Raw genomic sequence first — 72,089 nt, 5'->3', positions numbered from 1 at the left:
CCACAAAAAACCTTTTAAACAATGCAAGTGTAAATCAAACCCACAATACTCATTTAGAAGAAAGGTATTTCTTGAAAATCATTTCAAATTTCAAGCTGAAATGACAAAAGTTTGTATCTTGAAATATGTCCAAGAATCCTTTCAGCAAGTGGCAGTTAAAGACTGTGACAAGCTTGACATCATGCACATTAACAGATGATTACCTATATGTGAGTCAATTGCACAATGCTGAGCTCCAAAGTCTTATCCTACAATTGCAGTTTTACTAGAGTAGTACTGCTATATTTGAGTAGTACTGTCATTCTAACAAACTGTACATTGTAGGCACCCTCCACCACGAAAAAGCTTTTAAACAATGCAAGTGTGAACAGTAGCGCGGGAAGGGGGGTGCTGCGGGGGCTGCAGCTCCCTTGTCATAGTTTTACTGGAAAAAAGTTTTACTGGAGTAGTACTGTTGTATTTGACAAATGTTTGTATCTTGAACTATGTCCAAGAATGCTTTCAGCAAGTGGCAATTAAAGTCTGTGACATGCTTGGCCACATGAAATGACTATGAATTTCCTTCATAGTCTCAAACCCACAATCCATTAGTCCACTGGGCCACAGGGCCACAATTCCAAGATAGCTAAATGGGTACTTCTGCACAACAAGTTTTACTAGAGTAGTACTGGTTTTTGATTACCTACATGTGAGTCAAATGCACAATGCTGCGCTCCAAAGTATTATCCTTTCAGCAAGTAGCAGTTAAAGACTGTGACATGCTTGACCTCATGCACATTATCATATGACCCAGATGGGACTCGAACCCACAATCCTCAGCTCCGAAGGCTGATTCCTTATCCATTAGGCCACTGGGCCACATCCATCATTACACTGGGCCACAGGGCCACAATTCCAAGATAGCTAAATGGGTACTTCTGCACAACAAGTTTTACTAGAGTAGTACTGTTGTATTTGAGTACTACTGTCATTCTAATAAACTGTATGTACATTGTAGGCACCCTCCACCATGAAAAAACTTTTAAACAATGCAAGTGTAAATCAAACCCACAATACTCATTTAGAAGAAAGGTATTTCTTGGAAATCATTTCAAATTTCAAGCTGAAATGACAAATGTCTGTATCTTGAAATCATTTCAAATTTCAAGCTGAAATGACAAATGTCTGTATCTTGAAATCATTTCAAATTTCAAGCTGAAATGACAAATGTCTGTATCTTGAAATATGTCCAAGAATCCTTTCAGCAAGTGGCAGTTAAAGACTGTGACATGCTTGACATCATGCACATTAACAGATGACCCAGATGGGACTCGAACCCACAATCCTCAGCTCCGAAGGCTGATGCCTTATCCATTAGGCCACTGGGCCACATCCATTAGGACACAGGGACACAGGGACACAGGGACACAGGGACACAGGGACACAGGGACACAGGGACACAATTCCAAGATAGCTAAATGGGTACTTCTGCACAAAAAGGTTTTACTAGATTAGTACTGTTGTATTTGAGTACTACTGTCATTCTAATAAACTGCATGTACATTGTAGGCACCCTCCACCACGAAAAACCTTTTAAACAATGCAAGTGTAAATCAAACCCACAATACTCATTTAGAAGAAAGGTATTTCTTGGAAATCATTTCAAATTTCAAGCTGAAATGACAAATGTCTGTATCTTGAAATCATTTCAAATTTCAAGCTGAAATGACAAATGTCTGTATCTTGAAATCATTTCAAATTTCAAGCTGAAATGACAAATGTCTGTATCTTGAAATATGTCCAAAAATCCTTTCAGCAAGTGGCAGTTAAAGACTGTGACATGCTTGACATCATGCACATTAACAGATGACCCAGATGGGACTCGAACCCACAATCCTCAGCTCCGAAGGCTGATGCCTTATCCATTAGGCCACTGGGCCACATCCATTAGGCCACAGGGACACAGGGACACAGGGACACAGGGACACAATTCCAAGATAGCTAAATGGGTACTTCTGCACAAAAAGGTTTTACTAGATTAGTACTGTTGTATTTGAGTACTACTGTCATTCTAATAAACTGCATGTACATTGTAGGCACCCTCCACCACGAAAAACCTTTTAAACAATGCAAGTGTAAATCAAACCCACAATACTCATTTAGAAGAAAGGTATTTCTTGGAAATCATTTCAAATTTCAAGCTGAAATGACAAATGTCTGTATCTTGAAATCGTTTCAAATTTCAAGCTGAAATGACAAATGTCTGTATCTTGAAATCATTTCAAATTTCAAGCTGAAATGACAAATGTCTGTATCTTGAAATATGTCCAAGAATCCTTTCAGCAAGTGGCAGTTAAAGACTGTGACATGCTTGACATCATGCACATTAACAGATGATTACCTATATGTGAGTCAATTGCACAATGCTGAGCTCCAAAGTCTTATCCTACAATTGCAGTTTTACTAGAGTAGTACTGCTATATTTGAGTACTACTGTCATTCTAATAAACTGAATGTACATTGTAGGCACCCTCCACCACGAAAAAGCTTTTAAACAATGCAAGTGTGAATCAAACCCAAAATACTCTTTTAGCAGAGAGATATTTTATGGAAATAATTTCAAAGTTCAAGCTGAAATGACAAATGTTTGTATCTTGAACTATGTCCAAGAATGCTTTCAGCAAGTGGCAATTAAAGTCTGTGACATGCTTGGAAACATGAAATGACTATGAATTTCCTTCATAGTCTCAAACCCACAATCCATTAGTCCACTGGGCCACAGGGCCACAATTCCAAGATAGCTAAATGGGTACTTCTGCACAACAAGTTTTACTAGAGTAGTACTGGTTTTTGATTACCTACATGTGAGTCAATTGCACAATGCTGCGCTCCAAAGTCTTATCCTTTCAGCAAGTAGCAGTTAAAGACTGTGACACATTATCATATGATAATGTGCAGATCTGGGGCACATTATCATATGACCCAGATGGGACTCGAACCCACAATCCTCATCTCCAAAGGCTGATGCCTTATCCATTAGGCCACTGGATGACATCCGTCAGGCCACAGGGCCACAGGGCCACAGGGCCACAGGGCCACAGGGCCACAGGGCCACAGGGCCACAGGGCCACAGGGCCACAGGGCCACAGGGCCACAGGGCCACAGGGCCACAGGGCCACAGGGCCACAGGGCCACAGGGCCACAGGGCCACAATTCCATGATAGCTAAATAGGTACTTCTGCACAACAAGTTGTTGTATTTGAGTACTACTGTCATTCTAATAAACTGCATGTACATTGTAGGCACCCTCCACCACGAAAAACCTTTTAAACAATGCAAGTGTAAATCAAACCCACAATACTCATTTAGAAGAAAGGTATTTCTTGAAAATCATTTCAAATTTCAAGCTGAAATGACAAATGTTTGTATCTTGAAATATGTCCAAGAATCCTTTCAGCAAGTGGCAGTTAAAGACTGTGACAAGCTTGACATCATGCACATTAACAGATGATTACCTATATGTGAGTCAATTGCACAATGCTGAGCTCCAAAGTCTTATCCTACAATTGCAGTTTTACTAGAGTAGTACTGCTATATTTGAGTAGTACTGTCATTCTAACAAACTGTACATTGTAGGCACCCTCCACCACGAAAAAGCTTTTAAACAATGCAAGTGTGAACAGTAGCGCGGGAAGGGGGGTGCTGCGGGGGCTGCAGCTCCCTTGTCATAGTTTTACTGGAAAAAAGTTTTACTGGAGTAGTACTGTTGTATTTGACAAATGTTTGTATCTTGAACTATGTCCAAGAATGCTTTCAGCAAGTGGCAATTAAAGTCTGTGACATGCTTGGCCACATGAAATGACTATGAATTTCCTTCATAGTCTCAAACCCACAATCCATTAGTCCACTGGGCCACAGGGCCACAATTCCAAGATAGCTAAATGGGTACTTCTGCACAACAAGTTTTACTAGAGTAGTACTGTTGTATTTGAGTACTACTGTCATTCTAATAAACTGTATGTACATTGTAGGCACCCTCCACCATGAAAAAACTTTTAAACAATGCAAGTGTAAATCAAACCCACAATACTCATTTAGAAGAAAGGTATTTCTTGGAAATCATTTCAAATTTCAAGCTGAAATGACAAATGTCTGTATCTTGAAATCATTTCAAATTTCAAGCTGAAATGACAAATGTCTGTATCTTGAAATCATTTCAAATTTCAAGCTGAAATGACAAATGTCTGTATCTTGAAATATGTCCAAGAATCCTTTCAGCAAGTGGCAGTTAAAGACTGTGACATGCTTGACATCATGCACATTAACAGATGACCCAGATGGGACTCGAACCCACAATCCTCAGCTCCGAAGGCTGATGCCTTATCCATTAGGCCACTGGGCCACATCCATTAGGCCACAGGGACACAGGGACACAGGGACACAGGGACACAATTCCAAGATAGCTAAATGGGTACTTCTGCACAAAAAGGTTTTACTAGATTAGTACTGTTGTATTTGAGTACTACTGTCATTCTAATAAACTGCATGTACATTGTAGGCACCCTCCACCACGAAAAACCTTTTAAACAATGCAAGTGTAAATCAAACCCACAATACTCATTTAGAAGAAAGGTATTTCTTGGAAATCATTTCAAATTTCAAGCTGAAATGACAAATGTCTGTATCTTGAAATCATTTCAAATTTCAAGCTGAAATGACAAATGTCTGTATCTTGAAATATGTCCAAGAATCCTTTCAGCAAGTGGCAGTTAAAGACTGTGACATGCTTGACATCATGCACATTAACAGATGACCCAGATGGGACTCGAACCCACAATCCTCAGCTCCGAAGGCTGATGCCTTATCCATTAGGCCACTGGGCCACATCCATTAGGCCACAGGGACACAGGGACACAGGGACACAGGGACACAATTCCAAGATAGCTAAATGGGTACTTCTGCACAAAAAGGTTTTACTAGATTAGTACTGTTGTATTTGAGTACTACTGTCATTCTAATAAACTGCATGTACATTGTAGGCACCCTCCACCACGAAAAACCTTTTAAACAATGCAAGTGTAAATCAAACCCACAATACTCATTTAGAAGAAAGGTATTTCTTGGAAATCATTTCAAATTTCAAGCTGAAATGACAAATGTCTGTATCTTGAAATCGTTTCAAATTTCAAGCTGAAATGACAAATGTCTGTATCTTGAAATCATTTCAAATTTCAAGCTGAAATGACAAATGTCTGTATCTTGAAATATGTCCAAGAATCCTTTCAGCAAGTGGCAGTTAAAGACTGTGACATGCTTGACATCATGCACATTAACAGATGACCCAGATGGGATTCGAATCCACAATCCTCAGCTCCGAAGGCTGATGCCTTATCCATTAGGCCACTGGGCCACATCCATTAGGACACAGGGACACAGGGACACAATTCCAAGATAGCTAAATGGGTACTTCTGCACAACAGGTTTTACTAAAGTAGTACTGTTGTATTTGAGTACTACTGTCATTTTAATAAACTGCATGTACATTGTAGGCACCCTCCACCACGAAAAACCTTTTAAACAATGCAAGTGTAAATCAAACCCACAATACTCATTTAGAAGAAAGGTATTTCTTGGAAATCATTTCAAATTTCAAGCTGAAATCACAAATGTTTGTATCTTGAAATATGTCTAAGAATCCTTTCAGCAAGTGGCAGTTAAAGACTGTGACAAGCTTGACATCATGCACATTAACAGATGATTACCTATATGTGAGTTAATTGCACAATGCTGAGCTCCAAAGTCTTATCCTACAATTGCAGTTTTACTAGAGTAGTACTGCTATATTTGAGTACTACTGTCATTCTAATAAACTGAATGTACATTGTAGGCACCCTCCACCACGAAAAAGCTTTTAAACAATGCAAGTGTGAATCAAACCCAAAATACTCTTTTAGCAGAGAGATATTTTATGGAAATAATTTCAAAGTTCAAGCTGAAATGACAAATGTTTGTATCTTGAACTATGTCCAAGAATGCTTTCAGCAAGTGGCAATTAAAGTCTGTGACATGCTTGGAAACATGAAATGACTATGAATTTCCTTCATAGTCTCAAACCCACAATCCATTAGTCCACTGGGCCACAGGGCCACAATTCCAAGATAGCTAAATGGGTACTTCTGCACAACAAGTTTTACTAGAGTAGTACTGGTTTTTGATTACCTACATGTGAGTCAATTGCACAATGCTGCGCTCCAAAGTCTTATCCTTTCAGCAAGTAGCAGTTAAAGACTGTGACACATTATCATATGATAATGTGCAGATCTGGGGCACATTATCATATGACCCAGATGGGACTTGAACCCACAATCCTCATCTCCAAAGGCTGATGCCTTATCCATTAGGCCACTGGATGACATCCGTCAGTCCACTGGGCCACAGGGCCACAGGGCCACAATTCCATGATAGCTAAATAGGTACTTCTGCACAACAAGTTGTTGTATTTGAGTACTACTGTCATTCTAATAAACTGCATGTACATTGTAGGCACCCTCCACCACGAAAAACCTTTTAAACAATGCAAGTGTAAATCAAACCCACAATACTCATTTAGAAGAAAGGTATTTCTTGAAAATCACTTCAAATTTCAAGCTGAAATGACAAATGTTTGTATCTTGAAATATGTCCAAGAATCCTTTCAGCAAGTGGCAGTTAAAGACTGTGACAAGCTTGACATCATGCACATTAACAGATGATTACCTATATGTGAGTCAATTGCACAATGCTGAGCTCCAAAGTCTTATCCTACAATTGCAGTTTTACTAGAGTAGTACTGCTATATTTGAGTAGTACTGTCATTCTAACAAACTGTACATTGTAGGCACCCTCCACCACGAAAAAGCTTTTAAACAATGCAAGTGTGAACAGTAGCGCGGGAAGGGGGGTGCTGCGGGGGCTGCAGCTCCCTCGTCATAGCATCAGCACCCCCAAGTGGGGGGCTGTGAACTAAAATAATATTGTACTTTAAAAAAGTGAAATAAAAATAAATAAATGGACAGCGTTAACTAACTCTCTTATGCCTAATGAAGTGAGTGTTCAAGCTATGGAGAAAATGAAATAAAGTTTGAATTTGTCATGCTTTGTTACGTTCAGAGCACGTGAGCGGAAAGCGCATTTCTGAATATTCCGCTCCCTCGCTCATTCCGCTCAGGGTCGCTCACTCAACCCAGAATGGCCTGCTGGTTCAAAAATATGTGGAATAAGGGCTGCCTCCGACTAAAGTTTTTTTCTTGTCGACTAGTAGTTGTTCATTTAAGCCATTAGTGTACAAATCGCCCCTTTATATTAATTGTATACTTAAATAGTCTATATACAGGATAATGAGCGTGTAGCCTGTAGCCGCCTACATAATATAGCCGCACTCAAGCGCACGGCCACCCGCATAAAGATTGCCACAAAGAACCGGCAAAAGTATGAATGTGTCAAAAATAGCAAGGAGACATTTAATTGTTTATTAATAAACTGGTGTTTTCTGTGACGCTGCAAAGATGGAGTTGGCGATGCAGACTCGCCATGAACGCCAGAGAGAAATGCATGTGAAATACACATTCCATATGGATTACATAATCAGGGAATAGCCTATTTCTTTTCGTTTTGAATATTTTCGTTTAAAAGTAGACTTTTCAAGCTTTCTATAATAGATAGCCTATATTTCTAAAATCTGTGATGCTGAGTTTCGGTGCCCTCCAGTTCACGTGCAATGCAAGTGATCGCGACGGCGCCTTATTATTGTCTGCTATATATTTGCGTCTTATTTATTAAATATAGGCAATTGGTTGATAAAACATTGATCAAAATTAAGATACAATTTATACAAAACGAAAATCTTTTAAAAATAGTCTTTCTACAAAACTCAATGAAGTGGTAAAAATCATGTCTTACAGATATATTGCACATCTCATGATGTATCTTTATCTTTCTCATGCTGCATATGCTCGCTTTCATAATCAACATTGATTAAATTAAAAGATAACATTAGCCTTTAATATTTAAACATAAATATGAAACTAAATGTTTTCTTTAATGGCTACAACACATATACAGTACAGAGAAATTTCATGTCTTGTCGTTGGCCACAACATAATGATGTCACATATTTTCCAACCCAGCCCCCAGCCCCCAGCCCCCAGCCCCCAGCCCCCAGCCCCCAGCCCCCCGCCCCCAGCCCCCAGCCCCCCGCCCCCAGCCCCCAGCCCCCCCTCCATGAAACAGCTTCCAGCGTGCCTGAGTGTGAATCAAACCCAAAATACTCTTTTAGCAGAGAGATATTTCATGGAAATAATTTCAAAGTTCAAGCTGAAATGACAAATGTTTGTATCTTGAACTATGTCCAAGAATGCTTTCAGCAAGTGGCAATTAAAGTCTGTGACATGCTTGGAAACATGAAATGACTATGAATTTCCTTCATAGTCTCAAACCCACAATCCATTAGTCCACTGGGCCACAGGGCCACAATTCCAAGATAGCTAAATGGGTACTTCGTTTTACTAGAGTAGTACTGGTTTTTGATTACCTACATGTGAGTCAATTGCACAATGCTGAGCTCCAAAGTCTTATCCTTTCAGCAAGTAGCAGTTAAAGACTGTGACATGCTTGACCTCATGCACATTATCAAATGACCCAGATGGGACTCGAACCCACAATCCTCAGCTCCGAAGGCTGATGCCTTATCCATTAGGCCACTGGGCCACATCCATCATTACACTGGGCCACAGGGCCACAATTACAATATAGCTAAATGGGTGCTTCTGCACAAGAAGTTTTACTAGAGTAGTACTGTTGTATTTGAGTACTACTGTCATTCTAATAAACTGTACATTGTAGGCACCTTCCACAACGAAAAAGCTTTTAAACAATGTAAGTGTGAATCAAACCCAAAATACTCTTTTAGCAGAGAGATATTTCTTGGAAACAATTTCAAAATTCAAGCTGAAATGACAAATGTCTGTATCTTGAAATATGTCCAAGAATGCTTTCAGCAAGTGGCAATTAAAGACTGCGACATGTTTGGACACAAACCCACAATCCTCAGCTCCAAAGGCTGATGCCTTATCCATCATGCCACTGGGCCACTGGGCCACAGGGCCAAAATTCCAAGATGGATAAATAGGTACAAGTATGAATCAATCCCACAATACTCTTTTAGAAGAAAGATATTTCAAAGTTCAAGCTGAAATGACAAATGTATCTTGAGATACAGAAGGTTTTTCTTTTCAGAGATATTTAGAGTGATCACACAGGTTATTTTATTTTGTGTCTCTCGAATAATTTTGGTAACTCCTTTTAAAGCTCAACTCACAATATTCAAACCTCTTATTGATAGGGAGCACAGAGAATAGAACCCTCATAATGACTATTTAACAACACCACTACAACTATTTAAAATACCAAAATAAGGAAATTAATCTGTGCTTTCACAATAAACAATTACAAGTTTTATTGAAACCAAAGTTATTTGAATATAGAATGAAAATAAAAATATGCAAATAAGAAGAATTACAATTTACCTAGGGTCTCAAGAAAACTCCCCACATGTAACTGAGGAAATATCACTCAATACAACACTAATAAATCACTTGAATATTTCAAATGACAAATTGCATATGTAGCTTGGTGTTTAACTACATAAATTAACCCTTCAAATCAACAAATGACAAAAGGCATTTTCCCCCGCATTGCAGGCCTGTAGCATTGCTTGTGTGTTGTGGCCTCAGAATTGGCCCCAATAAAATAAAATGTATATATAAAATAAAATTTACTAATACCTGTGTAACAGTGGTGGTGACTGCCCTTAACTTAAATTATTATTTTTTAACGAAAAATTCGGGCGCCAGACAGTTTTCTAAAACTGACAAAAATCAAACAACCCAGGATAGCAAAGATAACCACTGATTACACACAAAAAAACAAATATTTCAAAACAAGTTTCAATTTAACTGGAATTTATTACATAATGTCCATAAACATTATAAAAAAAATACTTATTTCGAAAAAACAAAAAAACAACCAAACAAACAGTAAATAAAGAAATAGATCGATATAGTTCTTAACGTAACAGTTAAATTTCACAGTTCAAAATCAGTGTTCACACAATCACATAAACGCTGTAAACGAAATCCCAGGTCATACTGGTCACACTCTAGCTGGGCGTCAACACTGGCAGATTCGTGTGTCCATATTCACGCCAAACTTTCCATAACAAAAGAGAAAGAGGAAAAAACATATTGAATTCACATATCGCGGGTGAAAACTCAAACCAAAATGTAAAACTTCAAAGATCAACGATAATGCATTCAACTTAATCAAAAAGCACATATAAGCAATAAAGAAATGTGCGGATGTGTATGCGTGTGTGTCTGATAGCGTGTGAATGAGTGTAGGGTGAGATTGCGCGTCGGGCACACTGACCAATTTTGGCGGACGGAATCACAAACTGGAGAGTGTAGTTGGACCTCGCCTGGCTCCAGGAAGGAAGTTTAACGGCCTTGGACTCGTGTGAGAACCGCTCACCAACAACAGCCGGTCTTTAAAGGTGCGTCGCTATGGAATCGCCAGACTCCACGTCGCATCAGACAGCGTGCGCGGGAAGCCTCAGTTCACACAAACGCCGTCTTCCACTCCACATGGTAACCATTTACTTCACTCTCCTTCTCACGAATCGAAACATAACGTTACCCCGGTGACGTGTCCTCCTTCCACCTTATTAAATAGGCCTAACCTCCATTTCCCTTTCCGCCATTAATTAATTACTCCACCCTTTCAGTGAAAGTAAACATAAACATGGCCGTATAGTTTACTGCACTGTCACACCTGCAAGTCCCGAAGCTGTCCGTTGGGCTTGGCAAACGAGTGTTTCAATCTCTGCTCTCGTGAAGTAGCCAGAGGAACTCTGAACCTCACGGTGATTCAGAGCGCAATCTGGTTAGTCACCATTCTTTAGGATGACTATGCCTTCATAACGATTTTCCTCAGAAACGCAGTGCTAAAATGCTGTCTAGTTCCCGGAGATCGCATCTTGCTCTCTCTCACGTCGCGACCATCGCGCAAAACAGAAGGATGCTGTCTTCGTTTTGAAGTCACGTTGTATCAAACTCAACAAAACATTTGTCTTTCACACCCTAATCCTAAAGAGTAGGCCCTAGTCACAAATCACTTACTAACAGTTAGCTAGTAAAACAAAACGCAACTCAGATAGCACATGTACATCACGGAGACGTCTATTTGATGTGCGTGTTTACATCTGGAAGACGTATTTTTTAGAGTGTTTGCTCATCCTGTCAGATGTCAAATAGACATTTAGAAGATGTCTTTAAGATGTAATGATTTAGAATGTATGTTAAACTGACATCTTAAAGATGTCTATCAGATGTTAGTAAACAGCAGATGCTTTCCAGATGAAGTGATCTTTAACAGACATCTTGCAGACGTACGTGTGCTATTTGGTAACGATATAGGAAATCAATCCGATCTGGATTTCTCCTTTTCACCTCTTGAATCAGCCTCTCATTTTTTTCCCTCTCCTCTCTCACAACAGCCAATCACCATCACGAATAGGCTACCTCTCTAGGAGGTGGGCTTTGCGATCCCTTATCCAAAAACAAAATAATTGATCAAACTTGCTTGTAAAAAGACTAATTTTCCAGCAAGTAACCTACATTTCAACCAAAAAAAAAGTTTTTTAAAGTCTTAAGATTTGTGAATTACATTAAACATAACATACATAGTAAGTACTCTACTTACACTACATTCAATTGTTCAAATTCACCCAGGTTACACCCTTCCCCTTCTAAAAATTAACTGCTGACTTAACTATGTCTGGTAGTTCCTGTAGGTGATATGTTGTTGTTTTCACAACAGACACATCATGCTACTGGATGACACCAAACGGTGCTACAAGAATATCTCTTTTGAGACAGCCCCTCAACTCATATGAGCATCCCTCCATAAGCAATGGATAAAGGCTGATCTGAAGGCTCTCCCAACTCATCCTAGCTCAACTTTACAACTGGTTTCACCTTTCGCTTTGGACAGCTTTCCATAGTGTTTATCTCCCTTCTAGGAGAATGTCTACACTGACTCTCTCCACCATCTGTTAACAGGTTCTCTTTTGAGCCAGGAAATAAATGGGAGTAATTATCCTCCTCAATCTCTGTTGGATTTTCCTTCATCAGTTCTTCAGGAAGATCATTATTTTCAGGACCACAGGCTACAGCTTCTACCTCTACTACTACAGGCTCAGGGAAATCTGAAGACAATGGCTTAGTTAATGTACTAATCAAGTCAGGATTTTCATGATAGTACCCATTCTCATCATTATCTTCAGAGGACACCTCCAAACTTGGAATCTCTTTGCCTGTTTCTTTCTCTCTTCTTAACTGCTCTTTCTTTGCAGGTTTTGCTTGGGTTACTGGAGATTTTACCACCTTTCTTTCTGTATCTGGTTTCTGAAATCTCACATTATCTCCAATGGACAGTGAAAGATCCCTATGAAGTGTTTTCACCCCTCCCATTCCTGTCTCTGGTTTTAGTTTGTACACTGGTAAGTTCTCTAGTTGCTCTATCACAATATATGGTAAATATTTCCATATATATGTAACTTGTGCTTTCCTGTCAGAGCAAGATTCCTAATGAGAACTCGATTACCTTTTTCCAAGTGCTGATGTTTCACTTTTTTGTCATAGTACAGTTTATTTCTCTGATGGCTTTTCAGAGATCTTTCTGCAGCCAACTTGTATGCTTTTTGCAGTTCACCTTTCATTCTTCGGACATAATGCAAGTAGGTATTTCCTTTCCTGCTTCCTCATCCAATGACAGGCCAAAACACAGATCTACTGGCAGTCTTGCCTCTCGTCCAAACAAGAGTTAATATGGGGAGTATCCAGTTGACAAATTTTTGGTGTAGTTGTATACGTGCATTGTAGGAAATGCCTGGGCATATCTGGTAAAATGATCAGTTAAATGATCAGAACATTTACGATTCCCCTTGAGTCAGGCTCAATTGAAAGAAAGTCAATGCACACCAAATCTAAGGGCCCGTTGCTAGATATTTGATTTAATGGGGAACATCTCTGAGGCAAGGTCTTTATGGCAATACACCTGCCACAATTTTTCACATACAACTCAATGTCATCGTCATTTTAGGCCAGTAGAACCTATCTTTTAGTTCAGTTGCTTTTTCCACTCCGAGGTGTCCACTGTCATCGTGCAGAGACTTGCATCGTGCAGCAACTGTGATTTTTCCTTTCCATCGTCATTTTTAGTTGTATTTTAGGCTACAGGTCTAAGTCCTTCAGGGTATTCTTGATTTAGAACATCCCCTAATCCCTTTAAACTGGCATCCACATGGAGGACATAGGGTTTTTCAGGATCAGCAAAGGCCAAGACTGGAGCATGGTTGAGACAGTAGATAATGTTGTCAAATGCATTTGTACACTCTTGGTCCCAACGCTCTCAAAACGGGTCAGTTTCCCTGAAATACATCTCCTCTTCAGAAGTGACCTTCCTTTTCCCATTCGCAGTTGAGTAACCTTTTGTCAGCTCTGTCAGAGGTCTCACAATGGCCCACAAAACCCCAGAAATGATTGTAAGGTTTTCAGGTCTGTCGGCATCTTCCAGCTGGTAATGGCTTTCACTTTTTCAGGATCAGGGGATATTCCTTCTGCAGAACTCTACTTGACTTATTGCTTGGAGTTCCCTTTTTGAAGGTACTGTCAGTGAACCGGGTCCCACCCACTTGACTCTTCCCTGTGAACAGTCAGCACTCTCAGTTGGTTTAGGTTTTTGCGGACAACACAGCTCCTGGTAAGGTGAACTGATCCTAAAGCTGTGAGCAACGTTGGAAGAACCAGTCTCTTCTGTTAGCACAGCCAACCTTGTGAAAAAACTGCCATTTGTCCCAAATATCAGTGGGACTGACTGGGGTCCTTGGGGCTATGGACAGACCAATGCTATGGAAATGGTTTCCTCCACTTTGGTACCGGAGGTGGGGAAAGAGGCATCAACCCCTGCATATTTTATTTGTGCGTGACATGATTTACACACAGCGTGGGTATTCTCCAGGTCGTGGTTACCAGGTTGTTCATAAAAGTTGAAATGTGCCAGTTGTCGGCTTTTAAAGTAGTTGGAGCATTTTTAAGTACTCGCACTCGCGTCTCACCTTCCTCGGCCATTGTATGCTACCACGACAAATGACGTCAGAAAAGCGTCAGTACATTGTAATCAGTTATGGTAGATTACTGAACTGATACCGAATCGTCCTCGTCTGCATCGCAATGCATCATAGAAACGATTAATTTTGACACCCCTAGGATACACAGGCGTATCCTTCCCTTGCATCCTAAGGGGGTGGAGCTGAGACACAAGGAAAGGAAGCGAATAAAGGAAAACAAGGGTGCACAAATAAGGAGTGAGGAGCCCACTGAAGCTAAGCTGGGCTGAGCCAGGTCAGTACCTGGATGGGAGACCTCCTAGGAAAACCAGGTTGCTGCTGGAAGAGGTGCTAGTGAGGCCGGTAGGGGTAAATAATGCATTGCAATATACAATATACAGTACAGAATGTGCATTTTATTCATTCCTTCTTTTTATTGCTTTAAACATAAATAGCATTGTTCACAAGTTTACACTTACAAATAATCAGATAGAGTAAAAGAGAATGCGTATTTGGCGTGCTGTCCGGGGGAGGGCTCCGAGCTTGGAATGTGGTCTGAACCCAGAGTTCTCCCCCGTATCCCTGGCTGGGATAGGAACTAGCCGTAAGTGAGGAGTCGGGGTGGAGGAGGAATGCAGAAAAGACTGTCGAGGAACGGAGGTGAGTCGGCTTTATATACAGTATACTGTATATATAGGCCTCCAATCGTACTGATTGGCTAGATAATTTGAACGTGCTCCTCCCGACCTTTGTTAAAACATCATGTTTTGCAAAACCATTCCTGCACATCTAACAAACAGCACTGATCGCCCTTTGTTACGAGATACATAATTCAAATGAAACTACACATGCAATTCAAATCAATTTTCAAGACAATGCATTTTAAAATAAATGGATTCAAAACTATGTGTCATTAAACACAAAAACTTCTAGAATCTAGATTCATCATCTAGATATTGATCATCTTAGCACAGGTAAATCAGAATGTTTATTGTGTTTCTGTGACAGTTCAGGTTCAGGCTGAAGCTCTTCTCAACACTTGACCAGTTTCTGTTAGCACTTTGTCAGATCTGGGATTAATTCTTTCAAACACAGTTGCTTTTTGCTCCATGCGTTTGCATTAATTCTCACTACGGGCTCCGTAGAGGTGGGAGTATCATAATAATAGCTCTTTTGTTTACATTTTCAGCTTTTTTCTCTGCTTCAGTCAGACCCTTGTTTAGGTCAGTCTCAGAAAAATCTGGAAGGGTGGTACATCTTACGATCCATTAACAGTTCAGCTGGCGATACACAACAGTCCAATGGGGAAGTGAGGTATGGATCTGACCCATCATCCACAGCTTTTCAGTGAAGTCATTAGAGGGTGTGCCTTCCCTTTTCTGCCTTTTCACGTGTGCATGCAATAGACTGGAAATTACATGTTGGAATTTGTACTGCTTTGCAAATTGCTGGAACTCCTATTGTAACATGGCCTATTGTCACGATTCCTGATTTAGGAATTCTGTCTCTCTAGCTTGTGGTTTTATCACATTACTGGCTGTTGTTCCTGCCAGTAAAGCCTTCTCATTGATAATCTATCACCAACTGATGAATTTCCCATTCAAATGAAAGGGATCGGTGCCAAACTTCTCCCATGCTTCAGAAGTTTAAGATAGCTTGTATTTTAGTTTTCTCAAGCCTTGACACCTTATCGTCACTCATGAGTTATAGTCAATTATTTTGAATTCTGGGCAGAACATTTCTCAATCTGGCATTGTGTTGCTCTAAAGTGGAATCCCTGACTGTGACATTCACTGGGACCACAAGTGCAACCCTTCAAGGGGAACCAAAAAGTCTTAAAATTATTTAAATGACTCCAAGTTGATATTTCAAGGCCCTTTTATCTTGGATGTACCTCTGGTACTTCTGTTATAACATTAATTAAAACAAATATTTTAATAAATAATTTAATTAATGTTGCACAACTTTGTTTTTAGTGTTTCTTTTTTTAAATTTTAAACCAAGTATAAGAAAAAAAATGTGGTTTTGCAATACCAATACATTAAGGTAATCACTCAAAACAAAACAACCTCCATTGTAACACTTGAGATGGATTGACCCAATAATGTATATTATGACAAAAAGTGGAAATCCATGGACACAGAGAAGTATATTTCTAAAAAAAAAAAAAAAAAACATGTTATAAAGTTGAACCACAACCAGAGATGATGTAAATATTATGGTAGGCACTCCAGTAAGCAATCACTGTAGGGAAAACCCAGATGATCGCTTTCTTGAGATACAGTTGGAGCTGAAGGACAAAGTCAACCACTAAATGCTGTTAATTTCTGCTACAGTCAAGAAATGCAACAAGGATATTTGAGAATGGCAAATAATATCAATGTTTATCTCCAGATACATATGAGCTTTGGGTTGCTGGGGTGAGTTTTGCAAACATATACAGTAGTACACATTAAATTCTTCTGTACAAAGGCTGTTTGTATGAATCTGTCAAGAACATGTTCGGGTCATATTTCGTATCAAAAGAAAATGATAAATATCTTTCTCTAAAGAATATAAATATAATAATTAAGTATAATTTGCATAAGAACAAAAATATCCATTTCTGACATGATGATTTTCATTACTGTATTGAGTCCTTTTTTCATAACAGTAATGGAAATATAGAGACCATATAGTTGTTATTTTAATAATGTCACAATGTAAAAAAAAAAAAAAAAAAAAAAAAAAAAAACTGTAATAGCCCTAAAATAGGCTTCATTTCTGGAATTCAAAATATAATTTTTGAATGAAATATGGCCCAGACACTTCATTCACCAAGTACTGTTTGCATCTGTCTACTTAAAGCTGTATCTACTAAAGCTTTTTGCAATTTGCCAACCAAAACCATTTTCTAAATGCTTTAGTAAATCAGTTTTACAGTCCATACAATCCACTGCAGAGAGATCAGCAAAAGCCTATTCACAGGCAGGGGTCTAACTGAATCAGCAATTAATAAAAGGCAATCAACTATTAAAAAAAAAAAAAAGACACCTCATAACCATGTATACTCAGAGAAGCAATAATCTCACCAATTCCATGTGTGATCCTAATGAGTTCTGTGCATATTATAAGAAATAATTAAAGATTTCAAAACAATGACATAAAATCTTTGATCCCAATTTTAAGAAGGGTATGCCAGGGAGAAGTACAGAACTGAACGAAAACAGAGTTGCACACTTTTATAGAGCCTATATCATCTCACTCAAGAGAAACAGGAGATTTGTTGTGCAACAACTTCTTGACCATCTCCATCTTTATCTTCTCTCAAGTTGACCACTAAGTCACACTTTCCTCGCACAATCCAAACAGCAGTATCTTCACACTAGTCCCAGAATCTTGAGGAGCATTCCTTCTCCAGCATTTCCAGTTCACGGTTTACCAGTAAAGTCAAACTCCACGCTGAATCCACACATTGAGCTTTAGCTGGAAGTTGATCCGTTACATGTTGCCTACCCTGATGTTGGGATTCAGCATGGGATCCAGGTTCGGGTCTGACTCAGCAGAGGCCCGACCCAGTTTAGCCATGATGATGATGAGGGTGAAGAAACCAATCACTCCAACTAACAGCAACATGAAGATTCGCTGTTTCAGTGTGAGGGCCTTTTTCTTGGGGTTACTACGATTCCTGGGAAAAAGAATAAATGCACACAAGCATATTTGTAAATATTATGAAAATAAAAAAACATTTTTACCATAGTAAATTTCAATCAATTAAATTAGTAAAATCGTAGCAATTAGTAAAAAATATTTGCATGGATTTACATGTACTAGTTCTATATTTAAAAAAAAAAGCTGTCAAAACTGCCAGTGAAAATATACTACAGCATACGACAAATAGGATAAGGCCATAGCAAACATTTGCAATAAATGAATTTGAGCCACAGACTGAGGACACTCACTTTAGGACCTGTGCAAACCAGCTAAGGGCAGGCCGTCTGCGGTATTTATCATCATCAAAGTCAATCTGCATCACTTCACTGTTTCCTGAATCCCTTGTGTCGTACACCTTTCTTGGGGAAGTAGCTGTGAAGATGCATTGCAAGAAATCAACAAAGAATATATCAGAGACTATACTTTGTATACACTACATGAGATACTATATCCCACAATGCAATGCAACCAAGTTCCATTTCCTGAGTGACAAACAAATACATCAAATGTGATTTTAAACCTGTTGTTCTTGACACATCATGTGACTGAGCTGCCGAAGTGGAATAATTTAATGGAATTTTTTTTTTTAAAAATGGTCAAATTTGTTAAACAGTTACATATTCATGCTACAGTATGTCAGTGCTGGAGGATACCTGTGTTAATAGTGACTGTGTCGGTGGTAGAGGTGGTGCTCATATTGATGACGGAGTGTTTCTGGGCACTCAGTTCTCCATTATTGTGGATGTGCTCCACATCCTGATGGGGTGGTAGACTTGTGAGTGTGGGGTTTGACATCGTTATATCCACTGCAGGGGCTAGAACACAGATATGTTTATTAAATTAGTTTGAAGAATGTTTGAAGAATTAGCTTCAGTACTTTTTTTTTTCCATGGTCTGTCTCAATACTCAAGTCTGATTGGTAGGAAGGTGTGCAATACAACCTTTCTTTCTTCTGCTGAACACAAAAGAAATTTTGAAGAATGTCGGTTGATGGGGCCCCATTGACTTCCATATAAGTTTTTTTTTATATTATATACTATGGAAGTCAATAGAGCCCATCAACTCTTTTGTTACCAATATTCTTCTAAAGATCTTCTTTTGTGATCAGCAAAAGAAAGAAATTCATACAGTTTTGGAACAACTTGAGGGTGAATAAATGTTGACAGAATTTTCATTTTTGGTGAACTATCCCTTTAATTCACAAGTAGTCATAAGTTTGCGCTGCTCACACAGAAACATGTTGTCAACCCTGCCCCACAACTTTTATTAATAAATTAACTTCGCTACTGAATCACTAAATTAGCAGCAAGGAGGATGTCTGTGTTTAAGTAGTTAAACTCACAGCTTCTTTGTTAGTAGAGAGTCGCTTCACAGACACAGGTAATATGTATATATTATACAAGTATTATATATGTAGATATACAGTATCTCACAAAAGTGAGTACACCCCTCACATTTTAGCAAACATTTTAGTATATCTACTCAAGGGACAATACTATAGAAACGAAACTTGGATATATTTTAAGAGTAGTCAATGTGCTGCTTGTATAGCAGTATATATTTACTGTCCTCTGAAAAACACTCAACATACAGCCATTATTGTCAAAATAGCTGGCAACAAAAGTGAGGACACACTAAGTGATAACAGATGTACGTCGTTTAACCATGCAAAGTCACATGTCCTATTCATCATGTGCATGTTTTTGTCTGCTTGACAGGACCATACAAATTTGTGTATCTTGTATTAGAGCAGTTAAAATTTGTGCTTTGAGAACAATTCTCTCATTCTGACTACTGGATGATCAACAAGGCACCTCATGGCAAAGAACTCTCTAAGGATTTGAGAATTAGAATTGTTGTTCTCCACTAAGATGGCCTAGGCTATAAGAAGATTGGTAACAGGCCAGGGTCATACAGAGGTTTTCCAAGACGGGTTCCACTCGTAACAGGCCTCGCAAGGCTCAGTCAAAGAAGTTGAATCCTTGTTCTGTGCGTCAGGTGCAGAAGCTGGGTTAAAAAAACAGACGCATGAGTGCTGCCAGCATTGCTTTAGACTAGAGGTTGCAGAAGCGGAAGATCAGTATGTCAGTGCTCAGACCATACGCCACACACTGCAACAAGTCGGTTTGCATGGCTGTCGTCCCAGAAGGAAGCCTCTTCTAAAGCTGGCTCACAAGAAAGCCCGCAAACAGTTTGCTGAAAGCAGCCTGTCCAAGAGCATATATTACTGGAACCATGTCCTGTGGTCTGATGAGACTAAGATAAACTTGTTTGGCTCAGATGTTGTCCAGAATGTGTGGCGATTCCCTGGTGAGGAGTACCAAGAAAATTGTGCCTTGCCTACAGCCTGGGGCTGCATGAGTGCTGCTGGTACTGGGGAGCTGCGCTTCATTGAGGGAAACATGGATTCCAACATGTACTGTGACATTCTGAAGCAGAACATGATGCCCTCCTTTCAGAAGCTGGGCCGAATGGCATGATAATGACCCTAAACACACTGCCAAGATGGCAACTGCCTTGCTGAGGAAGGTGAAGGTTATGGAGTGGCCAAGTATGTCTCCAGACCTGAACCCTATTGAGCACCCGTGGGGCGTCCTCAAGCAGAAGGTGGAGAAGCGCCACGTGTCTAACATCCATCGGCTCTGTGATGTCATTATGGTGGAGTGGAAGAGGGTCCCAGCAACAACCTGTGTAGCTCTAGTGAACTCCATGCCTAGGAGGATTAAGGCAGTGCTAGATAACATTGGTGCACACACAAAATATTGACACTTTGGACACAGTTTTGACATGTTCACTTACGGTTTACTCACTTTTGTTGCCAGCTATTTTGACAATAATGGCAGTATGTTGAGTTATTTTCAGAGGACAGCAAATATATACTGCTATACAAGCAGCACATTGACTATAAAATATATCCAAGTTTAATTTCTATAGTATCGTCCCTTGAGAAGATATACTAAAATGTTTGCTGAAATGTGAGGGGTGTACTCACTTTTGTGAGATACTGTGTGTATATATTAGAGCTGCACAATATATCGAAATTATCGAAATATCGCAAATGTATAAATCGCGATATGAATATCGCAACGGCTTGCAATAACTGCAGTCATGAACAAAAGACAAAGAGAAAATCACTCACTGCTCTTGGCTGAATAACTTTTGTAGCTTTAACAAGAATCAGTATATATTTAATTCATACAGTGATAACTAAGCAGTGTTTTATTTTTACATTTGATTATTCAGTTTCTGTTGTTAAATAAACCTAATGTAGGATAACCTGAAACCCTAAACCCTGTGGTTTACACTGATGTTAAAATAACACTTCTTATGCTACAGTAAAACATTGATGTTCACTTTCAGAAGTTGTAGGGATGTTTTCGCATCACAAAAAGAATGTGAAACACATTATGTAGGTTATATAATTTATAATATAACATAATTTATCTTAAAGATAATTTTAAGTTTATTTTACACACTTTAAGCATTATCGTATCGCATATCGCAATTTTCTTCAATATTGTGCAGCCCTAGTACCGTATATATATATATATATATATATATATATATATAATATATATATATATATATATATATATATATATATATATATATATATATATATATATATATATATATATATATATATATATATATATATATATATATATATATATATATATATATATATATATATATATATATATATATATATATATATATATATATATATATATATATATAAATTAGTAAAATCATTATATGAATGGCTATGACAGTCTTAATTTCTTAACCATACAGTTTTTTTTATTTTGGTGGAAAACAAGACCTTAAAGCTTTTCGTTTGTTACCAACACAACAGCTGTGGAAGATGGTTAAGCAAGCTGTCAGAAGCAAACCACGCACGAAATATGCATGAAATAGGGAAATGCAAATAAATAACAAAACCAAAAACACATCCCTGTGAATATTTGTATTTGACATCTATTCTAAGTACTGACCGGTAGGAGTGTTTTCCACAAAATTATTATAGTAAAATATATTTATCTAATCTTCCATGACATTGCTGTGACTGGAAAACTGCATCACAGATTTCCATGTTTCCCAGGACGTGTGGGAACCCTGCTAAAAACGTTAATTACAATAATGAAACACTCACTCTCAAAAGTTGACCATTCAGAGTAACACGTAACATCATGTGTTGAGGTTTCCTCCCTCTCTGGTGGGTCTTCAATCTGGACAGAAAGAAGTCCAGATGCAAATGCAAATTAATGGCCAAATCAGTGTTAACCCTTAATGTTGAAAGACAAATGTCTTGACCAAGATAAGATAAGGTAAGATTTACTCTAAAAGATTGCTGTTAATATTTATTATATCTTCAAATTCGGTTTGTCCTGTATTTTCATGTCGCATTCAGTGCCAATGGGCCTTTAAATCTGTGTGATTATTTTGACAAGTCACTCAATCCTGCTCAATTGATGAATTCAATTTTAAACCAATTTAACTTAATTAAAAGTCTCACTGTCCTTCTCCAATCTTATTTTAAAATATCAATAAATCTAATGGCTAATGCTTGATCTACAGTCTTAAATATTTAAAATTGTAGATGCACCTCATGAAAATTAATGAAAGAACATCCACAATGTGCAGTGCTGGAACCTAGACAAAGTGTCCCTAAAGAAGCTTAAATATACAATCATTTTATTACATAATTCCTTTACTTCCATTGGTGGAAATGCTGATTATTTACCATTACTATTTATCTACTATTTAACTCAGGTGTGGAAAAAGTATGTGTGTCTATAGTTGTGAAGTGGTGCATCATAACTGATGGCATATTTCCTCACCAGCGGAAGGCCCAGTCCTGCTCTAGCCCAGTTGACGGAGGACAGTAGTTCTCTCAGCATGTCTGCAATAGGACTGGCCAGGTTTGGGGGTGGAAACACAGGACCCTGGCACGTTGGACACTGGTACCCAGCAGGTGCCGTGTAGAGAGGCTGACGGGCGGCCAACTCATTCAGACATGACCAGTGGAATAAATCTGACATGGTAAATAATTAAATGTAATGAAAATGATAAAATAATAATCCCAGTAATAAAGTCTATCCCAGAATATACCAAATAAAAGCCACACCAAAGCAGACATTCATATAGACTACTGTGTAAAATGCTTCATTACTTTTTCTGAACTTCTGACTCTGAGTTCACTAGAATAGATTATATCTCTGTAGATCCTTACCATAACAAACTAGTCGAACCGTATCCTGGGAATCTAAGGGCTGGCTGCACAGGCTGCAGTTGGAGTTGTAATCGCTGTCTTGTAGCCACTGCAGGTATGACTGTACAATGCACTGTACAAATAAGAGTAACAGGAAACAGAAGTGTGTTTATCTGTGTATAAATCTTCCAAATGTACTGTGTATTCTTCCTAAAGGGATAGTCCACCCAAAAGTTAAAATTCTGTCATCATTTCCTCACCCTTGTGTCATTCCAAACCTGTATGCATTTCTATTTTTTCTGCAGGAACAAGATTTTTAAGAATTTGTAACCAAATAGTTTTGGTTTCCAATGACTTCCATTGTATTTAATTTTGTTTCCCCATACAATAGAATTCAACAGTAACAAACCTTTTTCATTACCAACATTTTTAGGGGTTCAAGCATGAAATGCTGAAACCCTATTGTAATTGTAAGGATTCGTAAAACGCATCGCGCAGGACAAACCGTAAGGCCTAGAGACTTGAAACCTGGCCAGATGGTAGGCCTCAATTTGGGGACAACCTATCAGAGTATGACCCCGATTGGCCCATAGGTGGCGCTACAGCAACCAAAAGTTCAAAATCGCTCATATCTCTTAGACCGTTTGTCCCAGGATCAAGTGTCTTATATCGTTGGAATCCTTGGCTCAAGGCGGACAAAATGGCTATCTCCGATTTGGATGTAGGCAGGGAAAATTTTCTGCTATGTTGACTTTTGTCCATAACCTACTTTTGCGAACTAGTCCCTGGTTTTTCGCCCGATCGGAACCAAACCAGTCTAGGACAATTCTCTGGACTCTCTAGATCAATAATTATCAAAAAAAAGTTGAACTTTGGCATTTGCGTGGCTGTAACAGGGTCATTTAGTAAAGGGGCGTGGCAAAATACGCTCAAAAGCCTATAAATCCCAAAGGAAAACTCAGAACTTCACCAAAATTGATGAGCATATGTGTCAGAACATGGTGAGGAAGCATGCAGAGTTTCATGGAGATCGGACCATAGGTGGCGCTATAGCTGGCAAAAAGCCTTCATTCTTATTAGGGGTTCAAGCATGAAATGCTGAAACCCTATTGTAATTGTAAGGATTCGTAAAACGCATCGCGCAGGACAAACCGTAAGGCCTAGAGACTTGAAACCTGGCCAGATGGTAGGCCTCAATTTGGGGACAACCTATCAGAGTATGACCCCGATTGGCCCATAGGTGGCGCTACAGCAACCAAAAGTTCAAAATCGCTCATATCTCTTAGACCGTTTGTCCCAGGATCAAGTGTCTTATATCGTTGGAATCCTTGGCTCAAGGCGGACAAAATGGCTATCTCCGATTTGGATGTAGGCAGGGAAAATTTTCTGCTATGTTGACTTTTGTCCATAACCTACTTTTGCGAACTAGTCCCTGGTTTTTCGCCCGATCGGAACCAAACCAGTCTAGGACAATTCTCTGGACTCTCTAGATCAATAATTATCAAAAAAAAGTTGAACTTTGGCATTTGCGTGGCTGTAACAGGGTCATTTAGTAAAGGGGCGTGGCAAAATACGCTCAAAAGCCTATAAATCCCAAAGGAAAACTCAGAACTTCACCAAAATTGATGAGCATATGTGTCAGAACATGGTGAGGAAGCATGCAGAGTTTCATGGAGATCGGACCATAGGTGGCGCTATAACTGGCAAAAAGCCTTCATTCTTATTAGGGGTTCAAGCATGAAATGCTGAAACCCTATTGTAATTGTAAGGATTCGTAAAACGCATCGCGCAGGACAAACCGTAAGGCCTAGAGACTTGAAACCTGGCCAGATGGTAGGCCTCAATTTGGGGACAACCTATCAGAGTATGACCCCGATTGGCCCATAGGTGGCGCTACAGCAACCAAAAGTTCAAAATCGCTCATATCTCTTAGACCGTTTGTCCCAGGATCAAGTGTCTTATATCGTTGGAATCCTTGGCTCAAGGCAGACAAAATGGCTATCTCCGATTTGCTCGCCCTTCAGGCGCCAATTTTGAGTAAATTGCATTTTTTTGAAAAACCTATTTTTGCGAACTTCTCCTAGGTTTTTCGCCCGATCGGAACCAAACCACTGCAAGAATATTCTCTGGAGGCTGACAATCAGTAATCATCCCAAAAATTCAAAATTTCAATTAACGGTCGATAAGGGGAACCAAAATATTTGATGGCACCAGGGCCACTTTTACTAAAACGGTTATAAATTGTGAACAGAAAGAGATTTTTTTGCTAAACTTGGGATACATCTTCCTGAGCTCAATCTGAGATCACTTGAAAAAAATGCCAACAATTGTCCACTTGGTGGCACTATAAAACGGTTATAACTTGTGAACGGAAAGAGATATTTTCGCAAAACTTGGGACACATGTTCATGAGCTCATTCTGAGGTCACGTGAAAAAAATCATGACAATTGGCCACTTGGTGGCACTATAAAATGGTTATAACTTGTGAGCGGAAAGAGATATTTTCGCTAAACTTGGGACACGTTCATAAGCTCAATCTGAGTTGACATGAAAAAAATCGTGACAATTGGCCACTTGGTGGCGCTATAACAGTGAAAAAAATCATAACAATTGCTATAAGCGCACCCAACTGTTAGTCTACTGAAAATTTGGCACGCAGTGTCTTTGTCCAGGGTGCCATGATAGTCTATGAGAACATTGGTGTATCTCAAAAAACTCAGTATACGTCATTGGCACAATGCCTTGAAGGAGCCTTAGAAGTTTCAAGCCAGTGTTTTTTCACAGGAGTGACCTCCTAAGACTCCTGAATCCTTGCCGAGTCCAACAATACCAAACATGACAGGTTTCGCCCATAGACTGTAAAAAATATGGACAAAGCGTCTGTGACGTCACCCATAGACTTTCTGCAGAACGGTTTTGAAGCCTTTTATGGGGGGTATGGGCGGCGCCATCTTGGAAAATCTTGGGAAATCCTAACCCCGCCCACCTTCTGACGCAGCGCGCGTCACTCAGCTCGCTCTGCTACTCCGGTTATCTCTGTGTATATTTTAGGCAACGAAATATGTTATAAAACACCATACTAACTCTTTTCGTTTTCATTTAAAGAAATCTTAATATTATAGCCACACAAATGTGGTTCAGGCAACGCGTATTGATTATATTCACTGCACATAGTTTGCATATTTATAAAAAAAACTAAATATAAAACACAAACCTGCCTCTTTTCATTTTAAATATAATATAAAAATATTAAACATTTTAATATGGTCCAGGCAATATGTGCATTTGTACTAAACAACAGATTTTGCAGTAAACAACATATAGATCATCTTCGTTGTGTTAAAATTTAAAATGACAAAACTCAACCCAGTCTCTTTTTGTTAAATTTCAGTTGTGTCAATATTAGCCATTATAAAAGTATAAGTAAAAGGTATAAGAAGCTATACAAATAAAGCAAACAATTCAGTCAAACACACAAAGTCAGCGCTCGATCTAGTCTAACAATACAACAGTAAAGTTAAATAGTTTATAAAGTTATGAAACTTCCCCTCAGCAAAAACGATTGGCCAGGGAACAAATTATAGTTTCACGAAACCAAAAATCGCCCGTTGGATATAGACAAGATGAATTATATCTCATGTTTAACCACTACAGAGACCCCAGGGTCAGCGGCGAACGACTAGCCGAGGAAAAGCTGTTCCAGGCAGGGTACATGCGCCGAGCGCCCGGTCATCATCGCTGGATCTCACAACTGGATAAAATTTTCATAAATCTTTAAATAAACCACAGATTTGAGCTTTAAACAACTACATTCTCGCCTGAAAAACTCTTAAAACTACATTTCATGATACAGAAACCGTAGTATTATATTTCAACTGTGTTAAAAAATGGCGCTTCTTATGTTGTCATTCTCCTTGGCGCAGCCTAAGCTGTCAATCAAGCTGTCAATCAAAGTTAACCACGCCCTTATTTGTCATACATTTTATATCTAAATACTATCTAAACTAACGAGTTAGAAAAAAATTCACTACCCTCGCCATTGTCAGGCACTCGGAACCTATCGAAAAATACAATAAAAGTCCATGGGACCAACCTGTAAAAACATGAATTTATGCTGTGAAAACGGACATTTTAACATGGGGGCTATGGACATTTGCTCCCTTTTGGGACCTTCCCCTAGCAGATTTTCGATGTATTGCAGTTTTTCGCACTTCCGGGTAGGCTTCATTTTTCAGATGAGAATGTTGCCCCTTGGTTTCGCCTTATGGTTTTTGTAAGTGTCATTTAGAGCAGCGATTCCCAAACTGTGGTCCGCGGACCACTAGTGGTCCGTGAGGGTACTGCAGGTGGTCCGTGGAAAGGCAAAATAAAATATAAAATAATATATTTTTTTACCTTCATTTTACCAGGAAATTCTAGGGCCCTATGATTTCCGTGATGCGGAAAACGCGGACGGAGGTAACTAGCTCGTCATGGGGCCATTCACATGTCGTGTCTTTTGCGCGCTCAAGTTCGTTATTTCAAATGTAGGCGCGCGGCAAGCGCGCTCATAATTGAAGCGACGCGCTCATTTTTTCCAGGTGCAGCGAGATGAAAACGCCTCAACTTTTCAGAATGCCGCAAGCGCACCGCATTTCATGAGACAAGAAACAATATATCAACTTTACCCTTTCCGTAACAACATTGAAAGCTCAGTCAACATAAAGGATGGGGGTACACCACAAACACTACGGGTGTTTTTCTCTTCTCCGTAAATAAATTTTTTAGCAGAGCGTTTTTCGGTGGTGGAAATCTATTAGCTACTAAAACTTCTTTGTCGTTGTGGAGAGCGCAGTGGTTGCATAGCAACGACAGACGCCACAGGAAAATCGGACCGAATTTTCCTATTAATAATAAAAGATAAGCTAATATGCATTGTATTTGTAAATGTCAGTATCATTGTAAATGTTTATCTTTTTTGACACATTCTTTTTATAAAAATGATTTAAAGGTTTAAATATGCAAGGTTTATCTTTTTATAAAACATTCTTTGTGAAAAATGATTTAAAAGCTAATTTAATCTTTAATTTAATACTCATCAATCCTACCTTGTAACTGTTATTTTTGGCCAGAGATTTGTTGAAGGTTTGGCTGAATTTTGAAGAATTTGAATGTGTTTGCTGAATATATTAACAGTTTAAATAAAAAAAGCTGAATTGTGAGTTTGTGTAAGTACATTTTTAAAGGTCAATACTGCTTAGAAGTGAAAAGAAAACAAGAAATATCCGAAAAATCCAAAAGGGTTAAAAAAAAAAACGGAATTTGAAAAAAAACAACGGAATTTGAGAAAAAATAAAACGGATTTCACAGGGCCCTAAAATTCCCATAAAAAAGTAAAAAGAATATGTAGGCCTATATTGATATAAATTTTAAATTAAATTGTCCTGTTATTGTGTGATTACTAAAATAGGCTAGTGGCGCTCGGCCGTGACATTCAAGTTCAGTGCCGTACAAAATGGATCGGTGGATAGCAACAGGTTCTCTGAAAAGAAAAGAGGCAGAGGTTACCAATAATGAACAGATTGACATTGAGTCGGAGTCATCTTCGAGCCAGATTCCTCATAAAAAAACAAAGAAAAGGAGGGTGAAGAGAAAATACTATGAAAGCTACTTAGCATTAGGTTTCAGCTATACCGGCCCCGAAGACGAGCCGTTGCCCGTTTGCGTTTGTTGCTACGAGGCACTGGCTAACGAGAGCATGAAACCATCAAATCTTCGCCGGCATCTGGAAACCAAGCATGGGGAATTTAAGTCCAAGCCAGTCGAATTTTTCAAAAGCAAGCTCCAGGAATACCGTACAAGCAAAAAAGTAATAGAATCGACATCTGCAGGTGGGGCTACTGCTAAAGCAGTGGAAGTCTCGTACCGGGTGTCCCGAATCATAGTGAAAAAAGGGATGCCACATACACTCGGGGAGGAGGTGGTGCTACCAGCAATTAAAGAGACTGTGGGTATCATGCTGGGTGACAAAGCACGAAAGCAAATGGACTTAATTCCTTTATCAGACAACACTGTGCAGCGCAGAATCGAGGAGATGGCCAGCAATGTGAACGACCAGCTAATATCGCGTATCAAAGCCAGTCGATATTTTGCTCTTCAGCTGGACGAATCCACGGACATAGCGAACTTCGCCAACCTGCTCACCTACGTAAGGTATGAATACAACGGAGAAATAGAGGAGGAATTTCTCTTTTGTAAACCTTTGCAGACACGTACAACCGCAGAGGCCCTTTTTGACATGTTGAACAGTTTCATCACAGAACATGAGATTGATTGGTCAAGATGCGTGGGAATAAGCACAGACGGGGCAGCCGCCATGGTAGGCCAACACAGTGGCCTTGTTAAACGTGTGCAAGCAGTTGCTCCGCAAGCGAAATCTATCCACTGCTGCATCCACAGAGAGGCTCTCGCAGCCAAAAGAATGCCACCTGATCTCAAAACTGTTCTGGATGAAGCAGTAAAAACTGTCAATTTTATCAAGGCCCGTCCACTGAATTCAAGACTGTTTTCAGTTTTATGTGACGAGATGGGCAGTGAGCACCGACAGTTGCTGCTCCATACCGAGGTCCGGTGGCTGTCAAGAGGGAAGGTGCTTGCACGGCTTTATGAGTTGCGAGATGAGGTGAGACTGTTTCTACTTGACACCAAGTTCGACCTTTCTGGTCGATTCAATGATGCAGACTGGCTTGCCAAGTTGGCATATCTGTCGGACATTTTTGAGCACTTGAATGGACTAAATAGGAGCCTACAGGGGAAGTCGGTTACTCTTTTTCATACGCAAGACAAATGTGAAGCCGTAATTAAGAAGATGGGGATGTGGGAAAGGCGTGTGAAGGAGGCAAACTATGACTCATTTCCAAATCTTTCTGATTTTTTAGACAGCTCAGACACTCACCTTTCAAGTGCTGTGCAAGATGATATCAGACAACACCTGCACCTGCTGAAAACTCAGCTACGGATTTATTTCCCAATCCCCGACACAACAGCGAATTGGATAAGAAATCCGTTTGCCACCCTGGATGACTACATCCTGACAAACCTCACCTCCAGAGAGCAAGACAGCTTGGCCGAAATGTCCTGTGACAGTGCTTTAAAAATGGACTTTTCTGAGAAATGCCTGCCTGCTTTTTGGCTGAAAGTTGCCACAGAATACCCCGAGCTGTCCGACAAAGCCATGAAGTGGCTTGTGCCTTTTCCAACAACTTATCTCTGTGAATCAGGATTTTCATCCCTGGTCATGTTGAAGACAAAATATCGGAACAGACTTAATATTGAACCAGACCTCAGATTGAGGCTGTCATCACTGGAACCTGACATCCAGAAATTAACGTCTGCAAAGCAACATCATCCATCTCATTAGGTGAGCATTTATTTAGTTGTTAGCTTGTTTTTAATATAGGCCTATATTAGACAGACGATAAAAAGAGGAAGGGAAAGATGTGGAGGGGGGCAAAGGGAGATATTAAGTTCATATCGGGCTGGCAACTCCAATGGCTTTTCCTTTTGACAACTTTTTTTTATTTTTATATATTTTATTTTATTGATGGATATTTCATGTGTTGCTGTCTTTTGTTTAATTCATTTTTTAATTGTTCGAAATAAAGAATTTGTTCGTTCGTTCGTTCGTTCGTTCGTTCGTTCATTCATTTTTAACCTGGAGTAGGCCTACTGTGTTTTCATTAAATATGTTCTCATAATCACATCACACGCATAGCCTTTATAGGCAATTTATATGAAACGAAATGTTTATAAATGGAATGAATAAGGCCTGTTATTATTTTAATTTCCAGTTAGTTTCTTGATCTCACGTTTCTGAAATGTTTTGCGGATGTGCTGTTAAGTGAACTTGTAAAACTCTGAAGATCAATAATCCCCTAAAATCACCAAAGGTTTTGACATGTTGACTATATATACAAGTGTTCTTATTACTGTATAGATTTCATACTACTCCATTGCTATGGAAATAAGCCCGTTGTTCAAATGAATCATGCCCTCGGGCGCTTGAGTAAATAAATAAATTAAATATGTGGCAGCCGTTTTGTGCAGTAAACTTTCTTTTAACAAACCTGTTGTAGGCTACTGATGTGATGACCAGTTATAGTTGTAGTGCTAGTAAGCCTATTTAGAGGTGCAGATTAATTCAGGTAGGACTGTGTGTAGACATATTTTATGTGTATTATGAGGTGGTCCGCGAAAATTCTTGATTACAAATAGTGGTCCACACACACAAAAAGTTTGAAAACCCCTGATTTAGAGCTTTAAAAAATTGTGGTTATCTTCAAAGCCGTTAGTCCGATCAAGACAAAAAAAAAAAAAAAAGCTAAACAATAACACCAAAATGTTAAAATTATGATAGGGACTGACAAAAAAAAAAATTATATCCAATCAATTTCACCCATGGATCATTTTGAAGCTCTCACATGTTTGAAACGAACAATTGATGGATTGTGATGAAATTTGTTTTAAATTGGGACTGGCGAATCCCTGTCCGTAGAGCTAGTAAGTCCCGCCCATCCGTAAAACCCCACTGGACCTCTAGGTTGAAAAATCGTCAATGCAAGTGAATGTAAGAAAATAATTCTTTTCCGGTCCAGTTTGAATTGTGCCATGAATGTGAACATACGTTGTCTGTGAATTTTTTATATAATTTTTCATGTTACGAGTTTGACAGTATATTGTATGATTCTTTGGCTAGCAGTTGTGGAAAAGACATAATGAGAAAGACTACATGTCGCCTATGTGACGTCACCCGATAACACATTTTTCCTTCCACTTGTCAAATCACGGTGCTAATGCTGCAATAATCTATGGAGACAGATCGAGATGCCTGTGTGTTTTGTACCCAAATGTCACCATTCAAACCAAATGGGTTGTTCTTTCTTCAGATTCCCATCTGATGTAAAAACTAGTTGTAGTCCACAAAGTGCTCTCACACAAAGTCTAACCGTATCAAACTTCTACCCGCTAAATTGTAGCATTCTTCACACGAAAAATTATATTAAAAATTCACAGACAACATATGTTCACATTCATGCCAAAATTCAAACGAGACCAGAAAATAATTATTTTCTCACATTCACTTGCATTGACGATTTTTCAACCTAGAGGTCCAGTGGGGTTAGCGGAAGGGGCGGGACTTACCAGCTCTATACTGTCAATGACTGTTTGCAAAGACCCGCCCACTTTAGTTACTGTTGCTATGTCTGACAAGCGACGCCACTCTCACACCACACCAAGTTCTCACGCAGTGAAAAATACACTGCGGATCAGAGAGGATACTGCGCGCTGACAGACAAGTACTTTTGATATGAAACAAAGTCTCACCTTTCAAATGTAGTCATTTTTTAGAGACATTTAAACAATAAATACCGTTTTGTGACTCTTTAATGTGTCTGACAGATCGCTGTAGACTCGAGGCTCAGTTAAAGCTGCTCGTGAACCGATCATCTCTTCCTTCTAGTTAATTTATAGCATTAAAATAAACATAAATGAACATATAAGGAATGTTGTTTTAAAGTGCTATGACGTCAGTACACTTTGTTTTTCAAATTGAAATCCTCCAATGTTAATCTACTAACTCTCCTGACTGCTTTGTTGGACAAAATGGCGGATTATGATTAGTCAGATCGCCTGTCATTCAAACTCCATGCGAAGGGTCAATTGAGAATGCCCATGCTCACAATCCTGATCTAATCGACAACTTTGCAGTTGCACATAGGAAAGCCCGGAAAATCCCACTATAATGTAAGAGAGCATCTTTTTTATGTATTTGGACCTAGGCCTAACAATGTGTTATCGTGCGCTGACACCATGTTTTTTTTTTTTTTTTTTTTTTTTTTTTTTTTTTGAGGCTACTCCTGATTTTGTTAGTCATCTCATCTCTTATATGCTGTGTATGATCATATCCTGCCCTATTCATGGTAGCCTACTTGCAGACATTGCGTCATCAATATCATTAATTGCGTCATCATACTTAAGGGCCCAGTGTTGACTGGTTACGCCACTGAATATAATTGTCTAAACTCCTTATCAAAATTACATATTTACAACAAATTTGACACATATATATGGGCACACTTTGAGTACTACTAATAAAAGTGGTGGAGATCAGGCAAGACTGTAAGAAGACTCAGGCAAAAAGGTGCTATAACTGTAAAAACGCTTTAAAACCATTTATTTCCTATGGTAAACTGCCTGTATTGGCTGTAAATTGACTTTTTCATCTATGATGACAGTTGTTAAATGCTTGCTAAATAAAACTTAATGTCTTTTGATGCTTGTGAGCTTAAAGGCCTTAAAGGCCTTAAATGCTTGAACCCCGATAAATGCTGCTTGCAGCTTTAATTTTTAAATGTATCTTCTTTTATGTTCCACTGAAGAAAGAAAGGTTTGGCACAACATGAGACGGAGTAGACTGGACTATAGACTATATAGAATGGACTTTTTGGGTGGACTATAGCTTTTCAATCATGAATTTTAACTGAATATTAAAGCACTCACCTTGTTGTGATTGGATACAAGACAGTGCTCACACACGTTGACACGATGTTCAAAGCAGAACAGGTTCGTTACCTTCCTCTTAGGACACTTGCACAAACCCATGATCTCCCTTTCAAGCAAAACATGCATAAATAATTATCCAGAATCCATTTATTAACTCGAGTACTTGATAGACTTGATTCGAGGGTTCATTCTAAATACTCTTAAAAATATGTATTTTAAATATAAAACTTTTTATGCCAAGTATGCCATTATTTAGTAAAATGCCGTCACACCCAAGGTAACGTTAAATGTAAACATTACCCAGATGACAGTGACAGTCCACAGATGATTAGCTGCTTGACTGTATCAAACTTCCCGCAAACTAATCAACATTCTAACAGTGAAACAATATTATATTTACCTGAAAATATCAACGGAAATTCCAGTCAACCACAAGCTGAAGCAAATATCAACACTCTCGAATACTTTCCTCAATATTTTTTTACTATCTCGTCAGATTGCTTTTTTTGCCACGTCTCTTCCGCTACCGTCGCAGAGCAATGGCGTCACTAAACACAATACATCAGTGTCGCATTACAACTATTTCGTATCTATATTTTAATTTGTGAGTTTGAGATCAGCCCTGGCTATTTTATATATTGATTTTGTTTTAAATATCGTCAGCCAAAACGTCCCGAGATTTACACACAAAAAAAGCCAATACTCTTATTTTGAAACTACCCTGAATCCAAATGCAGGCATTTAAAATGGGAGTATCACTCTGGGAGTGACCGTAGTAGCATTTGTATGGATACCTATGGGTGGAGGGGAATGCTGGTGAATAATATGTTTAGGTTTCAGACAAATGTGGGAACAGGAGATTGGAATTCAGTATTAAAAGAAGGGATGAATCAATAATTGCGAGTCAGTAGAGGACTGAATGACAATTTTGACAAAAAAAAATCATCCTGCAGGGAAATTTAAATTCAATGAACAAGAAACAGCTGAGCACAAATTAATATAATATCGTTAGGAATTTTACTGGCTAAAAATATGGCAAAATCCTTATGAAATATGGAGTTTGGGGATTCTTAAAAACATTAGGAGTCGAATGGTGGCGGTAATGCACCTAAAAGGTCTGCCAACCGCCAATAAAAAGAAAAGAAGAAGTGGGAGTGAGCTGAATTCTGAATCTGAACATTGGACGGACGGCATCAAGAAGCTGGGCGAATATCATGGCGAATATGCGAACTTTTCCCTGTGAGTTGTCCACAGGATAAATCACGAAGGACCGTGACTGGTGCCGAAAAAGGTATGGATAAAGCCCTGTGTCCGTTTCAGAACTTCGGACACTTTTCTACTTTACGTAGTGACGCGTGCATTTGCGTGATTTCTGACAGATGAATGAAGTAGATCAGGGGTGCGTTTCCCGAAAGCATCGTTGGCCAACTATGGTCGCAAGTTCATCGCAATGTCCATTGAACTCTATTGGTAACGACGGAACTTGCGACCATAGTTGGCCAACGATGCTTTCGGGAAACGCACCCCAGATGCAGTATTTTTAACCCTAACCCTTAAAGTTCAACATATGATATATACCTATATTTAAATTCAAATACAGAGAAGTCTATATTTTTTCATCATGTTTATTTTGGTAAGCATGACAGAACATTACAGAAGTTATAAAACCATTGATGTAGTGCAAGTGCAACTGTGGCAACAAGTCAGCTGTTAAATCCACGAATAAGAAGAATAACAAATATATGTGAGCAAACTGCAGGTTTTGGGCACTGGATCTAAATACAGTAGACTATCTGCCGCAGTATTTCAAACACTAAAAACAGCAGGACATTCTAATACGCTTAATGTGAAAAATTAATAACGTGCGACCTTGCAACTAAGACAGTCATTTTAAAATATGAAATTAAATATTAGAGCTGCTCAATTATGGGTATTGAGAATCACGATTTTTGTTTGTTTAATTAAAATAGAGATCACAATCTCTCTCGATTCTCAATAGACAAATATACAAAATAACATGTTCTGATAAATGTTAATTGCAGTCTATTTTTTTTAATCAATCAATTAGATTTTTTTATATATAAATCGGTTTGAATGAATGATTCAATGACTCACTCGTAAAGACTTCACTTGTTTCAGTCAGCGTTTTTGAATGACTATCTTGATTGAACGATTCAATGACCAAAAAAAAAAAAAAAAAAAACAGTCACTTGTCGCCACCTACGGGTGTAATGGTGTAATTGTTACATTATTATTTTTTTAAGAAAGTGAAAGTGCCGTGATTTGTACCAAGGGATTTCTACTGTCACTGTCTTGATGCATTTTAGGCATTTTCTTTATAATAGTTTTCTATGGAAAAAGCTTCATATTCTGGGTGCATCGGTTTGCCTGTATAATGCATCATCTATAAGATGTATAATGAATTTGGTCTTTTAATATCACTGTTTTAGTATATTAGTACAAAACTGGTGAAAATAACATGCCTTTCAAGGTGGGGAAATTCTATTAGGGTGTGATCTCACATGAAAATGTAATCATGAATTATGCTTGCATCCATTCTAACCATTAATTCTATTTTTATTTTATTTTTATATAGTATTAGCAGAAGTGTGTGGCTGTGAGCAAATATTCTGCAAGTACACTGGATTTGAGTTGTACAAATGTTGGAAATATGACTTGCTCAGAAGAAGCAGAGGCACAATTTGCAGAGATAGAGCTGCTGTTAAGCATGTTTCCAAGTGAAGAAGAGTTACAAGTGGATGAGCTCTCCCATGCAGAGCTCAGGGCTTATGTGGAGGGCTCAGCTCATACTCCCCCCAGTTCCAGACCACAATTCAACATCAAGCTGAAGGTGGAGAACCTTGCAGTAAGTTGGGGAAATACATTCAAATGCACTCTTTATCAGTTAATTTTAATTTGATCATTTAATTCCTATGTCTATCTTTTTCTTTCCTGGTAGGTGAGCATTACATTGTTGTGCACCTACCCAGCTGACTACCCGAAAGTGTTGCCAGATATTACTGTCAGGTATTTCAATATTTTGAGTTTCCAATTCATATTTTTCATAAGCTGTTTTCGTTATTGATACTTGAATACTCACTGACAGTTCCTATTGGACTTTCTATGATAATTTGATAATAGTCCTGAAGGATTCTAGTGGGATCAAACCTAGACTGCAACATAGTGTCGGTTCACATCTGGTACGTCTGGAACCCATGTGTACCTGATGTGGGCCGGATCTGGGCCGACACTATACCCTCCGGGAATAAGTGTTCAAAAGTGAAATAAATTAGTACTGAATTAAACTTAAATCGGTAACACTTTACATTAAGGTTTCATTAGTTAACATTAGCTAACTACATAAGTTAACATGAACTAATGATGAACTGCACTTCTACAGCATTTATTAATCTTTGTTAATGTTAATTTCAACATTTACTAATACATTATTAAAATCAAAAGTTGTATTTGTTTACATTAGTTAATGCACTGTGAAGTTACATTAACAAACAATGAACAGTTGTATCTTTATTAACTAAGGTTAATAGAATCGAGTTTTCAAATTTGCAAAAATTATTTTCTTTAAATTTCATTTGATGTCCTCCAGTAATATTTTGTCCAATTGGGAATAATAATAGCCACCTGGGTACATGGAGAGTTTTGAAAATCCTTTTGATTGATTTTAAACATTACTTTTTCAAGGTGTAAAATGTGTTTGAATTTTGAACATCATCCTTGTAAATGCTTGATTCTTTTTTTCTTAGAATGTCCAGTGTGTTAATAACTAATGATCTCTGCAATGAAAGTGAATCAATCAAAAACTAACTTTAGCTGGACAATAACTTTTTTCAAGAGCTGCTGTAAAGCCAAAACAATCTGTTACTTCAATTTCCTAATATCTCTGTAAAGCTGCTTTGAAATAATCTATATTGTTAAAAGTGCTATATAAATGAAGGTGACTTGACTTGACTGACACTGTAAAATCTTTAGTACACTCATTTACTCTCCACAACTATTTGCAATGCATTCTGAAATGGGTTGATGAATATATATGTGTGTGTGATTTTCTTTTGCTGTCATATCATTAAATTACTTTTTATTTTACCCTTTTCAGATGTTCTGAGCTCACTAGATCCCAGCAGATGCTGCTTCACTCCAACCTCAACACCTACCTGTCTGAAAACTGCAGTGGTGATGTGTGTATTCTGTCTGCTGTGCAGTGGATCAATGAAAATGCACAAGGATATATCAGTAAAAGTGCTCCTGTCTGCGATCCCAAGAAGGAAAATGTTTCAATGCAGTCAAAAGAGACCTTCACTAGACTCTGGATCTACAGCCATCATATCTACAATAAGATGAAGAGGAAGAACATTCTGGAATGGGCAAAGGAGCTGAACCTTTCTGGGTTCAGTATGCCGGGAAAGCCTGGTATTGTGTGTGTGGAGGGTCTGCAGTCTGCTTGTGATGAGTTCTGGGCCAGGTATGAATTGAAATCTAAACCAAATCAATAGGGTCTACTCTTACTCTTTTGTGAACACGCCTTTTGAGTGCAAACTCAAAATATCAAAGATGCGTTTAATACCTAATTTAAAATAGGTTTTGTTTGTGTGCCTGTGTGTGACTATACTTGTTAGGTCCAAAATAAGGATCTCATTTATTATGTTAGGGGCCTGTGTGTATTTCATGGCTGTTTAGATGACTATAAAACATTTCTTGAACTTGGACATATGTTTAAGTGCTTAAATTTGCTAATATAAGTTTGAAAACCCCTGATATAGGCGATCTCCCAAATTCATATAGAGTAGATTACCTTTTAATTTTGATGGTTTTATGTTCCCTGCAACTAATAATTGACCGTACTTTATGGTTGACACAAACAACCTTAATTTAATTTTCAAATTGTTTTAATTATTCTATTATATTAAACTACCGGTCAAAAGTCAGAAGGAGATTTTTTTAATGTTTTTAAAGAAGTCCCTTATGTTCACCAAGGCTGCATTTATCTGATTAAAAAACAGTAATATTTGTGAATGAAATATTACAATTTAAAATAACTTTTATATTTAAATATATTTTAAAATATATGTTCCTGTGATGGCAAAGCAGATTTTTATTATTGGTGCATTTTTTTTAAATATATTTTCAGGGTGAAAGTTTTAACATGGAAAAGAATTATGATTCGTCACAGAGAGGATGTCCCTTTGGAAAACAGCTCGATAGAGGAGAGAACTGACTCCCTTCGCAAGTTCACTGGATTTCATGAAGCCATTTTTGACCCTCATGGGACCAGAGGAAACCATATGGACCTTGGACAGCTTTATCAGTTCCTTAATGACAAAGGATGTGCTGATATCTTTCAAATGTACTTTGGGATTGAGGGGAGATAATAGTTTGTCTGTGTCTGTTTGTGTGCACTTCATTTCTATTTTGGCCTTATTTTTAAGCTAAATATTGAAAACATTACAAATTTTAAAACAGGAAACCAATTTTTTAGTAAAGGCAATGAAATGTGCAATCCAAACACATTAGTTGTGTCTAAAGGATGTACCTGTGTCATCAATCCTCAAATTTCTTATCTTCATAAAGATGGTTTATTTCACTGTGCTGTCTTTTGGAATTGTTTCTTTTAGCAACTCACTTCAAATGTAGTTTATCTTCCTTTTATGGAACACAATGTTGTTCCGACAGTGTTTTCTCTCTTGGTGCATTAGTGCCTGCCCACTTTTTCAGTGGTGTTGGTTCTGGAAGTATTTTTTTCCATTCATTTTTCCCTTTGGGATTTTTAAAAAGTGTCTGTTAAAGTATTATAAGCAATGAACCAAACCAACCAGCTATGAGGTGAATCATAACATCACAAACTTTGATTTAAAGCAAAAAAGTATTTGAAAATTAGACAAAACTGCAAAGGTACAAGACTGTGTACTTAAAGGAACACTCCACCGTTTTTTTAAATAGGGCTTATTCACCTTCTTTCCAACATTTAGATAGGTGGGCAAATGCATTTTTGTCTCAGTGCATGCATTGTTTTAGTTTGACAGGGTCGGCGCTAGCTTAGCATAATGAATGGAATCCTTTGTTGCCAGCTAGCATGTCCTGAGTAAAAGTGATATAAAAAAGAAAAAAAACACCTAATTACTTCTTGTGGCCTGCGTATTCACAACAAGTACAAATAGCGATGCAGATTAACACTAGGCGATTTCCTATGCAGATATTGACTTGGGACTATATTAGGGGGAAGAACAGGCGAAGCACTGCTACTTGGGCGCAGATATATCATGCCCAAGTAGCAGTGCTTCGCCTGTGCTTCCCCCTAATATAGTCCTTAATATATAAGTCAATATCTGCCTAGGAAATTGCCTAGTGTTAATCTGCATCACTATTTGTACTTGTTGTGAATACGCAGGCCACAAGAAGTAATTAGTTTTTTATATATATATATATATATATATATATATATATATATATATATATATATATATATATATATATATATATATATATATATATATATATATATATATATATATATATATATATATATATATCACTTTTACTCAGGACATGCTAGCTGGCAACAAAGGATTCCATTCATTATGCTAAGCTAAGCTAGTGCCGACCCTGTCAAACTAAAACAATGCATGCACTGAGACAAATGCATTTGCCCACCTATCTAAATGTAGGAAAGAAAGTGAATAAGCCCTATTTCAAAAACGGTGGAGTGTTCCTTTAACGGCTTCAGTGAGGAAAAGAATACAATCCCACAAAGCATTATGAACAAATACCTGTTTACATCCTGTTTTTCGGTTGAAGTCCAAAGTAGTCGATTGCCGAGTTCACGCGCGTGAACCTATGCGCGTGAACTCGGCAATCGACTACTTTGGACCAGGCACGGCGTTATGGGTGGGCCTGACGGGCCTAGGCCCACCCACTTTTTAACAGGCCCACCCAAAACTTTTCTTCAAAAAGAAAAAAACTTTTAATATATTCTAAGTTTGTCAAGAATTATAAAAAAAATAGCAATAAGCTCATCATTTGTGCTAAAATAGTCTAAATGTTTAGTTTTTAAAACAATTTTAAAAAAGCTGTTATCTATTTTGATGTTTCTGCGCAAGTTCAGCATGTGGTTCGGGTTTGTTCCGATCAGAGCGCATTTCTGAATATTCCGCACCACTCGCTCATTCTGCAGGGTCGCTCGCTCAACCCAGAATTGCCTGCTGCCTGGCTCGAAAATATGCGGAATATGGGCTGCCTCCGACTATTTTTTTTTTCTAGTCGACTAGTAGTTTTTCATATAAAGCCATTCGTGGACAAATCGTAGGCTATATTATTTTAATTACTTAAACAGGATATGAGCGTTTACGTAATATAGCCACACTCAAGCGCACGACCGCACACATAAAGCTTGCCACAAAGAACCGGTAAAAGTAATGATTATGAATGTGTCTAAAATAGCAAGGAGACATTTAATTGTTTATTAATAAACTGGTGTTTTCTGTGTCGCTCCAAAGATGAAGTTGACGATGCGGACTCCCATTGAACGCCAGAGATGGATTGGAGATGGATGGAGATATGGATTACATAATCAGAGAGTAGCCTATTTCTTTTGGTTTTGAATATTTTCGTTTAAAAGTAGACATTTCAAACTTTCTATAACAGATAGCCTATATTTCTAAAATCTGTGAGGCACAAGCTGAGTTTCGGCGCCCTCCAGTTCACGTGCAATGCAAGTGATCGTGTTGTTGGTGCCTTATTACATTGTCTGCTATATTCCTTCTCATTTATTAAATACAGGTAATTGGTTGATAAAACATTGATCAAAATTAAGATACAATTTATAAAAAACGAAAACCTTTTAAAAAGAGTCTTTCTACAAAAAAAAAAAAAAAAACCCTCAATGAAGTGGTCAAAATCATATGGAAGTTTGTTTCCGCCACTGAATAAAACATTTTAAAAGATAATTGCGACTTTTTATCTCACAATTGCGAGTTTATATCACGCAATTCTGACTTTATTTCTCAGAATTGCGAGATATAAAGTCAGAATTCTGACTTTTTTCTCGCAATTGCGACTTTATAACACATAGCCTAACACATAATTGCGAGTTTATATCTCGCAATTCTGACATCTTTTCTCAGAATTGTGAGATATAAACTCACAATTGTGAGATATAAAGTCCAATTCTAAGGGGGGGGGGGGGGGACGGACTTTTTTTTTTTTTTTACCTTAGAATAGTTTATATCTCACAATTCTGACTTTATAACACGCAATTGCGACTTTATATCATGCAATTCTGACTTTATATCTCCCAAATCCGTATTATAAAGTCAGAATTGCGTGATATAAAGTTGCAATTGCGAGAAAAAAAGTCAGAATTCTGACTTTATAAGACGCAATTGCGACTTTATTTCACGCAATTCTGACTTTATATCTCGCAATTCTGAGAAATGAAGTCAGAATTGCGAGATGTAAACTCGCAATTGTGAGATAAAAAGTCGCAATTATCTTTTTTATTATTATTATTTTGTGGCGGAACAAGCTTCCATAAAATCATGTCTTACCCACTCCATGTCACATCTTTCTCGGCGACCAGCGCCGTTGCTCGGAGGGCGCCAGCGCCGTTACTCGGAGGGCGCCAGCGCCTCTTTAGTGAAGTTATACCTTAAGAGTCTTCGTAGCGCACTAAGAGACAAAGCCAGGTATGATGCGTAATGGAGATTACAAAGCGCTCTTCTTTGGTCAGAACCATGGAGAGCGATCGCGAATAGTTCCGTCTTATGCACCGAAACTTTTTACAATGCAACAAAATATTCAAAGAGCATCAAGCTATTAAAATCTATATTATGTATACTCACAGATAATATAACAGTATATTAGTCAATAATTTTTATTAGGTTAAACAGTGATTGGATAACGTTTTTAATTTAAGGCCCACCCACAATTGGTCTGGCCCATCCAAAACTGGAATCCGGGCGCCGTGCCTGCTTTGGACTTCAACCGAAAAACAGGATGTAAACAGGTATTTGCGCTGGCTTAAATAACATCATTTTTATACATATCTTTTACATCTACTGCAGTCAGATCCACTCGTGTTCACTCAGAAGGAATCACTCACATTTTCTGTGCACTTGTAATGACACATCAAGGATGTTAAGAGGCTAAAAGCAGGTTTAAACATTGCCCCATTGAAGTCAACAAGGGTGCAAATTTTAAAAATAGAATAGCTCGGTGTAGGCAACACCGATTTTTGTCGTTGTTCTCTGTATTGACAGCACTCCAAATGTACAAAAAAATTAACTCAATGTTAAAATTGACCGGAGTTCTCCTTTAAATTAACAATTGATAAAGTTTGTGTAACCCGGGTGATCCAGGCTACCAGTAAAAGAGTTGAAAGATATGTAAAAAGATGGGAAAATTAAGAAAAAGAGAATAAGAGAGAAAAACGAGTGCTTTAGAAGAGAAAGTGTTTCGTCCAATTGTTGATCGTGCTTCATTGATTGACACTCCAACGAGCCAATAGTAGCAGCGCACTGAGACTGCGCCGGCGACGACACTGCCGCTGTCCGAGACATGCGAGAGAGAGAGCGAGTCAGACGAAGCAGATGCACACTGAGTGATCTCCAGATACTCCGCCACAAAAAGATAGATATTGAGAAAAAGAAACTTGATTGAAAAGATTGCATTTCTGAGTGAAAGTGATAACTTTGAAGAGCTGATGCCGAAGTGAGAAAATGACGAGGCAGGGAATCGAGAATAAAGGCCGATGTAGATACACGGAGCACCCAAACACCGCAAATTATCTTCTTATTGAATAAGATGTGAAATTCTTGCCTTGGCGGGGGGTTTTGTGCGTGTGTGTGTGTGTGTGTGTGTGTGTGTGTGTGTGTTTCTTCTGAGAAATTGTGATCATCACCATCCTGACCTGGACACGTGAGATGCATATTAGCGTATTTAAAAGGCGAGCCACCCACGGAGACAATTTGATTGCTGACCTTTGATCTTGAATTCATCGAAACTGGTATGAGAAATCTTTTCCTTTTCCTTTTTGGACAAACAGGCTGAGCCTTTGTTTTTGCATATTTTTCCTCGAGCTTTGAACGGAGTCGGAGAGACATTGATTCTGAACTGAACGATTCTAAAGAGTCAACAAATCTGTTTCCTTCCTTCAATTTTATTGCGTTATAAACAAACTGAATCTGTTGAGTTTTCCAAGAAGTTTTATTTTATTATTTCATTTTCGTACAAAGTATATGACAATTGTTCTCAGTTGAGTTGATTTGTTTGAGTTGATGAGTCCAACTTCCTGAAATTTCAAAAAGAGAGTTGATTATAAGCATTGTCATACATTGTATGTTGTTAAATGACAGTATTGAGATTTACATACTCCAGACAAATTGCAATTAAGAAATTCTTCAATGAATGCAAGATTCCAACCAGTAAACGAAGTTCTTGGTTTTCACCTACCTGCTGTGTTGTTTCCCTCTCTCCAGTAGCCGCTCCTTACCTTCTGATTAGTTGGCCCATATCGAACCATATTGAACCCTATACAAGTGTGACACATCAGACCTGACACGTGTTACATTTGTCTTGCCGAATATTAGATCCCTTTCTACTAAAGCACTTATTAATTGTTAATGGTATGATCACAGATCACAACCTAGATGTGCTCAGTTTGAGAGCTAAAGTGTACCTGAGTGCTGCCTAATTTACTGCTCCACCCATAAATGCATCTCTCTGCACCTCCTGCTACCTTACATTGGCAGGCGCCCTACTGTCCTCACTCGAGGCACGCAGGCGTAGACACCCATTAATGAAGACATGCCCATTACTTTAAACGTACAATATGGAATTTTTTTCGCCGCTAGGGGTCGCTTACCTCTTACAATAACAAAGGCGTAGTTTGATGACGCAACATTTGCTAAGAATTATGGATCTTGTTGTCAACGTCAAGCCGACCGATCTAATAATGTTTATGGATGAGTGAATACATCGATGTTTTTATCATGACTGTGATATAAAGCAGTTCGGGATTGCTAAGAGACAGCTATCAGCTCCACACGCGACGCGAGTCCCGCGGATATAGCAGCTAACAGTTAAAAGGAATATGGACATTTCATTCTACCGAACTACACGCAAAGCAGAATTACAACCTCCAGGAGGTCAGTTTATTAGACAAATTAAACTTGTGAGGTAACGCAGCGCTGTTTCATTTGTTCTAACATTACACTAGCACACTAAACTGCATTTGAATGTGTTGAAATTTATGTGTTAGTTTGTCTGTATGAGACTAGCAGTAAGCTAGATCAACATTAGAATAACATACAGATCATATTCTAATATTTTATCATTGTTGAACTATATAACATTGATTAGTTTTATGTAAATGTGCTCACCTGTTTAATAAAGTATATGTAGGAGCGGTCAAAGTCTCGGACGTGGAGCTCTCGTTTATATACTGTTAGGGCTGTCACGGTGAAGGATTTTCCCTTGCGGTAATTTTGAGTGGCTCAATAGCGCGATATGCGGTTTTACCGCATTTATTAATTTATTTTGAATTATTTATATTTATTTGTTGCTATATAAATAAGTGTCACGATGTGGTCAGCATGCACAAAAACGAGTACATTTTCAGTAACCAATAAACCGAAACAAAACAGCGTCTCTCCGCATTGAAAGCCTGTCACTCAGCGCGCCATAAACCATTCATTCAACAACACGTTCAAAAACGCTGACTGATTCATTAAAAGATAGTAATGAAACAAGGTTAATTATTTTTAACTTTGAGCTCCACTTTTCAAGGCTCAGCTGACCAGCAATGCGTCGCATGGGTAACGCTGAAGCTTCACTTAATAGAGACAAATGGCATTGATTCAATGCGTGACTCACTGAGTTTTGATTCCCGCGACCGCGAGTTCCTCGCGCTGTGGATGCTGACCAGCGCTGCCATTCATGGTAAAATACCCTTTATTTTAAACGTTAAAAGGATGACAGGACAAATATTTAACTTTCCTTGGCCACGTCAACCTTTTCACGAATATGACTTCACCTCAAAGACAGATGCAGGTAATCGCACGTGCTCAGTCGATCTCTCTCATTCACTGTCTGTTTAGGCTTAAGTGCAAATCCACGAAGCCTCTGTACAAATCACCATGATAAAACCATGATCGCCGCGTCTTATCATTATTAACTTATTAAACATTCAATACACATGCACGAAGTTCAAAACAAGGAGGGAATAGCCTTATGAAAAAGAAAACACGCGAATATCGCGGTTGCTGCGGTTACTTGAATTCCTCTGGTTGGCTTGTCAGTAGCGCGGTACTGCGATATTGCGGTTATCGCGACAGCCCTATATACTGTCTATGGGAGCTCTCGGCATCTCGAAAACACCGCGCTGATATTGATTCTCGTTTTAGTTCTCCTTTTTTATCCAAAGTCTGCTTGCCATGGTCCATAATGTTTGAATGAAACAACAACAGCGTGCAGATAGACATTGCGAACTACACAGTTGTCTGCGTCTGTTGCTTTGGTTACTATCAGAGGGCTCTGGTTCATAGCTCTGGTTGCTATGGCAGCACAAACGGAAACCAGGGACAACGCGGATATGACGCCATTGACGGCGACAAAACGGAAATAAAGGAACGGGATGATTCTAGAATTAAATTACAAATTTCTCCTGGTTTGAAAGTTGTTGGAAACAGTCAGGATAATGTAAGTACACAACTAGAAAAAATATATAACATAGATATAGTGATTTTTGCTATTTTTAAAGCAAAAAAGTTACATATTGTGCCTTTAAGTCGGCAGTCACAGACCCTGACCCATCAACGCTGTACATACCAGAATGAGTTTTATGCATATCGAACGCCCTTATGACACAATATGACACAGCAGTTTTGACTCTCCAGATCTTTATACTGTCTCTTAATCAAAAGATTCCTCAAGGAAATTAATTACAAAGAAACAAGCAACCACTGTATTCTGAAGGCATATTGTTATACTCTATTATACAGCGAGTATTTGTTATAAATAAGTTGTGTAAAAATGGTAACTTGAAGGCTGGAGACAGGCTATTTCTGTCATTTAGAGATTTTTTTTATTGTATGTGTAATAAATTCAGACTCAGATAATGTAAAAAATAAAGTTTATTTGAAAATACAGCAAAATAATAACTCAAATAAGTTGTGTAAAACTGGAATAATTAGCAAATGAACAAAATGGTCAAAAAACTGAGAAGTTAACAAGACTGACTTTGTTCTGCCTTAATTCATTCTTCATTTTCACAATAGCAATTTTACAAAAAGGCAACAGAGTTAAAACAATTCATTTTTACATTATAACTGTCTGCAATCTCCTGGAGGGTTATAAAATGGAATACCACATCTTCTAATGGTAATTTTCTATTGAAGAAAGTTGTACCATGTGCAAGGTGAAACATTTTGTTTAGGGTTGTATGTCTTCCATTTGAATTTGTTATTCATAGAATTTCATGTATATCACTTTTTTTATACATATAGTTTCTTATAAAGGTATCTGCCACTTTTAGGTAACCCAGCTTTATTTCCTCCCCAAAGCCAAATTTGGCGTTTGGACCTTGTCTGCAGGTGAATCACATGCTGATTCTTTGGGCTTCAAATATTAAATGGAGGGCCTTATAGTGTAACTCTACTTTGAAATGTCACTTACCTGTTATTACTCACCTGGTGAAACTGGTAAAACGAGAGGCTTAATATCTCTAGGACTGAAGCATAATAGGAATGGTTAATGTTTCCAAATTATCACGTTTCCCTGATAAAACAACACATTGTGTTTATTTTCAGAAACATTTTGTTTTTAATGTGGCACACAGGTGTATATATAAATTGGCTGGAACTTCTTTGGCAATTGTGGCATGAACCTCTGCACCTTATGTGCCTATTTATGCTGCTGTCGAGCCATTTATGTGAGAGTTCATTATAACAATGTGATTTAGTCGGGCTTGCCCCATTGTTGACCGTAGATACGTTTTCAGTCGGCGCATCCCAGAAAATGACCTCTCTGAGCAGCAAGATGTTACAGGGACAGTCAGAGCCAGTTTCAAAAGCTTTGTGACTTCTGGTAGTAACGTTCTCAAGTGCTCGCCTCCATCTCCTTTCATGAAGTCATATACATCTTGAAAAGTTGCAAGATGAACACCTTTCTGTTTCGCCAAGTCCAAACACATGTCTCTAGTCTATGCAATGTCAGCCTGCTTCCATCCATATCATCCCCATAGAACTGAATAATGTTTTTACAGTCGGCCTTCCCGGTTACAAAATCTTCAACATCTTGCATGTGTTTGAATACAGAAGGATTAAATCTGCAGTTCAGAGATGCTGATGCTGTATCCATGACCTCAAAGTACTGCTGTCGGTACATTGCCTCTGGTGTTTGAAAACTGTGTGCCGCACCTCCACTGTCCAATCACCGGGGGATTTTTCTTAGTCTGGGCACATTTGGGCTATCCAAGTCAAGGACATGCGCTTCTGCTGTAGTATTTTTCCAAAATTCTTGGAATCCTTCACAAAGACACTTTATGTCTTCTCTCAGTGTGTCAATCAACTGCCTAGCTTTCTGTAGGTGCAGCTGGCTGTTTTGAAGTGCAACATTGACTGTTTCCATGCGAGAGAAGAATTTCAGCATGAGTTTCAAGGAGAAAAAGGTGCTAAATTTTAGCAGGTGCGTTAAAAGACCGTTTGCTTTCCTCTTTTCAGTCACATAACGTAAGCAAACAGACACTTGTTCTTTGACCGTAATATCGGTTGTCTCATCCATAATTACAGAGAAAACCCCAGCAGACTGTACTTCTCCAGTTAGCTTTCTCAAGACATCATGAGCCATCATTTCAATCATCTCGTTTAGGATGTCATGAGAGAGCCACTTGTTCTCCTGACGAGCCAGCCATGACTTTAACTCTGGGATATCTTTAGCACGCACATATAGCATCTGCATAAAATTGGACTCTTGGTCAGTTTTTCCTCTAATGGCCACTCCCTGCCAGGAAAGAAATTGAGAGTAGAAAGAATAGCCAGCGAAGCGATTCTGGCATCAGCCATCTGCCTTTGTTTACCAGCAGAGAGCAAAGCAGCAACATTAACACCTGCATTAGTGGCTGCCATAATGCTAACGGCAGTGTGACGCAAATTGCCCTTTTCATGTGCTCTAAATCGTTCGAGTGCTTTAGCCCAGCTTGAAAAACCATCTTGAATGAAAGCTTTTAAAGATTCTTGGTCGTGGGTTGATGATGGAAGAGGGACATTCATGTTTTTAGCTGTAGTGCAGATGTTACAAAACACTTTGTTTTTTTGTGGAGTCATAAGCCATCCAGGGGAATTTTCTTTTCCAACTAGCCTGGTATGTCCTTCCATTATGTCGTTGTCCATCTTCACTGCAACTCCTAGCTTCACTGTAGATCCTAGCTTTGCTGCTCTTAGCTTCACTACTGCTAGCTTCGCTGCTTCTAGCTTCGCTGTTATGTGCTTCTGACAGGGCACTTGTGGTGGATGTCGATATACTCGCATCATTATTAGGTTTTGCTTTTTTAATAAGAAATCTGTCCATTTTAGTGTCACTCTGAATCTGATTACCGAAAGCACATACACGCACGGCACTGTATAGTGGGCGTGGGGGGGTGGAGCGGGGTCACTAAAGAGGCGTTTTCATCCGAGAAACACTGTGATTGGTGGATAGGATATGGAGCAGGTGACTGACAGCGACATAACCAATCACAGTGTGACAGACGCTTCACATAACACCAACTGCAATGTTTAATTTTAAATGAATGTAGCCTACTGGCAGTCTGGCACACGTGGGTGCTCTGTATTTTCCATGGGTGCTCGAGCACGGTATTAGTGCCTATGCTCTGCACCATTGGGAGGAAACTTTGTGGTCATGTCAGGAACCTCTGGAAAGCTTAGCAACCTGAGCTTCTTTGACACGGAGCTCTAGAACCGAAGCAGGGACTGGAGTTGCAGCAGAATGAACCTTCACAGTGATTTCTGTGGGGCCTCGGCAGGTTTTGGAGCAGCAGTGACAGGAAACTTTATGGCTGTCTTCACTGGGAATTCTGGAGCAGCCCTGACAGGATCTCTGGGCCCAAGGCAGCTGAGAAAGAGAGCTATGTGAAACCCCCTCTCTGGGACCCGGATGCCAGTAGTAGAAACTTCTAGGGCGGCAGGGCGAGGAACTTGTGGGACGGGCTGAACAGACAGCTCTGGGTGACTCATTTGTTAAAAATATGATTGGATGGAGCAGTACTTAACTAAAACTAAATGAGCTATTTACAATATACATCCCTAGGCGAGTAGTTCCGCAAGACGCTGAAACTACCACCTCAAGTCAAGGTGCCAGACGCAACCAAGGCCTGCCAGCCCTGCAAGACGCTGAGGCTTGAGAGATGGAGGGGTCATCTGTGTCAGCCCGTCAGACGCAAGGCTAAACCCTCTTCATGACCTGAAAAACAATTATATTGCATTTTTCATTATGTATAAAAATACACCAGTGCCATATATAAGGATTCAGTATATGACAGTTACAGCAGGAACTGAACGGTAATGTAAAGAAGCTGATGTCCATAATCAAGCCAAATTAACAAATAGCCTTCAAAATCATTTTAGCTTGTCTTAGACTCAGTACCTTGAACCAGTCATGGGAGAGCATCTCATCCAGATGGAGTCTCCGCTTCGGGTTCCTCTTCAGGCAACCTCGAATAAAGCGACAGCATTCTGTGCAGAGAGATTGAGAGTTGTCTAATTATTTCCTTCAACTTTACACTTGCTCTCTAAGCTGTAAAAATGGGAAAGATTCCTGCATTATCCATAAGAACATCTTTTTTGTTCTAACCATCTGAGAAGCCCGACTGGAACCAGACATCAGGGTCCATCAAAGCATCAATATCTCTGCTGTCTGGGAAACGGCCGGTGATCATGGCAAACAGCAGCACCCCCAGCGACCACACCGTTGCCTGCTTCCCATAGTACTTGCCCTTCTCAAAGTACTCAGGAGGGCAATACCTTGATGTGCCTGGAGATAGGAGTTTGTCACATGTGTAAGCTTGCTTTTTCTCACTTTAACTGAAATGGCATTTAATTTTAGTCAACAAAAATTATATTAATATTGACTATTCTTTGAGAGTTTTGTTAGTGTATTGTTAATATCTCACTGTATGATGTCTGAGACATGATGTAACTGATCACTAGAATTTAAATCTCAAAATGTATGTTTTAAAGATAAAACATACCAGAGTAGTTTTTGTAGGATGAGCTTTTCATGAGGTCCCCGCAGCCGAAATCGATCAATTTGACCTCCAGGGTCTCTGTGTTGACCAGGAGGTTCTCCATTTTGATGTCTCGATGTAGCACAGGGCAGCAGCGTAAATCACCTGCCACATGAAGTGACGGGCCAATTTCTCAATGAAGCGGCCTCTGTTATGCTGCCAAAAGCTGTACATGTCCATGCAGGGTAAGGGCCGTTCTAAGACCATGATGTACTGGTCGAGATGGTCCTGCCAGTCCAGCACCTTTATAATGTGGCCACAGCTTGGGCCTTGATTGGCCATTACTGTCAGGGCCACCTCAAGTGGAACTGGTTTGGGATGGTCAGGCTAGAAGAATGACAGTTTTTATTATTTTTAGACATAGTGTGATAAGGAAGAGATAGGATCCAAATGCAATTGAAAGATTAGAGTTTATTGAGAGAGCAGTGAAAAGGTCTCTTCAAACAGGAACACAGGTTGCTGCAGGTTATGCAGAAATAACTGTCTCTTCAAACAGGAACACAGGTAGCAGCAGGTTATGCAAAGTAAAGTAGTCTCTTCAAACAGGAACACAGGTGGACAGCAAAAGTCTTTAGAAAAGATAACAGGACGGTCTCTGAAGAAGGTCCCCTATAAACGGGTCAGCAGCTCTCTAATAACTCTCTCGTTCGTGGCAGGGATGCAGCAGATTTCAGGGAGACCGGCTCGTAGACTTTAGACCTCTCGTCTCCACGTGCTGGGCGGCAGCAACGCACAGAACACAGCTCAGGGCGTTCGTCGACAGCGGGAGGACTGGACACAGTGTAGAAGAGATGATTAATAGACAGTGAAATGGCTTAGCTGACCTGAACCAGTAAGTAGACAGGACTGGGACACGACAAGACAAGACAGGAACAGCAGGGTTCGTAGATAGACCACCAGCATACTACTCAAACGTAATAATCCGGCAAAAGGCAAGAAAACAGGGAACATTAAATACCAAGCGGACTAGGGGAGAGAACAGGTGAAATGAATCAGCGAGATAACAGCTAATGAGAGTCAGCTGAGGAGGAAAAAGGGAAAAAGAGAGGTAGTGACCAGCAGAGGGGGGAAAAGGACAGGAAAAGTCAGAGAAAAGAACTAGACTCATGACAGTGCCCCCCCCTCAGCGAGCGCCCCCTGGCGCTCCCGAGGGAGGGACCTGGCGGCTCCGGAGGAAATCATCAACGAGAGAGCGGTCCAAGATGTCCCGGGAGGAAACCCAGCTTCTCTCCCCAGGACCGTAGCCCTCCCAATCCACTAGGAATTGATGGCCACGACCGCGACGACGCATATCAAGAATCCTACGTACAGTATAAACTGACGTGCCCGCGGCATGAATAGGAGGAACGAAACTACGAGAAGGAACGCGTACGACTGACTTTATGCAGGATACGTGAAATACCGGGTGAACGCGCCGGAGCTTAGGAGGAAGACTCAACTTTACCGTGACAGGATTGATGACCTTGGAAATCTGAAAAGGACCGATAAAACGGGGAGCTAATTTACGAGACGGTGCCTGAAGAGGCAAATTGACAGTGGAAAGCCACACTCTTTGACCACACACATACCTAGGACTCTTGACACGACGTTTATTAGCATTTCTTAGAACACGAACCCTTGAACGACACAGAGATGCTCTCACCCGTCTCCAAGTACGTTTACAGCGTCTAATAAAAGCCTGAACGGAGGGCACGTTGGACTCTGTCTCTTGGGAGGAGAAAAGGGGAGGCTGGTAACCCAGACAACAGTGAAACGGCGATAGCCCGGTGGCGGAGGACGGGAGAGAATTGTGAGCATATTCTGCCCAGGGTAATTGCTCGACCCACGAAGAGGGATTCCGAAACGCCAGGCTGCGCAAAAGTCGACCGACAATCTGGTTAGTGCGTTCAGCCTGCCCGTTGGTTTGAGGGTGGAAACCAGACGAGAGGCTGACTGACGCACCAATTAGACGACAGAACTCTTTCCAGAACTGGGACGCGAATTGAGGTCCCCTGTCAGAAACGACGTCAGAGGGAAGCCCGTGATTCTTGAAAACGTGAGATACCAGTACTTGGGCTGTTTCCTTGGCAGAGGGGAGTTTAGGAAGCGGTATAAAGTGAGCGGACTTGGAAAAACGGTCTACCACGGTAAGAATTACTGTATTACCAGCCGAAGATGGGAGGCCGGTAATAAAGTCTAGACCAATGTGGGACCAAGGACGCGACGGAATGGGAAGTGGTCTAAGAAGACCGGCTGGCGGAGAATGACCAGACTTGGTTTGAGCGCAGACAACGCAAGAGGCAACGAAGCAACGTACATCACGTTCTAAAGTGGGCCACCAAAATCGTTGACGGACCGAAGCTAGCGTGCCCCTAACGCCGGGATGAGCAGTTAACTTGGAAGAGTGAGCCCACTGAAAGACTGCCGAGCGAGCGGAAACAGGGACAAAAAGGAGGTTCTTAGGTACGTTTCGCGGAGCGCTCGTATGAGACAGAGCGCGCTTAACGAGCCTCTCAATACCCCAGACGGCGGTACCAACTACACGCCCCGGCGGAATTATCTCCCGGGGCGAGGAGATGGCGTCAGTGGAGTCGAAAAGACGAGACAAGGCGTCTGGCTTGACGTTTTTTGAGCCAGGTCGATAAGAGATCGTAAAATCGAAACGAGCGAAAAACAATGACCAGCGAGCCTGACGCGCATTAAGTCTTTTGGCTGAACGAATGTACTCCAGATTTCTATGATCCGTCCAGACTACAAACGGAACGGTAGAGCCCTCTAACCATTGTCTCCACTGGCCCAATGCCAAACGGATGGCAAGAAGTTCCCGATCCCCCACATCATAATTACGCTCCGCAGACGAGAGGCGGTGAGAAAAATAAGCGCACGGATGAACTCTATTATCTGAGTCTGAGCGCTGGGATAGAACGCCCCCAACGCCCACCTCAGACGCATCAACCTCGACAATGAACTGCTTGGATACATCAGGAGTCATGAGAATGGGCGCGGTAGTAAATAAATGCTTTAACTGATCAAAAGCCCTTTGAGCCGACTCTGACCACTTAAAACTTGACTTGACCGAAGTGAGAGCAGAAAGAGGCGCGGCGACTTGACTGAAATTGCGTATAAAGCGTCGATAGAAATTGGCAAATCCAAGAAAACGCTGTAACGCGACTCGAGACTCGGGAATGGGCCACTCGGTAACGGCTTGTACCTTAACAGGATCCATGCTTATCCCCTCCGCCGAGATAACAGAACCAAGAAAGGAGACTGAGTGGGCATGAAACGTACACTTCTCAGCTTTTACGAACAGACGGTTCTCCAGGAGGCGCTGGAGGACACGGCGAACATGCTGGACATGAACTTGGAGAGATGGTGAGAAAATCAGAATATCGTCTAAATAAACGAAGACGAAGACGTTAAGCATGTCTCTCAGTACATCGTTGATTAAAGCCTGAAAGACTGCAGGAGCGTTGACGAGGCCGAACGGAAGAACCCGATATTCAAAGTGCCCTAGTGGAGTATTGAAAGCAGTCTTCCATTCGTCCCCCTCCTTAATGCGGATTAAATGATACGCATTTCGCAGATCTAATTTAGTGAAGACCCTCGCCCCCTGTAAAAGCTCGAACGCGGAAGCCATAAGCGGCAAGGGGTAACGATTCTTAACGGTAATTTCGTTAAGCCCCCGGTAATCGATACAAGGTCGAAGCGAGCCGTCTTTCTTTTTGACAAAGAAAAACCCCGCACCTGCTGGCGAAGAAGAGGCGACAATAGTACCGGCGGCTAACGAATCAGACAGATAACTTTCAAGCGCCTTGCGTTCAGGACCCGTTAAAGAATACAATCTACCGCGAGGAGGCGAAGAGCCGGGTAACAGATCAATGCTGCAATCATAGGGACGGTGAGGAGGAAGAGAAGTGGCCCGGGACCGACTAAAGACCGCCCTCAGATCATGATACTCCTCCGGAACCCCAGTCAAATCGGCCGGCTCCTCCTGAAAAACAGAGACAGGGGAAACAGAAGGATTAGCGGATAACAGACAATTGACATGACAAGACAGGCTCCATGAAAGTATACTATTACAGGACCAATCGAAGTGAGGATTGTGTCTGACTAACCAGGGGTGACCAAGAACTACCGGGGAATAGGGAGAGTGAAAAACTAAAAAGGAAAGAGTCTCATGATGGTTTCCTGAAACAGTTAGAGTTAAGGGAAAAGACTGAAGATCGATACTGGGCAGGGGGCTACCATCTAAGGCAAAAAGGGGTGTGGTCTGTTTACGGCTCCTCAAAGGAATACCTTGTCTTCGAGCCCAAGCTTCGTCGAGGAAATTTTCCTCAGCTCCAGAGTCTATTAAAGCCTTGCACGAAACAGTGGTACCAGCCCAGCTCAAGGTTATCGAAACGGTTGTGCAGGATGTGGACGAGGAGATCAAGGAAGTCGCGCTCGCCAGTACCCCCTCTTCTACTGGCAAGCGTTGGCTTTTACAGGACAGCTCGACACAAAGTGGTTGGCAGCTCCGCAGTACATACAGAGGCGATTAACAAGACGTCGTTCTCTCTCCTTTGCTGAGATACGCAGACCGCCGAGCTGCATAGGCTCAGGAACAGGAATGGAGATAGGAGGAGAAGATGCTGCTACCGAAGAAGAGAAGGTGGAGTCAGCGCCCCTGACGCGGCGGCGAAGATCAAATCGTTTCTCTACCCGGATAGCGAGATCAATGAGTGGGTCGAGACCTGTAGGCAGCTCACGGGCAATTACTTCATCTTTGACATGAGCGCTAAGTCCCTCTAGAAAGCGCGCCGCGAGAGCTGTCTCGTTCCAACCGCAGGTGGTCGAGAGAGTACGGAACTCTATGGAGTAATCCACCACGGATCGTCTTCCCTGGCGGAGTGAAGAGAGCAAGCGGGAAGCCTCCTCACCATGGGCCGAACGGTCGAACACCCGCAACATCTCATCCTTGAAGGTGTCGAAGCGCATGGTATATTCTGCCTCTGCTTCCCACGCGGCTGCTCCCCAATCACGGGCTCGCCCAGTCAGGAGTGAAATGACATAAGCTACCCGGGCTCGCTCATGGGCATAGGTGACAGGTTGGAGGGAAAAAACTACCTCACATTGCGTGAGGAACGAGCGACATTGAGTGGGCTCACCACTATAGCACGGGGGATTATTGACACGCGGCTCCGGTGCGTCAGGCGACCTTGGAGGCGGCGGTGGATCTCTCCTGAGCAACTGAACTTGGGTGGATAAATCAGATAGCTGCGCAACCAGCGTCTCGACCACGCGACGAGTTGCGGTAAGTTCCTCATCATGTCTTCCTAACATTGCACCTTGCAGTTCAACAGCCGTGTGAATGGTTCTCTCGTTCGCTGGATCCATCAGCTGGCCGGATTATTCTGTGATAAGGAAGAGATAGGATCCAAATGCAATTGAAAGATTAGAGTTTATTGAGAGAGCAGTGAAAAGGTCTCTTCAAACAGGAACACAGGTTGCTGCAGGTTATGCAGAAATAACTGTCTCTTCAAACAGGAACACAGGTAGCAGCAGGTTATGCAAAGTAAAGTAGTCTCTTCAAACAGGAACACAGGTGGACAGCAAAAGTCTTTAGAAAAGATAACAGGACGGTCTCTGAAGAAGGTCCCCTATAAACGGGTCAGCAGCTCTCTAATAACTCTCTCGTTCGTGGCAGGGATGCAGCAGATTTCAGGGAGACCGGCTCGTAGACTTTAGACCTCTCGTCTCCACGTGCTGGGCGGCAGCAACGCACAGAACACAGCTCAGGGCGTTCGTCGACAGCGGGAGGACTGGACACAGTGTAGAAGAGATGATTAATAGACAGTGAAATGGCTTAGCTGACCTGAACCAGTAAGTAGACAGGACTGGGACACGACAAGACAAGACAGGAACAGCAGGGTTCGTAGATAGACCACCAGCATACTACTCAAACGTAATAATCCGGCAAAAGGCAAGAAAACAGGGAACATTAAATACCAAGCGGACTAGGGGAGAGAACAGGTGAAATGAATCAGCGAGATAACAGCTAATGAGAGTCAGCTGAGGAGGAAAAAGGGAAAAAGAGAGGTAGTGACCAGCAGAGGGGGGAAAAGGACAGGAAAAGTCAGAGAAAAGAACTAGACTCATGACACATAGGATTGGTTTCTCAAATAAGGATTTAGCCCAGTCTGTCTATCTATTGAAATATTTCCACTCTGTGATTTACATTAAAATGTTATAAATTGCAAACATAGAGAGCACAGAATACATACAAGGCTGATGTATAGCTGGTTCTTTGTCTTTGCTGTGAATTTCACAGCTACCATGAGGTCGTCCTTGCAACGGGTCCCTTCGAAGACAGAGCCAAATGCTCCTTCCCCCAATATCTTGCCAATGGCGTATTTCCAGATAATGTGATCTATTAAAACATAATTATTTGTATTTGTTTATTGTTTAATAAAGCAGCGTCCTGCAGTGAGGTCAAACTTTCTGATGAAATGTTAATAGGGAAATATATTTGTAATATTTGTTCTTTTAAAAATTCATTTGTAGCATGACTATTTAAGTGAACTGCAAAAAAAGCCAAATGGTGATTTAAAATTATGGAGGAAAAAAACCCTAAAAGAAACCTTACAGCAGTATCAGCTGCATTATTTAAAACATACACTGTAAAAAAAAATCCCGTAGTTTTTACGGAAAAAAAACTGGCAGCTGGGGTTACCAGAACAATTCCGTAAAATATACAACAAAACAGTAATTGCTTTTACCGAATAACATGTACATTTTACAGTTTAAACCAGCATATAACACACTGGAGTTCTGTTATATTTACTGGTTTAAACTGTAAAATGTACGTGCTATTCTGAACAACATGTCAATTTTACAGTATAAACCAGTAAATATAACAGTAAATTTCAATAATATGATATAATGTTAATTTACCGTCCTATTGAAGTATTAATATCTGTTTTGTACACTGATAACCACCAATCACAGCAGTGATGAGAGTCACATGATCAATCAAAGCTCAACACAAGCAGTACTTCCACAAGAAAGTTAATACTAATATATATAGAAGCTGCACAGTGTCATTCACACAAACATTAAACACCATCATGGTAACACATGAAATTTTAAAAATGCAATAAACATTAATTTAACAACATTAAATGTAACATAAACCCCTAATGTACATAACTGATTAGAAAAAACGAAGAAAACTATGAAGAAACAAACATAGTTATTTCAACAAAAATACATCAAATGTGAAGTGTCACAGGGAATTGTGGTAATGTCAATTTACGTTTTTTCACTGTAAATTATACAATGAGTTGTGTACCGTTAAATCTATCAGTTATTTACCGTATATAATACGGAAACTTTCTGTTAACCAATTAACAGTTTTTCACTGTAGCAATTTTTTTACCGTCTTTTACCGTTAAAATTACGATCATTTTTTACAGTGTATGCTTTCCTATATACATATTCACTTTCAGAGAGAGAGAGAGAGTGTGTGTGTGTGTGTGTGTGTGTTATATTTTATATCAGACAGTAAACTTGCAGTAAACTCACCCTCGATCCTCACGATCTTGTCACAGTCCAGCTAGTCTCAGCAGATGTGATCCAGTGTCACCTGATGATGATCTGGCTGACTGTCCTGATCTTGAGGCTTGACGACCTCCACTTGCTGGTTTTCGGCAGTGGGGGGGACTTCAGGACTACTGGAAGGAGGTTCTGATGATTTTTACCCTCTGCAGTAAAGATATACATCTTCAAACTATATTTAATCTATATTCAAACATTCATCACATCGTGGAAAAAAATTCATTTATCTGCCTTTTTATAATGTGTGATGTGTTTTTTTTATATTGTGTGTAAATGATTTGCCCCGATCACACGTGACGCGTTTTTTTCAATGAGAGGCGCCTTTTTTTTTTCAATTGGTTTCCTATGACAGTGAGCGTTCTGCACGCTGGCTGTTTATGCGCCCCCAGGCGACTTGCGTTTTACCGCGGGTTACCAGGAGCTTAACGACTTCACGAACCAACTACCACAGTTTTAATAAAAAGTTAATAAAGTTAATAAAAGGCTGATTTGACGTTTGCTGTTTCGAATGTGCATGCGTCGCGTCTGAACGCGTTGTTGTCTTCGGAGCTCCATCGATTGATTTATAATTCTTGATTTCTCTTTAAACTCACTTACAACGAACATTTTCTACTTTTCCTCACCTCATAGTTACAACGCGGACTGTTGAGCAGACGCGTCTCAAGCCTAGTGATCCAATGCTGGATACTCTTATAGGTTACGTCCATGGATCACGGCTGAACGCGTCTTCTCCGCACTCATTTACAAACAAACATTTTTTCGCCAATCGTGCGTCTACTCTACACCCGTACCACTAAAAAGACGGATTATATCCAAGACTTCAGCCATAAATTAGTATTAATATTGATAGCATCACTGGTAGCGTCGTTGCTAACTTAACGTACTGTCCATCTGTTAAAATGGCGAATATATCAGATGTAAGTAGTCTACCTTTTGGTGCAGGTGAGGACACATTTGAGCTGCACGCGGTGCAGTCTGAGCTGGAAGCTGTTGAGAAACAGATCCACGACCTTTTAGTGAGAAAAGCCGAGCTGATAGACCGGCGTTTGGCTCTTGAAACATCACGCGCCGATGCACACAAATCAGAGATTAACGTTACAAACCCGCTGACTCCGACCTCGTCTACTCCGTGCGTTTCTCAACATCGATCCCGAGCGTCGAGGTCGCGATCAGCCATGGTCTCGTTCACTCCTGCTCCAACACGCCACCACGAAGCCTGGATATTTCCGCAGCGGAAGACGCGAGTCAGGTCTAGACCAAGAAAACTCTCTCCGACCCTCCCGGTTTTCGAGATATCAACACAAAACCGCTTCTCCCCTCTTCGCGAAACAGAACGCGATGCTGTGATCATCGGCGATTCCATCGCTCGTACACGCTACGTTAAATAAAAGTAAGGTGCATAGTCACTGCTTTCCTGGTGCTCGTGTTTCTGAAATCGCTGCTCGCGTTCCCGAGATTCTGAACGAGCGCGTCGGAACTGTAGTCTTGCACGCGGGAGTGAACGACATCAGGCTGTGCCAGACGGAAGTTCTGAAGAAAGACTTCAGGAATCTGATCGATACGGTACGCAGCACATCGCCTGATATAACGATCATTGTGTCAGGACCGCTTCCCACGTACCGACTAGGTCATGAAAAGTTTAGTAGATTATTCGCGCTAAATGAATGGTTAATGTCATGGTGCAATGAGCAGAAACTGCTCTTTGTAAATAATTGGAATCTGTTTTGGGAGCGTCCTAGGCTTTACCGTGCTGATGGCTTACACCCAAGCAGATTCGGATCGGATCTTCTGTCAGATAACATCCCCAAAATGTTAAATACCTTTTGACTAGTAACCAAAAGTCCAAATCATAGTCTCTGCTGTACCAATTTAACTAATATAAATAGTGTTGAACATTGCATAGAAACTGTGTCTATTCCTCGTTTAGTGAGATCAAATAATAAATCTACTGCAGGATCTAGAAAAAATCTAATTGTTATTAAAACAGAAAATGTTGCTATTAGTAATCAAAAACAATTTCTAAAGCTAGGTCTTCTAAACATTAGATCACTCACACCTAAGGCAGTTATTGTAAATGAAATAGTCACAGATAATAGCTTTGATGTACTTTGCCTTACTGAAACCTGGCTTAAACCAAATGATTATTTCGGTCTAAATGAGTCTACTCCATCAGGATACTCCTATAAGCACGAGCCCCGTCTGATTGGTCGTGGCGGCGGTGTTGCAACAATCTATAGAGATATTCTCAATGTTACTCAGAAAACGGGCTATAAGTTTATTTCGTTTGAAGTACTTGTACTAAATGTTACGCTCTTAGATGTTGGAAAAACATCCCTATTATCTCTAGCCTTGGCTACCGTATATAGACCGCCTGGGCCTTACGCTGATTTCCTAAAAGAGTTTGCAGATTTTCTCTCAGACCTATTAGTTAATTTCGATAAAGCATTAATTGTTGGAGACTTTAATATCCACGTAGATAATTCAAATGATGTGCTAGGGGCTGCGTTTACAGATTTATTAAACTCCTTTGGGGTCAAGCAAAACGTTACCGGACCAACTCATCGTTTTAATCATACACTCGATTTAATTATATCACATGGAACCGATCCAACCGATATAGATATCATTCCACAAAGTGACAATGTCACTGACCATTACATGGTAACTTGCACATTACGTACTCCTGTAATATATCATGCTGCGCCGCGTTATCGATTAGGCAGAACAATCCTTCCATCCACCATAGATAATTTTTCAAATAGCTTACCTGATCTGTCTCAGCTGCTGAGTGAACCCAAACAAACAGATGAACTTGAGGAATTAACTAGCACTATGAGCACCATTCTCTCTGGAACATTGGATATTGTTGCACCCATTAGATTAAAAAAGGTCAGAGAGAAAAGTAAAGCACTATGGTACAACAATACTACGCATGTTCTAAAGAGAGAAACACGTATTTTAGAGCGTAAATGGAAAAAAACTAACTTAGAGGTCTTTAGAATCGCATGGAAAGACAGTATGTCACGTTATAAAAAGGCCCTAAAAGAGGCCAGGGCTGAGCATCTCTGCAAACTCATAGAAAACAACCAAAACAATCCTAGGTTCTTATTTAACACCGTGGCTAGACTAACAAATAAACAGATGTCTCCTGAACAAAATATTCCGTTACAGTTTAGTAGTAATGATTTCATGAAGTTCTTCACTGAGAAAATAGAAAACATCAGAACCACAATTGTAAACGTTCAATCCTCAATCGCGCCTTATAATTCAGCCTCAATTATCACCCCGCAAGAACAATTACAGTGCTTTACAACTATAGAACAAAAAGAGTTAAATAAACTTATCACTTCATCTAAAACAACAACATGTTTACTAGATTCTATACCAACTAAACTATTGAAAGAAGTGTTACCTATAGTGGAAGAGCCTCTCCTCAATATTATTAACTCGTCTTTATCTTTAGGTTATGTTCCAAGAACATTTAAACTGGCAGTTATAAAACCTCTCATTAAGAAACCACAATCTGTGTTAGGCCCTCTGTTATTCTCAATATATATGATGCCACTTGGAAATATTATAAGGAAACATGGAATTAGTTTCCATTGTTACGCTGATGACACTCAAATCTATATTTCATCACGGCCAGATGAAAACGCTAAATTATCCAAATTGACAGAGTGTGTTAAAGATATAAAAGATTGGATGACGCGCAATTTTCTTTTATTAAATCCAGACAAGACAGAGGTACTAATCATCGGTTCAAAAAACCACCCACAAAACCTCTCACAATACAACTGTAACATAGTAGGATGTCCTGTTACTTCATCCTCTACAGTAAAAGACCTGGGTGTTATACTTGACTGCAACCTGTCTTTTGAAAATCATATTTCATATGTTACAAGAACCGCCTTTTTCCACCTCAGAAACATTGCTAAGCTACGTAATATGCTATCTGTTTCTGATGCAGAAAAGTTAGTTCATGCATTCATGACATCGAGACTAGATTACTGTAATGCTTTATTAGCTGGTTGTCCTGCAACCTCAATAAACAAGATACAGTTAGTCCAAAATGCCGCCGCAAGAGTTCTAACTAGATCAAGAAAATATGATCATATAACACCAATTTTATCATCACTACATTGGTTACCTATAAAGTTCCGTATTAATTACAAGGTATTGCTACTGACTTATAAAGCCCTAAACGGCTTAGCTCCAGTCTATTTAACCGATCTTCTATTGCCCTATAATCCATCGCGCTCTTTAAGATCACTAAATTCGAGGCTTTTGGTCATACCTAGGATATCCAGATCCACCAAAGGAGGGAGAGCATTTTCACATTTAGCTCCAAAACTCTGGAATAGCCTTCCTGATACTGTTCGTTGCTCAGACTCGCTCTCCCAGTTTAAAACTAGATTAAAGACGCATCTCTTCAGCCAGGCATTCATATAATTCTTTTAATCTGACAGGTAAATCTGACCTCTAGTTCATAAACGCCAGAGGAGAACTGGCCCCAAACTGAGCCTGGGTTCTCCCAAGGTTTTTTTTTCTCCATTAGGTCACCTGATGGAGTTTTTCGGTTCCTTGCCACTGTTGCCTTTGGCTTGCTCAGTTGGGGATATTTGGGGATATTTAATTTAATTAATCAATCAACGATACTATTGATCAGCATTACCAAACGTGGACGTTCCACTAGAAACAAACATTGATGTATTGTTTTAATTTATTACTGTGAAGCTGCTTTGATACAACCTATGTTGTGAATAAATAAATAAATAAACTTGACTTGACGTTTACTTGACTGACAGCACAGCTGTTTCGGTGGTTGCCTAGCAACATAAAAAACTCAAAGCGCACTGTGTGATAGAAAGAGTAAAAAAAGAGAATAAAAGAGTGTTTTACAAGAGTGTTTTACAAGAGTGTAAAAGATAGTTTGTGTTGTTCAAAGCTCATAATTTACCATCAGCACACCTGGATGGGGCTTCATCAGTGTCCTGGTCCACCTCACACTGCTCCCCCTGCTCACCCTGAGCTTTGGTGGATTTGTGGCGAGACGAACAAAAGAAAAAAGAGGCAATCTTCCGAAATGTCCTCTTTTTCTGCCCCTTATTATTTGTTTTCTCTTTCCCTCTCTCCTTTCTCTCCGCCTCACCGATGCCCACAGGCGTCTCGTCGGGACGAGGATGGAGCTCCGCCTTGTGGTCGGTGGGTGTCAGTGTTGTTCGGGGATTTATCCCGTGCACACACTCACCTCCTCCCTTAACTCCCACTCAACGAAATTGTCACTGTCCCATTTAATCAACACGATAAACCGCTATCAACAACTGCAAACACACCGCAAAAACACTGTTGATATCTGTACTCCTTACTCGCTACAAAGTGATCAGGGAGTTTCACGCTTTTATATTGTCCTCAAAAATATAAATGTATTTAAAATACAAATCCAAAATACTGTGTGAAGAAAAAAAAAAGTATTATTTTTTTGTATGTAAATACAAATACAGTATTTTGTATTTTGAAAATACACAAAATACATGTGAAATTGGCCATCCAGTGCAGGTATAGGTCACAGTGAATGAAGAAACTACATAGGCCTACTGACTTTTCATTCCTAACCTCATTTCTTTCTTTCTTTCTTTCTTTCTTTCTTTCTTTCTTTCTTTCTTTCTTTCTTTCTTTCTTTCTTTCTTTCTTTCTTTCTTTCTTTCTTTCTTTCTTTCTTTCTTTCTTTCTGGCAATTACAAATAAACGTATGCAAAATAGCAGCCATTTATATAGGCTACTTACAGTGAGGAAAATAAGTATTTGAATACCCTGCTATTTTGCAAGTTCTCCCACTTGGAAATCATGGAGGAGTCTGAAATTGTCATCGTAGGTGCATGTCCACTGTGAGAGAAATAATCTAAAAAAAAAATCCAGAAATCACAATATATGATTTTTTGACTATTTATTTGTATGATACAGCTGCAAATAAGTATTTGAACACCTGTCTAGCTAGAATTCTGACCCTCAAAGACCTGTTTAGTCTGCCTTTAAAATGTCCACCTCCACTCCATTTATTATCCTAAATTAGATGCATGTGTTTGAGGTCGTTAGCTGCATAAAGACACCTGTCCACCCCATACAATCAGTAAGAATCCAACTACTAACATGGCCAAGACCAAAGAGCTGTCCAAAGACACTAGAGACAAAATTGTACACCTCCTCAAGGCTAGAAAGGGCTACGGGTAAATTGCCAAGCAGCTTGGTGAAAAAAGGTCCACTGGAGCAATCATTAGAAAATGGAAGAAGCTAAACATGACTGTCAATCTCCCTCGGACTGGGGCTCCATGCAAGATCTCACCTCGTGGGGTCTCAATGATCCTAAGAAAGGTGAGAAATCAGCCCAGAACTACACAGGAGGAGCTGGTCAATGACCTGAAAAGAGCTGGGACCACCGTTTCCAAGGTTACTGTTGGTAATACACTAAGACGTCATGGTTTGAAATCATGCATGGCACGGAAGGTTCCCCTGCTTAAACCAGCACGTCAAGGCCCGTCTTAAGTTTGCCAATGACCATTTGGATGATCCAAAGGAGTCATGGGAGAAAGTTATGTGGTCAGATGAGACCAAAATTGAACTTTTTGGTCATAATTCCACTAAACGTGTTTGGAGGAAGAAGAATGAAGCTGGGTCTTCCAACATGACAATGACCCGAAGCACACAGCCAGGATAACCAAGGAGTGGCTCTGTAAGAAGCATATCAAGGTTCTGGCGTGGCCTAGCCAGTCTCCAGACCTAAACCCAATAGAGAATCTTTGGAGGGAGCTCAAATTCCGTGTTTCTCAGCGACAGCTTAGAAACCTGACTGATCTAGAGAAGATCTGTGTGGAGGAGTGGGCCAAAATCCCTCCTGCAGTGTGTGCAAACCTGGTGAAAAACTACAGGAAACGTTTGACCTCTGTAATTGCAAACAAAGGCTACTGTACCAAATATTAACATTGATTTTCTCAGATGTTCAAATACTTATTTGCAGCTGTATCATACAAATAAATAGTTAAAAAATCATACATTGTGATTTCTGGATTTTTTTTTTTTTAGATTATGTCTCTCACAGTGGACATGCACATACGATGACAATTTCAGACCCCTCCATGATTTCTAAGTGGGAGAACTTGCAAAATAGCAGGGTGTTCAAATACTTATTTTCCTCACTGTATTTCTGGTTACAATGTAGTCTATTACTTGTGGTGAACACTAAAAAATTCATACAGTATGTAAAACTGTGGGAACCTTTTCTGCTATCTAGCAAATAATATGGATGCTTGGGTGATATGACAAAATCTCAATTTTACTTCACAGTAACAATATCATGGTTTCACCATTCTCAATATCAGTTTTGATTCCACATCATAAACTGAATTTCATTTTTTTTTTTTTTTTTTTTTTTGCAGGTAGGCTACTCCAATGCTTTTTAAGTAATTTTATGTTTATTTTATGTAAAGTTTTTGTTTCTATAAGTTTATTAAAATTAGAAAGTTTATCTAAAATTTTAAATTAAAATGAATTTAGATTCATTTGACACTCTTCCCATTTTTGATTATTATTTTTTTTTTATGTACAATAAAACTAAAAGCTGAAGATTTTTGTGGTGTATCATTCATCAGTGCTTCTTTTTCCACTCCAATGTTCCAATAATTCCTGCCCACTAAAAGCTGCACGGATAAAATTGCCTACCCCACAAATAGGCCCATCTATGTAAACGATTTAGAAAAAGTTCCATCAATTCAAACTTTATATCTATGTAGTGTCATATCACCCAGCACTAACATGCAGTAATGCTGAAGTGAAAAATGCACTATAACTTGAACTTTAATGAACTAAAATGAACTTTAATCAACAAGTAGAATTGATCATGACATTCATTTATTAAAAAAAGAAAAAATCGCTGATCCAATGCTGAGCTAGTGAATGTCTGAACTAGTTGATGCACAAAATCAGTACCCTGATGAAGAGGTTGACTGGCAAAAAGTATTTTATGTATTTTGAAAATACAAAAATACTCATCTTAAATGTATTTAAATACAAATTACATTTAATTTTTACAAAATGGTATTTTGTATTTCAAGTACGTATTTTATGTATCTGAAATACTGCCCATCCCTGTATATGTGTAGGCTATTGTAAAGTATTCGACAGTTGGTTAAAAGTAATTGCAAGAATGGCTCAGAGAAATTAGTTCTGAAAGAGCTCTAGCGTCATTTATTTGCAGATACCACTTGTTTGGATAATTTATCCAGTGAAATTACATACATTTTAAAGGAACACTCCACCGTTTTTTTAAATAGGGCTTATGCCATTTCTTTCCTACATTTAGATGGGTGGGCAAATGCATTTTTGTCTCAGTGCATGCATTGTTTTAGTTTGACAGGGTCGGCGCTAGCTTAGCTTAGCACAATGAATGGAATCCTTTGTTGCCAGCTAGCATGTCCTGAGTAAAAGTGATATAAAAAAAACAAAAAAAAACACCTAATTACTTCTTGTGGCCTGCGTATTCACAACAAGTACAAATAGTGGTGCAGATTAACACTAGGCGATTTCCTAGGCAGATATTGACTTATATATTAAGGACTATATTAGGGGGAAGCACAGGCGAAGCACTGCTACTTGGGCATGATATCTCTGCGCCCAAGTAGCAGTGCTTCGCCTGTGCTTCCCCCTAATATAGTCCCAAGTCAATATATGCATAGGAAATCGCCTAGTGTTAATCTGCATCGCTATTTGTACTTGTTGTGAATACGCAGGCCACAAGTAATTAGGTGGGTTTTTTCAGTGCTTAATTTGTAAAGTGGGAGGTCCCGGAGCGCAGAGGGGGGGTGGATCCGGCGACTCAAAACGGGGGTTGGAGGTAACGGAACAACAACAACAACAAAAAAAAAAAAAATAATTACACTGCCTACATAGCTTCTCTGCAGGGACAGCGCCAGCTGAGTGGGTGCTATAGATAGATCATTGACGGGGAGCTGCGCAAAACTTGGCCACTAAATATTTAATATTCAGTTATGTTAATGATCACAATTAAAGTTTTAATTTTATTAAATTGAACAAGTAGGCTACTTAAATAACATTCAGCATTCAATCAAATATTCTAAAAGATGTAGGCTATTATTAATAATAATATGTATTTATTTATTTATTTTATTACAGATAGAACAAATAAATTAATAATAATGACTGTTATTTCAACAAAATATCTCGTTATTTCGAAATAATATGTGTGCGTGCATCTGTAAATCCGGTGACGCGTGTATTGATTTTTATTAATAAAAACAATAAAGTGTTTTCTCTAAAAGTGTCGACTCAGCTGCAAAGATGAAGTTGACGATCGCCATCTCCGTGTGAACGCACTTATAGAGAGAAATGCACATAAATAGGCCTAATGGATTACATAATCGAGCCTTTTTCCTTTTTCGTTTTGAATTATTTCGTTTAAAGACATTTCAAGCTTTGTGTATTTGATGTATTTGTCATGTCTGTGTGAGGCATACACTGAGTTTCGTGCTGCAGTTCACGTGCAATGCAAGTGAGCGCGCGGGCGCCTCCGTTATATTTGTTTCGTATTCAATAAATAGGCCTACAGGCAAATGGTTGATGAAAATTTGATTAAAATTAAGATACAATTTATACAAAACGAAATTCACTTTAAAGAAAGGCTTTCTAAACAACTTTATCTTCAACGGACAAAATCATGTCTGACCCGCTCCATGTCTCATATTGCGCATCCTATCTTACTCGGTCGTGCTGTTCACTTTTCATAAATCAACATAAATGAAAAAAAAACCCATTATAATATTTTAACAAATATGAAACTAAATGCGCTTTTTTAATGGCTACAACGGCATAGTAGGCCTACATACTCTCTATTTGTACACATTTCTGCACATTAATTTAATTCTGAATTTTGCACACACAAGTGAAAGGCATTTGTTCAAATCAAGTTCACGGATAATTGTGCGTTATTAATCATCATGATACTAAAATCCTGACAAATATGCTATGTACAAAAAATCAGATGTGCCCATAATATGAACGCATTTACACGTTAAGCATTTTCCTCCCATATATAGAAAACCATTATAAGAACGCTTAATGTGGCAGATTAGAATGTCCCCTTATTATGTCGAAATAACGAGATATAATGTCGATACTAGGCTACTGTGTCCACCGTGGTCTCCTTTTTGATCAGCAGAAACGATTTTTGCTTGTTTGGGATCTGACTGTCTAGCGTCTTTTTGACATTTTTCCCCTGAGTGAAACGATCGAGGCTAACATCAATCTCAACTCGTACAACAAGCGCGCAAGTCATGTGTCACAAACATTGAACACTAAAACAGTAATTTTATTTGATTTCATTAGGCAATTAATTTTATTGACACGGGAGGTGCCGGATCCAATAAAAAAGGTTCCGGATCCAATGTCGGAGGTGCCGGAACCACTGATCTATATAATGTCATTCTATATAGATCAGTGGCCGGAACATGTTCCGGCGTGTTCCGGCTCAAATTAAGCCCTGGGTTTTTTATTTTTTTTATATCACTTTTACTCAGGACATGCTAGCTGGCAACAAAGGATTCCATTCATTATGCTAAGCTAAGCTAGCGCCGACCCTGTCAAACTAAAACAATGCATGCACTGAGACAAAAATGCATTTGCCCACCTATCTAAATGTAGGAAAGAAAGTGAATAAGCCCTATTTAAAAAAACGGTGGAGTGTTCCTTTAAGTATGGGTGAATTGTCAAAACTTTTTGAGGCCACACAGGACAAGTCGCCTATAGCTCTTATATGAATGTATTCCAGAATGTATTTATCCAACGGCTAGGCCTATTACGAAAATATGATATTTGGGATTTTAGTTAAAAGGGCAGAATTCAGAAAAATTGTGACAACTTCACAAACATGAATAGGCTTCAAACTAGACTCAATGGACTATACTGTAGGCTAATTCAGATTTAATGTCCCTAATCTTCAGATGTGATCATATTTCATCATGAAAACCAGTGTCCGTCCTATCCAAATCATATAGGCTACTTTACAGAATAGATGTGTTCTTTGGAACAAAACTGTGGGCAAACGGACAGCCCACAGCGCCAATGTAAGTTTTTTTTTTTTTTTTTTTTTTGCCTTTCAAAAAAGTTGATAGTTGATCCTATCAACATCTGAAAAGGTCCTAAAATGGTATCTGTTTAAAAATATTATTGATAGGCCCACAACGATTTATTGTGTTTAGGCTTTTTTACACAAGTTACTGTCAGTGGCATAATTTGTCAGCAACCAACTATTTTGCCCCTAGTAAACAATTTTGTTTTTAATAGTACTTGCTTTCTATGGAAACGACACGTCAATATCAGTAGACTACAGATAATGCTTGAAATAAGACGTGAAGAACCGCTGCGCTGAATAAGTTGGCTACTAATTCCGGCTCTTTGAAATGAACTGTTCAAAAGAACCGATTCGCGGAAGCTTCACAAGTGCACGAGCAGCAGCAGGCCTCGCGCCAAAATGATTTCGTCGCAATAAACAAATATTTTTATAATGTTAAAGAGTTAATACGGGATAAAACCACAGATACATCTTAAACTACCGAATGAGCGCTTCTAATTAACATATTTTCTCTTCATTGACGCAATTTTGTACTGGTAAGCACCATTTGATATGTAACGTTAAATGAATGACCTTGAACAATTAGCAAAGTTAATTTAGCCAGCAAATCTTTAAAAAACAGCTTGACTATTACATACAAACTCATTATAGAAACATTTTAGTTAATATTTCTACCATACTTATCTTTTTGAGCTGAGTTGAATGAGTGAGAACAAACAAACAAATTGTCATCGAGTCGACGCAATAAACACTGAATAGTAACGTCAAATCTTTATGAGAAACCAGACCCGTCAATACAGCTGATACCCATATAAAAGATTAATTAATAGTAATATTTTTCATTTTTACACAATAATATTGCTACACCTCTCAGACAGTGTGAAGATGTGGAGGAATCAAAACCAGAAACCAAACGCAGGTAAGGTAGGATTTACTGTCACATTATGAATTCCTGTTACTTGTTTGGAAATACCTAAAAATAAGAGTTGGGTCAGTCTTTGTCTTCCATCTGCTATCTAGATAATAAAATTACTTGCCATTTTTTATTTCCAGAGAGCTCATTGTATATAAATCTGGCTAATAATTGAAAAACTTCTTATCTGCTAATACAACACTTTGCTGCAGTTAGTGTAATTCAGGTTGCTGGAGCCTGAAATCAAAGCAGACATTTGTCTCTCTGTGTTTCCGCAGGCGGTCTCTCCGTGCCTCTGTTTAATCAAAGGAAGAGGAGCAGGCTGCCTTTGACATCTAATCCCTCTGAGAGTGAGCTCTTCACTGCCAGTGCCAACCACTACAGTGAGAGACAATCCTCCTCCTCTTCTGCTCTTCCCAGTATGTGTTTCCACTGCGTCAGTCTCGTATCTAATGCTGAATAAACATGTACCAAGTTCTGATGCAGCACACTATGCATCAGATGTTCTTCCGATTCATTTTCCAACTCCATTTATTCTGTCATTATGTTACACTATAATACACTGAATAATCTTTGTCATGTAACTTGCAGCATTATAAAGTTGTTTCAAGTTAAATGAGTTATGCAGTGTACAGAAAACAATCAATAGACAGATTATAGATTATATTTACAGATCATGTCAAGTCAATTTTATTATAGCGCAGTTTACTCTGTTTCAAAGCATCTTTACAGAAAGTCAGGATGTTAATTTTGCACATTTAAATTTGCTCATTTTGCAGTTAAGAGCTGGGCGATAGGATAGTGTTTCATACGGCTACGAAATAAACAATCAAGCATTTGAGCTTTTCTATATAATATATATCACTTTTTGTGAGTGTACTGTATGAATGCGGATAAAGCCAGATATATTTATCAGGGTTTCTGTGGGTATTAAAAAGTCTTAATTTGCTCTTGCTCAATTTAAGCCTTTAAAAAGGTCTTAAATCAGAGCTGAAAGTCTTAAATTCATAAAGTTGTGGCATTAAATGTTGCATGCATTACAAAAAAAATTCAGTCCTGTTTTCTAATACAAATATCTAAATATCTTGAAATGAAGATGCATTTACTTGAGATGCAAATGTGAAATAGTCTTTAAAAACTGGACAAAATGAAGCAAGTTTATGCTTAAAACAAAAACAAATATCTGTCAATGACTTGTGAAAACGTACCTTTAAATTACAGCAAGTTACAGAACGGTAATGCCCACAGGCAAAGATTTGCTCTTGTTTTAATCATAAAATCATTAAAGAACAATTCTTCATATTTTATGCAATTTTATATCTCCAGTAAATGTAAATTTAAGAATCTTCAGACATTTGCACTGGAAAACAAGACAAAACTCCTGAGAAAGAACATCACTTTTTTTGCAGAAGGTACAGTAAAAGTTATTTCCATATTCTAGTTGCTGAGAGCAGAGCGATTCAAGCTTTGTGTGTAAAAAAAAAAAGTAGTGGATATCTGTTGGAAGTGTTGCTAATACAACTCGATGTGTTTCAACCTAG

The 72,089-nt window shown here is 39.4% G+C and overlaps 3 protein-coding genes across 4 annotated transcripts in view; 2 read left to right on the top strand and 1 right to left on the bottom strand.

Moving 5' to 3' along the window:
* Positions 1-16,272: 16,272 nt before the first annotated feature.
* Positions 16,273-34,356, bottom strand: zfpl1 (zinc finger protein-like 1). The gene is made up of 8 exons (XM_081366899.1): positions 34,034-34,356; positions 33,631-33,739; positions 23,112-23,223; positions 22,720-22,913; positions 22,032-22,107; positions 18,529-18,690; positions 18,124-18,247; positions 16,273-17,849 (listed from the first exon to the last, which is right to left on the bottom strand). Exons 2-8 carry the CDS (start codon positions 33,730-33,732, stop codon positions 17,663-17,665), a joined length of 957 nt encoding a protein of 318 aa, XP_081223025.1. The 5' UTR covers positions 33,733-33,739; positions 34,034-34,356; the 3' UTR covers positions 16,273-17,662.
* Positions 33,634-39,466, top strand: rwdd2b (RWD domain containing 2B). Its single transcript, XM_081366900.1, has 5 exons — positions 33,634-34,924; positions 36,230-36,499; positions 36,593-36,660; positions 37,748-38,113; positions 38,780-39,466. Exons 2-5 carry the CDS (start codon positions 36,305-36,307, stop codon positions 39,018-39,020), a joined length of 870 nt encoding a protein of 289 aa, XP_081223026.1. The 5' UTR covers positions 33,634-34,924; positions 36,230-36,304; the 3' UTR covers positions 39,021-39,466.
* Positions 39,467-70,001: 30,535 nt separating this feature from the next.
* The window catches only part of spata22 (spermatogenesis associated 22), a 10,163-nt gene continuing 8,075 nt past the window's right edge, over positions 70,002-72,089 (top strand). Inside the window, exons 1-3 of one of the 2 annotated variants that reach the window (XM_081365120.1) lie at positions 70,002-70,171; positions 70,510-70,554; positions 70,827-70,967. In XM_081365120.1, the coding sequence (XP_081221246.1) occupies positions 70,521-70,554; positions 70,827-70,967 (175 nt within the window). In that variant the 5' untranslated portion in view covers positions 70,002-70,171; positions 70,510-70,520. The remainder of the gene's footprint in view (positions 70,172-70,509; positions 70,555-70,826; positions 70,968-72,089) is intronic. The other variant, XM_081365121.1, reaches the window with a different exon arrangement.

The sequence above is a fragment of the Scardinius erythrophthalmus genome, assembly GCF_964197995.2.
Source record: "Scardinius erythrophthalmus genome assembly, chromosome: 5".
NCBI classification, from domain to species: domain Eukaryota; kingdom Metazoa; phylum Chordata; class Actinopteri; order Cypriniformes; family Leuciscidae; genus Scardinius; species Scardinius erythrophthalmus.
The sequence above is the reverse complement of the archived record's forward strand: the minus strand, read 5'-3'. Positions and strand labels throughout refer to the sequence as shown.

Excerpts from the sequence above, each read along its gene's own strand:
- zfpl1 (XM_081366899.1), bottom strand. The coding sequence starts at position 33,732 with ATGGGTTTGTGCAAGTGTCCTAAGAGGAAGGTAACGAACCTGTTCTGC. Across the intron at positions 22,914-23,111 it reads GGTTCGACTAGTTTGTTATG|ATTTATTCCACTGGTCATGT; the intron begins GTAAGGATCTAC and ends TTACCATGTCAG. Across the intron at positions 18,691-22,031 it reads TGAATGGTCAACTTTTGAGA|CCCCTGCAGTGGATATAACG; the intron begins GTGAGTGTTTCA and ends TCTGTGTTCTAG.
- rwdd2b (XM_081366900.1), top strand. The coding sequence starts at position 36,305 with ATGACTTGCTCAGAAGAAGCAGAGGCACAATTTGCAGAGATAGAGCTG. Across the intron at positions 36,661-37,747 it reads TTGCCAGATATTACTGTCAG|ATGTTCTGAGCTCACTAGAT; the intron begins GTATTTCAATAT and ends TACCCTTTTCAG. Across the intron at positions 38,114-38,779 it reads TGTGATGAGTTCTGGGCCAG|GGTGAAAGTTTTAACATGGA; the intron begins GTATGAATTGAA and ends ATATATTTTCAG.